Genomic DNA, 72,089 nt, shown 5'->3' with positions numbered 1-72,089 from the left:
TCTACAGTAGATGCAATTTATTCTCGAAAAATCAAAATTAATTGTCTACCCACTTCGGAGAATGGTGCTCAGGTTGGAAGAGAGGTAGAGTGCTCAGGATAAAAAGTACGTTTGTGAGGGTTGAAAGAAAAGGAAAGGTAATGTGCCATATGTACATTATAAATACATAATGAAAACCTGTCCGGCCTACAGAAGGCGAATCATTATAACAAAAACATAGCAATCTGTGGATGCTGAAAAGAAATCTCAGGTATTTATACTTGTTAATGGAAGTAAACAGAAGTCAACCTTTCGACCCTTTCCCAAAATCAAGGTTGTTGAATCCTTAGCATGGGGTCTTTATCAGGACAGAAAGATAGAGCAGCTAAAAGAGATTGAATTCTCTGTATTACTTACATGAAGCCTCATGGCTGAATGTGAATGCTACTTAAAATGAGGAGGTATTTACCAAATCAGAACACAGCAAGGTAACTCAGGATGGATAGCATTGTGGGAGGGCTCCTTAAAGCTCCTAAAGCAGAGAAAACAAGCATTATTCTATGGGGCAAGGTCTAGTAGGGTGAAGCCTCAGAGACCCAAGTGATAAGAACTTACTTGGAACGTGGACAAAGGTGTAACGAATCACCTTAGCACGACTGCCCAAACGAGTGAAAGGTAATCTTTGTCGACAAATCATTCACATTTAAATCTTAAGCAGATGCAGTCAGTCACCTGGCAGGCACGGCCCGTGACGGGTGTGCCACCAGGCGGTGACGTGGGGCGGGGGAGGGTCAGGGTGGGGGGTTGTAAAATGCAGGAAATGGACGATTTAAGGTAAGTACCGGAAAAAAAAAGAATTTGTTGCGCACGCTGCATCACATTTGGCGATGCAGTGCGCGCAAAGAAATTCGTTGTATTTTTTTTTGTTGGTACTTACCTTAAATCATCTGTTTCCCGCATCTTACAACACCCCACCCTGTCCCTCCCCCGCCCCACGTCACCGTCCGGTGATACACCTGTCATGGGCCGTGCCTGTTACCTGCCCATCAAAGCACACAAAGAAAAGGGGTCAGAGGATCCCACAGTGTCTAGGATCAAACCTAGTGTAAACTAAAAAAGGGCATAAAATTAGGGAACTGCATGAGCATCAACAATGACAAGCAGTTAGGGAAAAACTAGTGATCATAGATCCGGGGGGGGAGAATTAACAGTGTAAACAGTGAAGAACGACCGAAGATTATATGCGAAAGCCTCATACAAGGATGTGAAGTCATGCATGGGTAAAAAATATGTAAGGCAGCTCTAATAACTAGGCAAGTCACGACTTGTGTGAGCAGGGAAAAACAATCCCTTAGAGATTTACAGAATGGCATGAGTTAGTAGATAAAAGCATGCCCCACAGTGCTAGTATTGTCTCACAATTATACTAAAACAAGGCTCCCAACGGCGGTTGTGCTTACCTTAAGGCGACATGATGAATCTACAGGAAGGGACACAAAAAGCATCGGATAGACTTAATTCGCACTAGAAAAAATGGGTGACAGACTCACACCATACACAAAAGTGTAGAAATTAAAAGATGCTCAAGAAAAAACTCTAAGCAATAGCCTACCTCCGTTCGCCGTCAGTGTCAAGATGGACTGGTGCGCTGGGCCCCGGTGAGTTTCTACGATTTCGGATTTCGGCCCGTATCTAGCCGCCATTTTGTGTCCTGTCGCCATTTTGTGTGCCCTCACTCAGGCAGCAGGCGAACGATGTGCTTTTGCTTTTTCAGCTGCTACATGTCTTTTCAGTTAAAAAGTAACTCTATTGTCCTTGTTCATGAAACCCGATGTCAGGATCTGGCCGAGTTCGTTAATCCATGTCTGGTTCGATTGATCCCTGTCTCGGCCGATTATTTGCCCTCTCCTATTCTTTCCTTATACTATCTTATCCGACTGGCCTTCGCTATTCTCTCCTTGTATGCTCCTATTACACAACCGATACAGATAAGGGGGTGGTGATGAACAGAGTGTCTGAATTAAGCAGACCACTCTTACCCAGTCCAAAGATCAGGGCTTGATCCATCACCGTTATTTATCTCACTGCCCCATCCCAGCTCAGAACCTGGCTATATGCAAATTAGTCTGTCCCTGGCCCAGTGCATCATTGTCCACCCTAAGCGTGGAAGGGTATACTCAGATGTGAGTCCCTTGCTCATTGCACCATCAGGATTCAAGCAAGCCGGGCCGAAGAGGCTGAAATGCCAGAAACCGGTCCCCGGTAGCTTGTTTCCTTCCCAGTGTAAGAATTGGCTTTTGTAGTTTGGTTTGCCCTGTTCCCATCATGCACTGGGACAGGAACAGACTAATTTGCATACAGCCAGGTTCTGAAACTGGGATGGTGCAGTGAGCTAAAAAACGGTGTTGGATCTAGCCCTGATCTCTTGACTGGGTGAGAGTATTCTGTTTAATTCAGAGACTCTGTCCCTCACCACCCCTTGTTGTAAATATTTTTGTCCACCCTAAGCGTGGAAGGGTATACTCAGATGTGAGTCCCTTGCTCATTGCACCATCAGGATTCAAGCAAGCCGGGCCGAAGAGGCTGAAATGCCAGAAACCGGTCCCCGGTAGCTTGTTTCCTTCCCAGTGTAAGAATTGGCTTTTGTAGTTTGGTTTGCCCTGTTCCCATCATGCACTGGGACAGGAACAGACTAATTTGCATACAGCCAGGTTCTGAAACTGGGATGGTGCAGTGAGCTAAAAAACGGTGTTGGATCTAGCCCTGATCTCTTGACTGGGTGAGAGTATTCTGTTTAATTCAGAGACTCTGTCCCTCACCACCCCTTGTTGTAAATATTTTTGTCCACCCTAAGCGTGGAAGGGTATACTCAGATGTGAGTCCCTTGCTCATTGCACCATCAGGATTCAAGCAAGCCGGGCCGAAGAGGCTGAAATGCCAGAAACCGGTCCCCGGTAGCTTGTTTCCTTCCCAGTGTAAGAATTGGCTTTTGTAGTTTGGTTTGCCCTGTTCCCATCATGCACTGGGACAGGAACAGACTAATTTGCATACAGCCAGGTTCTGAAACTGGGATGGTGCAGTGAGCTAAAAAACGGTGTTGGATCTAGCCCTGATCTCTTGACTGGGTGAGAGTATTCTGTTTAATTCAGAGACTCTGTCCCTCACCACCCCTTGTTGTACCTATTACACAACCATCCTTTGAGGCACACAAATACGTCCTGTCACCTGCACGAGGGGATTGTGGACACCATCACTGATTAATTTGTCGGGAGGGGTAGCACACTTGGTCTGAAAAAGGGGCCTATTTGAGACACCTGATAGCTTGTTTTTCAACTTTTCTCATTGGTTCGTTTTGTATGTGCAAAGAGTGGGATATTGTAAATGTGTTTCCTATAAAAGACTGTGCGCCACGGATTGAAGTGGCAGTCTCCTTAGAATCCACCCTGTGTGTAACTTCTGGGACAACTGTGTTTAGCTGCAGCTAATAGACCTGGCTTCCACGCTCAACGGAGTGTCTCGTGTCTCTGCTAGTTGCAAGGCAGGTGAACTCGGGGATTTAGGTGTGCCCTGCGCCGCCCGACCCATAAGGCCCGGTTCTCCACCGGACGTAGCCTAGATGAAGACAAACCATCTATGTGCACGTGTTTTGCAACTGCTCGGTGCACGCACGTCTCACGTAGTCAACTGGGCTCGGTGATCCAGATCAGGCAATCTGGGTATGGATAGTGGGGACAGGGATGGACTCCCTAATCATAGGTAAATATGGAGTGTTCAAATAATGTGTTAAAATTCATGGAGTCATGAAAACAGGTTGTTGACAATGAATACATGAGTAATCAACTGGGGGGGATGGAGGAATTGTTGTCCATTCATTTCCCCATTTCAATATTTAGGTAATCAAGTGGTAGAATGGACACTTGTAACTGCTCAACCGTTGGTTAGCATGGATCACCCTCATAAACGCGATGTCACTTGAATGCAGTATATTACTGTACTCCGCCCCACATTAGCGTTGTGGCATTGTCATTGGATGTCCAATATCGTGCTGTATGCCAGCCTCACCCAGAGGCAACCTCAGATTCTGGCAGCAGTGTCCAGAGATAAAAATAAAATATGAGGGAAGAATTGTGTTTAAAAAACAAAACTTAACCTAAAAGCACTTTATTAGAAAGAGGTTAAGTCTGTCCTTAAAAAGAATGGTGGATATAGGTATAAGAACAAGTTACTAGATCTTACTATACCACTTCATGAATAGCGTTGACATGTTTCAGCTCCCTAGTGCCCAGCCGGGTCTATGGAGCCTTCGTCAGGACAAACAAACATAGATTACTTACACCACTTGTGTAGTAATTCACAGTGTTGTATTTAACACTGGGTTAATTGCTCTCAAATCTGTAGGTAAAGGGAGAGAGGAAAAAACAAGCAAATATAGATAGAAAAGAAAAACTTTTTGAAGTACATATCAGCACAATTCTCCAAATTGTGTGGATTTTAGAGCTTATCTTAAGCTCGCAATTCAGAAGGGTGGTTTCACTAAGGACATCCCATTGAGCCCATGCTTACTGAGAAAATATCAACAAAAAGGGAATTAGTTAAGGTCATTTCGATGTAATTGTTTTTTTGATGGTTGTTTTAAGGTGGTCATTGCAGTGCACAATTCTTTATGTTGGTGTCCACTAGCAAAACATTTGACAGGAAATCGTCTGTCTTCTGCTGTTAAGGTAAAGACAGCACTTGTTGCCCGATGACACGGGGCTTGTTTGCAAAATACATCTGTGACCAATTATTGCATTATTTATAAAGAGTTGTGATTGTGGTTACTCAATTTCGCACTGTTTCTGTTTAACTATAAAGAGAAACATGATATTATAGAATCTTTGCCAGATGCATGGATGAATTTAAATGGCCGAATCATACTTTCGTTCTACATACCTTTATATGAGGATGGGTATTACCTCAACGGGGGTCAAGGACACCTTTGTGGCTCTGAGCTGGAAGGGAATAACAGTGGAAAGCCTTATAGCTCCGTACTGTTCTTTTCTACTTCGAAAATACCGATAACGCGAAAACGCCGAACCTACCCGCACGTGCGGAGTTGTCCGCTGATTGTGCTGACTCTGCCCCCGGGTAGCGTGGGGGGTGTGTCTCCGGTTGTATTATACGTTGTGAGTGTAGAGGTAGAGAGAGGACAGCGGTGACGTTTCTAACCTCTCACTGAGCTTTATTAGTAAAGCGATCTTAGAACAGATGACATCAACATTATTAACAGTGACATGTTAAATCACTAAACGGCTAGCCCAATGGACGTCGTGTGAAACACAGATAATTATGACATATTTTAACGTCGCGAAATGTATTGTTGGAATTTAATTAATAAAACACAGCCTGTTCGTGTTATGACCAGTCACTATCAAATTGCCTTACCCTCCCCCACTTACAACACGAATAGTCCGCATTTTATTATTGCAGAATGAGTTAGATTTCACCAATTAAATTTGAGATTTCAAAATATGTCGCAATTGATATTATATCAGATCACTGCAAAAACTTTGATTTCATCTGACCTGAGACTTAGTTTCATATGCGACTATTATATACTGTTATTTTAGTCCCTGGTCATAACACGAACAGCCCGTGTTTTATTAATTAAATTCCAACAATACATTTAGCGACGTTAAAATGTGTCATAATTATCTGTGTGTCACACGACGTCCATTGGGCTAGCTGTTTAGTGATTTAACATAATATGTCACTGTTAATAATGTTGATGTCATCTGTTCTAAGATCGCTTTACTAATAAAGCTCAGTGTGAGGTTAGAAACTTCACAGCAGTCCTCTCTCTACCTCTACACTCATGACATATAATACAACCTGAGACACACCCCCCACGCTACCCGGTGGCAGAGTCATCACAATCAGCGGACAACTCCACACGTGCGGGTAGGTTCTGCATTTTCGGGTTATCGGTATTTTCGAAGTAGAAAAGAACAGTACGGAGCTATAAGGCTTTTCGCGGTTATTCCCTTCCAGCTCAGAGCCACAAAGGTGTCCTTGACCCCCGTTGAGGTAATACCCATCCTCATATAAACGTATGTAGAACGAAAGTATGATTCGGCCATTTAAATTCATCCATGCATCTGGCAAAGATTCTGTAATATCATGCTTCTCTTTATAGTTAAACAGAAACAGTGCTAAATTAAGTAACCACAATCACAGCTCTTTATATATAATGCAATAATTGGTCACAGATGTATTTTGCAAACAAGCCGCGTGTCATCGGGCAACGAGTGCTGTCTTTACCTTAACAGCAGAAGGCAGACGATTTCTTGTCAAATGTTTTGCTAGTGGACACCAACATAAAGAATTGTGCACTGCAATGACCACCTTAAAACAACCATCAAAAAAACGATTACATCGAAATGACCTTAACTAATTCCCTTTTTGTTGATATTTTCTCAGTAAGCATGGGCTCAATGGGATGTCCTTAGTGAAACCACCCTTCTGAATTGCGAGCTTAAGATAAGCTCTAAAATCCACAAAATTTGGCGAATTGTGCTGATATGTATTTGAAAAAGTTTTTCTTTTCTATCTATATTTGCTTGTTTTTTCCTCTCTCCCTTTACCTACAGATTTGAGAGCAATTAACCCAGTGTTAAATACAACACTGTGAATTACTACACAAGTGGTGTAAGTAATCTATGTTTGTTTGTCCTGACGAAGGCTCCATAGACCCGGCTGGGCACTAGGGAGCTGAAACATGTCGACGCTATTCATGAAGTGGTATAGTAAGATCCAGTAACTTGTTCTTATATCTATACCCACCATTCTTTTGAAGGACAGACTTAACCTCTTTCTAATAAAGTCCTTTTAGGTTAAGTTTTGTGTTTTAAACACAATTCTTTCCTCATATTTTATTTTTATCTCTGGACACTGATGCCAGAATCTGAGGTTGCCTCTGGGTGAGGCTGGCATACAGCACGATATTGGACATCCAATGACAATGCCACAACGCTAATGTGGGGCAGAGTACAGTAATATACTGCATTCGAGTGACATAGCGTTTATAAGGGTGATCCATGCTAACCAACGGTTGAGCAGTTACAAGTGTCCATTCCACCACTTGATTACCTAGACAATGAATACATGCCACACCCAAACAATATTTATAGTCTGAGCAAGGACCCGATTACCAATGCCCATCCATGAAGAAACAGTTGTCAAACTACAAATAATGTTAAATTATAATGCCCGAAGCCATCAGGGTAAACATATGAATATTACAACATCAATTCTGGATGACATGCGTATGCCGTAGTTATCAAACGTGATGGGATAAAAGAATGAATCAATACAACGAGGCACACCTGACATTGCATCTATGATTGTTAGCACATCTATAAAACATTTAATGTTTCCTAAGTCGTCATATATGTTGATTGGGCAAATGTCCAAAGTATATTCAAGGGCCAAGGTGCATAATGCCATCTGTGGTATTTTACGAGATTGAACTGAAATAGCACAAATATTCCCATTGTAAGTCATGTAATTACATATGTTGAGTCAAAGAATATTAGATACATACTCGTCCAATACGAACAATGATGTTGGTATACATCTATTTACACTTTCGTATGTTAAGTATGGAATTAATGTCCCCTCCCCTCGCTCCCAACAATATTTTTTCTAAGATCAACCACTTGATGGAATCTGGTTGATGTCCCGGTGTCTGAAAGTAGTCTACCAAAGGTGCGCCCACCGTGCCACACCGTATCCTGCTACAATGTTGCAGCATCCTGGTCTTGAATTTTTGTCTAGCTTGTCCTATATACATCTAATTGCAAGGGCACAGAATGGCGTAGATGACATCTGTTGGGTTGCAATTAGTATGTACCTGTTTCTGTATTTGTCCCTGCTGCCGGCCTCCATCCCAATTCTGAATTTGTTGATTCTGTCCTCTCCTTGGACCTCTGCTCCAGTTGTAGCCTCTCCCTTTCGGCGGTCTCAGCTGGGTATCTTCTAAAAAAGACTGTGCCTGTGGTGGTTGCTACCAACCGTCTTGATATTGATACCCACTACTTGTGCCTGGTTGATCTCCCTCACTCCCAGTCCCAGCACTGTTTGAGCCTGATGATTCCGAAAAAGTGGTATAATGTTTATTGCCTCTGTATCCACCTCTACCCCTGTTAAAGAAACAACCGTGCGTGTCTTGTTTGAAATAGTCTTCTTAGAGGGAAGGATATCCGGATTTCTTATCATAGGAACGTATATCCTTAGCTAATTTGTCCAGTTTCATAGTTTGAGTATTGGGGTCAAAGTCTTTTATAGTTTTCTCTAATTTCTCCAATGCCACCTTGGCATTCATCAGTGCCGTATAGCCAGGGATCTCAAGCATGAGTTCGGTGATCTCCTTAAGTAGTTTATATACCTGTTCGATGGCTGTCTCGATCCCCAACATCATCCAGTGGCTAGAGCAGTTATTAGCTACGAAACTGAAGCCCTCTTTGAACTTGGGGTTGTCCACAAAAATTGGCCACAGCGGCTCTCCCCAGCTCAGTAGGAGAGCTGATACTATAATATTCCCTGCATTCTAGAATCTCGTCCCATAATTCTTTACAGGGATTTGTTTGGGATTGTATTTTTGCCCATAACTTTGCTTGGGGTGATCCTAGGAGAATGAGACCACCACCTTATTTTTGCGTGATGTGCTCTTTGTGTTCAAGGCATCTACCTAGTCCTCTTTCTATGTTATGGGGGACCCCAAAATCATCACCTCTATCACTGTTTACTTCATTTCCCATTTTGTGAGATAACTATATGCTTTATAGCATTTATTTATTTCAAATTCTGCTTATTATTAGAGTTTTAAAATTAACACAGAGATACAACACAATTGCAACATTGTCTTTGTAAGCCAATAGTTACAGATATCACATGGGGGTTACAGCTTGTTCACAAGATCTTTGGCGTGTTGGGCCTACTTGTAGGCGTAGTTATAGCATATTAATATTGTTAGCCTGTAACATTGTTTTCAACCTTTCCTCCCAAAAAGAGGAACGAAAGAAAGGAAAAAAAAGGGGGAAAAAGGAAACCTAATTAAAAAGAGAAAAAAGAACAATAGAACCATGATGTCATGTTGCGTACGTTATTGTTAGTGGTCAGGAAAGTAGGTCTTCTGACTCAATAGAGAGGCACCTTCCGAGAAGCAAGCCCCTTTCTGTTCCACTGTGACTTCATATATGAAATAAATTGAGGGCTCTCAGCCGTGGGGAGCACACCGTCCAACAGATAACCTAACAACAGGGACCATATATACTCTAACCCTTTCCTGGACTCTTCCACTATGTCGGGCATGCACTCCGGAGCCAGTGTCTGCCACAGCTGCGCGTGCCATTGAGTTAAAGATGGAGCCTCGTGTTTTTTCCACGCAGCAGCTACTGCCATTTTTGCTGTCCCCAAGCAGAGCCACATAACCGATCTGTCTCCTTGCGTTTGACGTTTCAGTGTTGGGTCTCTCACCCCCAGCAATATGTGGTCAAGTGAATTCGGGATTGGGTAACCCAAAATGAGTTTGATTTGGGTCAGAATCTCTTTACAAAACGGCTTTATGGTGGGGCAGTCCCATCAAATGTGGCAAAAGTCGCCCAACAGAACACACCCCCTCCAGCACCTATCAGAGGAGTTGGGGAAGATCTTGCCCAGTTTCTGAGGGTATAAGCACCAGTCGGACATGAGTTTGTAATGTGCCTCTCTAAAGAACATCGAGCGGTTGAATTTGGTTATGTCTCGACATAAACGCTCCCACGGTTTTGCCACTACAGTGTCTATTACTGTGTCTCAAAATTGTTTATGTTGTGGGGCTGTTCTGGAGCCAAGCCCCTGAATAAGGGCATATAGGAAAGAAATGCAACCCTTGGAGGTGGATCCAGACCTGGCAAATTTCTCTATGGGGAGCAGGTCTCTGGTGGCGGCCAGCCGCACCAGAGGTTGCTGCACCCAATGTTAAATCTGCAAGTAGTGGAATTCCTCTTTGGCAGGCAAAGTGAATTGTTTCATGCAATCTCGGAAGGTGAGTATCTCTCCTCTCCTGAACAAGTTGGAGATCATGTGGCAGCAACCTGCCCTCCATACCTCAAAGGGTCCTTCGTGAAGCGCTGAAGGAAGGGCTGCATTAAAATGTATGGGCATATAGGGAGACGGAAAAGTAGTCAGTTGCAACCTCTTAGTGAGGTCATCCTAGACCCGTAGTGTGGTAGCTGTGGGCATACTAACGTAGGCATTGGGTGGTCTATCATGTTTTGGCTTCAGAGGAGGTCCCAAATGGTCCTGCCCGTGACCTGCTTATCTATGAAAGCCAGTGTTTCTCAGAGGCTTGCAGCGATCTCCCGTCATTACTTGCATCTGAGCCGCCCTGTAGTATCCCAAAAAGTCCAGAAGCGCCAGGCACCCATCCCTGCGTGAACTTGTGAGAAGACGATGGGACATGCGTGCCCTCTTCCCCTCCCAAATGAATTTAGAGATCATCTGTCTCAGCTCTCTGAAAAGACCTTTGTCTACTTGTATAGGTAATCCCTGAAAGAGGTAGAACAAACAGGGGAGAGCATTCATCTTTATGGCGTTGATCCTGCCCAACCAAGAAATATATGCGGCGCTCCAATTGCCCAAGCCAGCTTTTAATTGGTGCAGTTAGGGGGAAAGGTGGTCTTTTAGAGCTCTGAGACATGGGGAGTCAGCTTGATGCACAGGTTTGTGATCTCCTTGGCTGCCCAAGTATGTGATCTTCTCCACCTGATGCCACTCCTCTTTGTATAAGGTCAAATTACGTAAGAAGGACTTGGCCAGGTTGACCCGAAAGCCCGCTACTGTCTCAAATAGTGACAACTCCGTCTGAATAGCTGGAAGAGAGGTCAGTGACTCTGTGAACGGGAGAAGCACATCATCTGCAAAGAGCGAGATCGTATGATCATCCATACCAAACAGCACTCCCTGAATGTCGGGATGCTCTCTAATTTTATGTGCTAGGGGTTCTTTACACAGGGTGAAAAGAATGGGGGACAGCGGACACCCCTGTCTCGTCCCCCATGCCAGGCTGAAGGAGTGCGATGCAGCGCCATTGACCAGGACTCGGGAGTTGGGGGAATGATAATTGGCGAAAATCATCCCAATAAAGGTCTCACTAAACCCAAACCCTAAATAAAAAGGACCATTCCACGCAGTCAAAAGCTTTTTCCACATCTAGTGGGAGAAGAGCTGCCGGGATGCAGTTTTTCCAGACCTTTTCCATGATATGGATGAAGCTCCGCAAATTATCATGGGTCCGGTTCCCCTTTATGAACCCTGATTGGTCCTGGTCAATAAGACCTAGGAGAACGTTTTCTAGGCGAGTAGCCAAGATTTTTGAATAAATCTTGGCGTCCAAATTCAGTAGGGCTATCAGGGTGTAAGAGGAGCAAGTTATAGGGTCCTTCCCCCTTTTGTGTATCACCGCAACAAGTGTCTCCCCTATGGTGGGAGTGACCTGCTGTGTAGAGGCGATGACATTTAACAGGGTGGCCATGTAGGGGACTAGTTCTGGGGTGAAGGTGCAGTAGAAGTGCGCAGAGAACCCATTCAGTCCTGGTATCTTCTGTAATTAGAGTTCATCAATCGCTTTCTGAACTTCCTCAGTCGTGATAGGTTTATCCAGGTCCTCACTGGTACATGACAGGACCTGAGGGAGGTCTAAGGGGTCTAGATAGGTTGCTTGGTCCTGCTACTGTGGTACCTCCGAGGTGTAGAGAGTACGATAAAACTCCCCAAAGGTATTGACCTTCCCCTCTTCTGTCATGTGGGAGACACCCGCGAAATCCACTATTAATTTAATGTACTCCCTTTCCTGCTTGGCCCTTAGTTGGTGTGTTAGTAGTGTGCCCACCTTGCTTCCCCACTGATATCTCGGGCCTGCAACCGTAAGATGGATTTTTTCGCCCTGTTGGTGTATATGACCTGTAGCTTCCCTTGGGCTGAGTGGTCGCTCCCCAGTGTCTTCCTGCATCAGTCGGTATCGTTGCTTGGCTGCTTATCTGCTCATTTGCCTCATTATTGCTGCCTGCTGTGTGCCTGGTTGCCGCGCTGAACATTTTGCATTTCTGTATTTTAAAAGCGCCGCTTTTTCAGCATTTGCGCATTTCCGCTGGGCTCCCCCCTCCGCCTCCATTTTGCCTGTGTTGTTGTTGTTGTGCTGATCTCTAGCCCGCCCCGCCTCCCAGCTGAGACGCCCTCCCACTGACCAGAACAGCGCTCCACAACCGGAAAGCGCCGTGACTCGCTCCTGTCCCTTGGGCTGAGTGGTCGCTCCCCAGTGTCTTCCTGCATCAGTCGGTATCGTTGCTTGGCTGCTTATCTGCTCATTTGCCTCATTATTGCTGCCTGCTGTGTGCCTGGTTGCCGCGCTGAACATTTTGCATTTCTGTATTTTAAAAGCGCCGCTTTTTCAGCATTTGCGCATTTCCGCTGGGCTCCCCCCTCCGCCTCCATTTTGCCTGTGTTGTTGTTGTTGTGCTGATCTCTAGCCCGCTCCGCCTCCCAGCTGAGACGCCCTCCCACTGACCAGAACAGCGCTCCACAACCGGAAAGCGCCGTGACTCGCTCCTGTCCCTTGGGCTGAGTGGTCGCTCCCCAGTGTCTTCCTGCATCAGTCGGTATCGTTGCTTGGCTGCTTATCTGCTCATTTGCCTCATTATTGCTGCCTGCTGTGTGCCTGGTTGCCGCGCTGAACATTTTGCATTTCTGTATTTTAAAAGCGCCGCTTTTTCAGCATTTGCGCATTTCCGCTGGGCTCCCCCCTCCGCCTCCATTTTGCCTGTGTTGTTGTTGTTGTGCTGATCTCTAGCCCGCCCCGCCTCCCAGCTGAGACGCCCTCCCACTGACCAGAACAGCGCTCCACAACCGGAAAGCGCCGTGACTCGCTCCTGTCCCTTGGGCTGAGTGGTCGCTCCCCAGTGTCTTCCTGCATCAGTCGGTATCGGTGCTTGGCTGCTTATCTGCTCATTTGCCTCATTATTGCTGCCTGCTGTGTGCCTGGTTGCCGCGCTGAACATTTTGCATTTCTGTATTTTAAAAGCGCCGCTTTTTCAGCATTTGCGCATTTCCGCTGGGCTCCCCCCTCCGCCTCCATTTTGCCTGTGTTGTTGTTGTTGTGCTGATCTCTAGCCCGCCCCGCCTCCCAGCTGAGATGCCCTCGCCCCTCCCCCTCCCCACCATCCATATATGACAGTTCTTCCCACGCGCAGCGTTTACGCGCAGCGACCGCGCCCAATCCGCGCCGAAGGTGCGCCAAAGGTAAGCCCGTCTACGCCCGTTCGCGCCTGGACCGCGCCCAGCGCCAGACCCCCTGCCCCTCGCGCTGCCCAGCCCTCCCGCATTACCTACGATGCCGCCACCCTCCTAGCCCTTAACCCCGGTCGCGCCCCCAACTGCGTCCAAGCCGCTCCTGGACACACCCATGGACCTTTCTCCTGCTACTCCTGCAGATTCAGCGGCACCAACTGCATCTCCGCTACGACCACACCACAGATTCACGACCCCAACCACCTACAATGCATCCTTCTCAACACCCGCTCGGTCCACAGACACGCCATTGACCTATGGAATCTTCTAGACACCATCTCTCCAGACGTCGCCTTCCTAACAGAAACATGGATGAACGCTTCCTCCGCCCCAGACATCGCCATTGCCATCCCTGAAGACTATAAGATCACACGCAAGGACCGTATCGGCCACACAGGAGGAGGAATCGCTATTGTACATAAGAAATCTATCCGCATCTCAACCAGCTCTGACGCCAACCTCGCCAACTCCGAACACCTTCACTTCCAAATACACATCGACCCCAAGACCACACTCAGAGGCACCCTCCTCTACAGACCACCAGGACCCCGCGCAAAATTCAGTGAAGACATCACGGACTTCGTCACTCCACACGCGCTCCCCTCCAAAGATTACATCCTTCTGGGAGACCTCAACTTTCACCTTGAAAAGATCAACGACCGCAACACCTCCACCCTCTTGGACAACCTCGCCAACCTCGGACTTAAACAACTAGTCACTTCCCCCACCCACATCGCAGGTCACACACTTGACCCCATCTTCACCTCCAGCAATCATGTCTCCTTCAGCCACACTACGGACCTCCTCTGGACTGACCACAGCTGCGTTCACTTCACCTACAACAAGCCGAAACCCATCAACCACCCCCAACCAACTCTGCAAAGAAACTGGAACAAAATCACCACCGACCAGATCTCCGCATCGCTCCTTCTAAACACCCCAGCCCACTCTTCTAACCCAAACCAAGCCGCCGCTAACCTCACCCTATGGTTATCCAACACCGCCGACACCTTAGCACCACTGAAAAAACGTCAAAGCAAACCTGGCAACAAGAAGGCCTCATGGTTCAACGATGACCTTAAGAAGTCCAAGAAACTCTGCCGCTCCCTTGAAAAGGCCTGGAAAAAAGACCCAACCTCTAGCACCAAGGACGCCTTTAAAAACGCCACCCGCACTCACCACCAACTAATCCGAAAGGCCAAGAAAACAGCATTCAAGGATCGACTTGACAACAACGCCCACAACAGCAAGGAACTTTTCAACATCGTCAAGGAATTTTCCAACCCCTCGGCCAACTCCAACGACATCACCCCCTCCCAAGCCCTCTACGACTCCCTAGCCTCATTTTTCCACAACAAGATTGCAGACATCCACAACAGCTTCGACAACCAACCCGGAGACGAACCCACCCAACCATCTGCTGAACACTCTCCCCCCGTGAACACCCTTAACAACTGGAACCCAATCTCCACTGAGGACACCATCCGCCTGATGAACTCCATCCACTCAGGATCCCCCACAGATCCATGTCCTCACCACATCTTCAACAAAGCAGACTCCGTTATAGCACCGCACCTCCAAGACGTCATCAACTGCTCCTTCAACTCCGCCACCTTCCCGGAAGACTGGAAACACGCTGAACTCACCTCCCTTCTGAAAAAAGCCACAGCGGACCCCACCGAACTCAAAAATTACCGCCCCATTTCGCTCCTTCCATTCCCGGCCAAAGTCATCGAGAAAGCCGTCAACAACCAGCTCGCCGCTTTCCTCGAAGCCAACAAATCCCTCGACTCCTCACAATCTGGCTTCCGAGCAAAACACAGCACTGAGACCGCCCTCATCGCAGCAACAGACGACATTCGAACTCTACTGGACAATGGAGATACAGTCGCCCTCATCCTCCTCGACCTCTCTGCAGCATTCGACACAGTCTGCCACAGCACCCTGTTACAACGCATCAATAACATCGGAATACAAGGAAAAGCACTTGAATGGATCACCTCGTTCCTCACCGGAAGAACCCAGAGAGTCCGCCTCCCACCATTCAAGTCCGAGGCCACTGAAGTCATCTGTGGCGTACCACAAGGATCCTCACTCAGCCCCACCCTCTTCAACGTATACATGAGCCCCCTCGCGACCATCGCCCGCCAACACAACCTCAACATCATCTCTTACGCGGATGACACTCAACTAATCCTTTCTCTCACCAATGACCCCAGCACCGCCAAAACTAACCTACACGAAGGAATGAAAGAAGTTGCCGAATGGATGAAACAAAGCCGTCTGAAACTGAACTCAGACAAAACAGAAGTCCTCATATTAGGTACATCCCCCTCTGCATGGGACGACTCTTGGTGGCCGGAAGCCCTTGGAAAAGCACCCATCCCGACAGACCATGCACGGAACCTAGGCGTGATCCTGGATTCTTCACTTTCAATGAACAGACAAGTCAGCGTCGTATCCTCATCCTGCTTCAACATTCTTCGCATGCTCAGGAAAACATTTCGCTGGATCCCCACCGAAACAAGGAAAACAGTCACCCATGCTCTAGCCACGAGCCGACTGGACTACGGAAACACCCTCTACGCAGGTACTACCGCTAAACTCCAGAAGAAACTCCAACGAATCCAAAACGCCTCAGCCAGGATCATATTAGACATCCCGCGCAACGAACACATCTCTGGTCACCTGAAAGACCTCCACTGGCTACCCGTCAATAGGAGAATCACTTTCCGACTGCTAACCCACGCACACAAATCACTCTACGACATCGGACCAGAATGCCTCAACTCACGACTGTCCTTCTACACCCCCTCCCGCCAACTACGTTCTTCCAGCCAAGCCCTCGCCACTGTACCTCGCATCAACAAGTCCACCATGGGTGGCAGATCCTTCTCTTACCTGGCTGCTAAAACATGGAACTCACTCCCCGCGTACCTTCGCCTCACCCAGAACCACCTAGCATTCAGAAAGCAACTTAAAACATGGATATTTGACAAGTAATCCTCCTCCCCTTTCTAAGCGCCTTGAGACCCTCTGGGTAGGTAGTGCGCTATATAAATTCTCTGACTTGACTTGACTTGAATAACGGTCTCGAGGGGCCCTCCTTAAGCGCCTTCTCTACGCCATGCTGTCCTTTTTCAAGCACAAGTCTTTCCTCCCGCTGCTGGTTTTTCAGGTTAGTGGCCAATTCTATGCATTTGCCCCGGACAACCGCATTAAGAGCATCCCAGGTGGTGGCATAGGAGATGAGTTCGGGATCATTATTCTCGAAATAGTCCTTAATGGTCTGTCTGAGATCGTCACGCAGGAGTCTATCCCTGCAGAGGAAATTAGGGAAATACCATTGCGTGTGCTTAGGGCTCGGAGCGGGCCAACTGAAGGTCATCTTGAAAAAAGGCATGGTCAGACAGACATATGTGATGAAAGTGGGACTGTAAGATCGTGGGGAACAGAGATTGGCTCACAGACATATGATTGATTTGGGAGTATGTCCTGTGGGAATCGGATATGAAGGAATACTCACATACGGTGGGATTACTCTCCCTCCATACGTCCACCATGCCCAGGTGTTGGAGTTGTGATCTTACCAAAAACTCTCCCACCACCCTGTGTGTATGAGTTGTGTTTAGTCCCGGATCCCAGAAGAGATTAAAATCTCCCATTAGGAGTATGTCCACCCTTGTGAAGTTCTCCAGAGTCATGAGGAAGGAGAGGAGGAAGCCCTGCTGGCCCGCGTAAGGTGCATAGATTACTGCAAACTTGCATGGCCGTCCTCTCAGGTCCCCCCGCACCATAAGGTATCTCCCTGCCTTATCAGATTTGGTGTTGTGAGATTGGCACGGAACCCTGCATGAAAAAGAAGTGCCACCCCATTTTGTTTTAAGGCATGGGAGGATCTAAAAATAAGAGGGTAAGCTTTATGTTTTAGACAGTGTTCCTCAGGTTTTTTAAGGTACGTTTCTTGGAGTGCCGCCACTTGGATATTGTGGTCTGCCAAATATTTCCAAAGGCGCTGCTGCTTGTTAGGTGAGTTATTGCCCCTAACATTCCATGTTACACTACGGACTGCTATACTTATCTAGTTGGGCATCGGCCCCACTCCCCCAGGCCCCCTGCTCTGAGGCTCTTCCCATTCCCCCCTCCCCCCGACCCAGCAAATGCAAAGTGCAGCAAAGACCTAATGACATCATAATAGCGCAACAAAACAGTATAAATAAGAACTACGAGTTCGGAGAATCCTTATCTCAGAGAGGAACCTTGTTAAAATAAAGAAACTCTAGGAGTGAAACATTTCCACCCCCCAGCCCCAACATTCTCAACATCTAAGGCATATGCATAACGGTGCTGCAGAGTCACTTAGTGCCTTTCGTACCCCAATGCACCCTTGCATTAGCTGTGCGCATTAGTCTGTGCAGGTGGCTCTGCAATTAACAAGATAAGTGCAAGTTCTCCACTCCATCCACCCTCCCATTAATACCTCCTTACCTATCCTGTGGCAGGGAGTATTTGGCTTCACTGACAATAAGTACAGCTCAAACGTGGGACCCACAGTTCACAGACTTTAGTCCGGAGTGTGCTCAAGTCTGTCCGAGCAGGTGGCTCATCAAAAGTCGAGGTAAATGCAAGTCCTCCGCTCCATTCACCCACCCACTGATATCCCCTTGACATGGAGTATTTTCCTTCACTGATAACAAGAACAGGGAAAACCATGGAACCAACAGTTCGCAGACTTCTGTCCGGAGTTTTCTTCTTCCCTCTTCCTGCTTTCCACCAAGGACCACCACCATGTCACTCTCGCAACCGTTCTCACTCTGTGCCCCTCGAAGATGCTGCGTGGTTAGGCGAGGAGATCGCTAATCCCAGAAGGTCCGCCGCCTCTGCCAAGTCCGTGCAATGAAGGTGTTTTTTATCTCATTGGAAGGCAATCCCAAAGGGATATGTCTATCTATACTTGACTTTCCTCTCTCTCAAGAAGTCGGTGTCCGGGCGGAATTGCTGCTGTCGCATTCGCCTGGCCTGGGCCGCATCTTGGTAGAGCGTGCACGTGGCCTTATGGAAGGTGACCTTGTCGGTAATTCTCGCATTTGTAGGACCGGTTCTTTGATCTTGAACAAACTGAATTTCACCAGGATGTCTCGAGGCCTCTGATTCTCCCCAGGGAGCCGTGGGCCCACTCTATAGACTCTCTCTAACCAAACTACAGGACCGTCCTCTCCTGTGACTGATGAGAAAAGGCCCACCATGAATGCTTCCAGGTCTGGGCCCTCACAACCTTCCGCCAGACCACAGACTCGTACATTGTCTCGTCAGGAATGATTTTCTAAGTCCTTGCACTTGAGCAAGGTGGCTCGCAACTGACCACTCAGATCCGCTGATATTCTTCATGGGGTTTAATTCAATCGGCCAACTCTTGGTACTTCACCTCGAGGTCCAGCATACGGGTGCCCACCGAGTCTACATCCGCCTGCATGGTCACCAACTTCTCCCTCATCTCCAGACAAAAAGAATCAATGGAGGCGTCCATATCAGCTTTGATGTCCGCACGGAGCTCCTTTTTGATCTCCCGGAGGGCCTCCCTAGTGAGCACCATTGTTCCTTTTGATTGTGCCGCCTCCTTCCCAGACGCCCCTGTGCCTGCGGTGGCAAAATAATTTGAGACTTAATTGTTGGGGGCCTTTTTTCGGTGGCATACAGGGTCAAGCTCCCAGGTCAGCTCATGGGCGCCCCACTTGCCGTGTAAAACCAGTCTGGGCTCTCACCAGATTTGTAGGGGCCCACCTCCCCTCCTCGGCCCCCTCAGGGGGGTCCCCAGGGTCTGTCTACTGTGGCTATTGGGGCTTCGTAGTAATCCCTCCTAGATTCCTCCTGGCATGCACTGCAATCGTGCCACTAGTAAACCGCCTCAGGAGGCTGTGCAGTCAGGCTTGGTGCTCCTAAGATCTCTGGGTCTCTGCAAGAATCATGACGAAAGGAGCCTGTACTCCTGCTCTTCTGTTGCTCCCTGGGTTCACCTCTTAGTGGCAGCTCGCCATGGCAGCCATATTAAGGTCAGGCACCATGCGGCCAGCGCTGCACAATGGACACTTTGTTTGCCCCACTCATGGCTTCTTCAGATTTGGCGGCCCCCTCTTTGCAGTTCACTGCTGAATCTTGCAGCTTGCCTAAATCCTCAGCCTGGGGAAGCTGCCGATTGGAAAAGAGCTTATAGTCCCTGGGTCCTCGCTTTACATGTGCCTCCCAGCAAACATTCAGAGCCTCTCTGCTGGCTGCCCGATGCGGTCCCCCAGATTTCAAGGGGGGCCCCCAGTTAAACCACACACCTGATGGGGGCTTGTAGACCCGGTGGCTCTGATGTCACAACCATGAGGGGAGCCGCCACTCTGAGACAGTCCGGTCCGGGGCAGTCACGGATATGCTGGCGCCTCTACACCATGCGGTGGGGGCACATAGTGAGTCGGAACTGGGAGCTGCCTGCTTCAGTCAAATTCCATGCCAGTTGGCCCCCTCCGCTAGTGCCGCTCACCTCTCCCGGTAGGGAGCGCCGCCATGATGTGGGGTCCGGTCGTCTGTCCATTTCACTCCACTGGCCACCCGCCTCACATCTTTAGAGGCACTCAGTGGTGTACGCCGAGTGCCCCTAGCTCCGCTCACTGTTTCATCGGCGGGCTCACTTTTTCCACTTCTCGGAGCCCCCCTCAAAGAAAGCCGCCATTTTGTGTAAACCGCCCGGGGCGGCCATGATCAGCTAGCACCCCTCCGCCGCTTCACGGAGGCTCCCCTGGACACAGAACCAGTCTCCGGCAGCTGCCCCACAACTGGCTGTTCTTTCGGGTGGTCAGGGTGTGCTTAGGTACACCTCAGATCATATTTATTACGGGGCCTGGGACGGAGCCAGTCGGAGTCCTGTCCGATTGGCCATGATGGCTGGCCACGCCCCCTCTTTATAGAATTTAAAGGTAGTTTGTTTGTGCTTTACCAAAGGTGTGTGAGGTTTCCATTTTATTAATTGAGCGGAGCGGAACAGAACGGAGTCACTGAGTTTTTTTCAACTCCTGGGAATTCCGTATAGTGGTATTCCGCCAACTCCGCCCACCCTTAATAATTATACGTCTGCAGTGGGTGCAATTTATTCTCAAAAATCTAAATCAGTTGTTAAACACATCACAATTGTCTATCCACTTGGGAGAAGGGTGCTCAGGATAAAAAGTGCATTTGTGAGGGTTGAAAGAAAAGGAACGGTAATGTGCCATATATACATTAAATAAGCATCGGAATAATATTTAGAGCATTTCCAGTGCGCCATTTCACTACTAGTATTTTTTTTGCGCTAGGTGTATCCCAAATATCTTAGTAGCGGTTTCCTCTTTTGTGATTTGATATATTTTGCAGCTTCAACATATCTGTGGGTTACATAATTATTAGCATATATATTATTGTAATGTATATGACATGTTATTTAAAAATATTGCTACATTTTTACAATATGCTTTACATTTTGCATTTAGATTTTTGATGATTCTTCTCTTTTTGGGTTCATTCTGTGTTATTTGGAGGACTATTTTTTCTCTTCTTTACATTTTTCTTTTTATTTATAATTATACTGTTGGGAAAAACAAATATTTTACTTAATATTGTTGTTTTGTAGTTTTGTGTAGCTTTTACTAAATTAAAAGAAGATGTGTAATTTCTTCATTTTATTTGTTAAGCTTTATTTCTTTATTATTATATTAACACTTCATTTTGTCTTTCCTGTATTATAATATAGCCATAGTTTTGCTGCCCGGTTTTCTGCGTGCGTTGTTTGGTATTGTTTTTGCCAGTTTTGTACCTGTGTTTCTGAGAAATAATTTTTAAATAAATGCTATTCATTTATGTGTGTTTTGAAATACTTTAAGATATTTTTGTAGTTAAGTTTAAGTTGTGTTGTAATTTGGCACTCGCTTGGGTAAATACAGGGGCTTTATTTTGGGAGGGTATTGCAGTCTTTCAGGTAGGAGTGGGCTGGAGTTGCGGTGTATCACTCTGTGAAAATTTGAGGAGTTACATGAAAACTTTGCAAGAACTCCATGATTGAGCAAAAATCAGTAAGTTGTGCTGCTTGAACTGAGTTTTAGCGCTGGGAGCTTGTAACATGATCAGCGCAAAGTGCACCACACTGCTTGCCAGAGGGTGCTGCTTCTTGAGTTGGTTTTGCTGCCGCTCCAGTAGATTTTCAGTAATCTCCAAAGTCCCTTTTTACCTGGAGCCTTCAGTGACTAGATCCTTTGCCTAAATGAAGCACAAACAATGCTCAGCAGAGGAAGGGGATATGCTGCCAGAATCTAATTGTGATCTCCATGGCAGGGCTTCCCTTCTGTCTGTACGGCCTCTGAATCCACTAAATACTGATACTAGAAGATTGTGGGTGAATAGGGTGCGCACATACCCTAGGCAGACATACTTCATAAATCAGTGCAGCACTTTCCCGGGTGTGGTTTAACCCAAGAACCTTGATGTCACCTGAGGGTGATGTTCTGCATTTTACAGTGCTATGAGTGAATCAGAATAATAAACGTCTGTACTTGAATTATATATTCTCACTATTAGATATGTTTATTAAAACGTGAAGGTTCTACATTTTCTCACATAATATTAATTCAAATGATGTGCATCCATGTTTGAATTTCACTAATTGAGTGGAGGCAGCTTGTATTTGCGCTCCTTCATAAATGGTTGATGTCCCAAATTTTGAACATGGATCACCTTGTATGGAAGCATAACGCCCACTATTGTATACTTGGTATGAATTCAATCTTCCTTTTCAGGTTTTAGAATATTTTGAAGCTTGCTAACTGTCAGAACATATACTCATTAGGTTAATCTTCTGAGGTGAGAATAAAAACAATATGTTCTACTTTCACTAGCACCTACTGTGCGCATGTTTTTATAACTTGTGATGCAGCGTAAAAGCTGGTCCATCATTACACAACATAAAAACTGATTATGGTAAAAGAAACTCTAATGAGCACTTTGCACACGTCTAGAAAAACAACATTGAAACTCAGAAAAGCTGAAGTAACAGCACCGTAAACGTGTGGTTTTGATTTGTACAAAAAAATGATTTTTGAGAATAATTAATTTAACGTTTATTAACTGATTACCTTATTATGTTAACAAAGTTGTTATGAAAGATTATTGATGGAAAAGCTTTCTATGATGCAAAATAACACAGATTATTAATATGAAGCAGTAAGTTTATGTAACAAAAGAATTTTATACCTAATTGTGCAAGTAATAATTATGAATCTTAGAATCTCTAATACTTTCATTGTAATGTGCCATAGCAAATTAATTGTTGGTGCAAATTTAATATGTTACATTTTATATAAATAAACATTCAGCGTAATTGATTGACATTATTAGACTCTTAGATTTCCTAAAATGATTTAAATATAATTATTTTTTAGAATAGTTTGCATGTGTGTACTTTTTAAAATGTGGGACTACGTCATATTTACAGTTGAAAGTGTCTACGCAATAATCACTAACAAACATTACAATTATTTCCATTTCAGATATGCTTGATTTATTGAATGATGATTGAATCTAATTATGTGTTTATTTAACTTGGTAAGAAATGCTGACTTTAAAAGGCATTGAAATATCTTTTTTGCTTAGGCTGCATTATTTTTTAATAGCATGATGAACTAATGTTACACTTCCTCAAATGTTGCTTTATCTGTCCTTTTTAAGCAACAGTCCTAAATCAATAGATCCTTTTTCCAGTACATCGTTTTGAGTGAAATCATGGGAACACAAACTTTTGACTTAATACATGAAGAGCAACAAAGTAAATAGGCTATTTGCCAACTAACCAGTGAGGACGGAATGGACAATCGTTTCTCCTGAGTTACATGGGAAAATATGTAGGATTATCGATGTTGTACCTGGTCAGTGGAACAATGGTCACATGATGATCAGACCATTGTATGGTGGGAACTGATGTCACAAATTAAAAATTGAGAGAATAAAGAGTGACTTTCCTCGGAGGAAAGAGCGGAATTTTGCCTTTTGCCTCTAGATCCGCTATTTGCTCTATTTCCTCTTTCCTCCATTGCCTTCATAGACGACTGCTTGCCTGATTAGTGTATCATGCCCTTGCCCTTTTCTCATTGCTGATTAATTTACCTGCTGGACGATTTGGAGCTGTCTGGTGAGAGACCAGACTTGAACTTTCCTTATTATAGCTCCATTTCCCTTGCCCATGCCCAAGGACTTTTTCTTAGTTGACTTTAACCTAATCCCTTTGCCCATGCTAAGTGACCTCTTCTGAACCATCCTCTCACCTTTGTTGGTGGTAGGGAAACTCTAACCTGAACCATCCTATTTATGGATTCTTTTTATTTAGCAATAGATTTAGGGGCCGATTATGATTGCGGAATTTCCGCATCCTCTGGGCCGGCGGAAGCCACCGCCGGCCCAGAGGATGCGGAAAAACCGCAGCGGACCCACCAAAGACCCACCACCACATTAGGATGGCTGGTGGGTCCTGGTTTCCGTCCGCAGCTTTTCCGCCGCGGTTGGCTTACAACCGCAGCGGAAAAGCTCTAATATGGTGGCGGTGTCTCTCAGACACCGTCCACCATATTAGGGGGGCTTCCAAAGATGCTTTTACGCGGCGGGTTTTCTGCCGAGGAAAAGCATGTGCATCTTCACTGCGGGGGCCCTAGGTGAAGGGGTGTGGGGGGTGCACATGGGGGGTACCTATGGTACCCCCCTGCATTTGTATACAGAAATCGGCAGGCACCGCGCCGTGCCTGCCGCTTTCTGCATACAGATGCATTGTATGCATTTTTAACATTGCGGCGGGTGCAGCTTCAAGCTGCACCCGCCGCAATGTTAAAGATATAGGATGTGACCGCCACCATGGCGGTCACATCCTAATCAGCACAGAGGGAACGCCGCTGCCCATGCGGACGTTCCCTCATACTCTGGGGTCGCGGACGGACTCAAGTCCGTCCGCGATCCTAATAACCCCCTTAGTTTGATTAAATGTGTGGTTCCATACTACGAGTTGTAAGGCACATGACTGAACGACTTAAATGTTACGTGTATGCATTGGTTTTGGATTTTTAATACGATGACCAAATTATTTAAATTTGTCTTAGTCTTTATTAATTGTGTCTTAATGTTCTTTCCATAGAAACTGTGCTTATAATTATCTGATTTCTAATGCAGGATAGAGCCATAGTCTGAAAGTAGTGTGCTTCAATGTATTCACTAATATGTGATTTGGTTTCCAATTATTGGTCCTCATTGGGTGGCAAACAGTTTGACACCCTGATTTCTCACCCCTCACTGCGATGAATCAAGGTCCATCGGAGGACCAATGTCTCTGCGGGTGAAGTACATATTCTGAGTGAAATTACTAAGTTAGTGAAGTCGTTGTATGGGCAAAGAAAATGCAGGAACCAAGAACCAAAAAAGAGCTTCCGTTCCAACACATGCACTAAGCTTTCACATGGTTTACTTATGATATTACTCTTAGCTATTTAACTCATTCTCTTTTTTCCATTCAGTCACAATTTAATCTCTCTTTAATTTAGTTTTTCTTCTTTCATAAATATTAGTCAATAAGATTGTCACTAAACAGTTACGTTTTCTTGCTATTTTTGTTCTGCAAAGTAATTTGCCTATCTTTCCATGTTGATTTGGCTTCCAATAGCCAGTCTGTAGAAGTATGTGTGATATAAATGAGAAAATTGCATTGATTTCAACATCCTGCTGTTTGTTGGAAAGAACAAGTGAAACTATTGAGTGTCATAAAGTGTTTGATTACTACCAAGATGGTCTTTTAGCACGCTACAGTGATAAAATTGGGAGATTCCTGTGTTTTTGCTCTTTGAGTTAGGCTACATGCCATAATTGCCTTCCAGAAAGTGCTGCCATTGATAACGCTGATAGTTGATTTTCCTAGGGAGCCTAATATGTTTGCAGCACACCTGAATATTCACCAAGATCATATTTACAAAAGAGGGGATTAAGAATTGATTCCTGATCAAGGATCAAAGAGGGGAGATAAACATGGATCTATGACAGTTGCAACAGAAAGTGTAAAGAACTTTGAAATGTATAGACCCACTATGGAGAGGCAATGCTGGAGTTCATGATCATTTTATAAAGTTTATGAGTACTAAGGGCCTTATTTTGGGTTTGGCATATGAGATACTCTGTCAAAACATGACAGATATTCCTCCCGCCATATTGTAAGTGTCATAGGCTATGAAAGACTTGTAATGCAGCAGACATTTGGGACATTTGTGACGGAGTGCCTTTTATATTGACTATAAATAAGGCTCTGAATCTTATATAAAATCTGCTTGCATAACAAATACATTAGAGAGCTTACCACAGTGATATTCACTGGAACTGTGGGAGAAAGTAAAATTCTTAGTAGTTATAAAAATGAAAGAAGAAGGTTCATGCTACTGAGCTTGTCTGCACAATCAAGATCAGACTCAAACTGACAATGACATAAAGCATATTTGCAGAAGGTATTAAGGCTGGCAGACTCCTAAATAGTCAGCAAGAGTACGAAAGATCATCGAGCCATTTCATAAACCGTTTTTACATGTACGTTTATTTAAAAATACAAATAGCCTAATCGTCACCAGCATTAAACCACTTTTTCAATTAACAATAGGTGTTTTTTCTCTTGTAAAAAGATAACAAACCCGATTTACAGAACTTATAAAAGAGGTATGGTGGGAAGAGAAAAATTTGACGAGAGAACTTGCATAAGGACTAATCAGACAGCATAGAGTCTCACACAAGGATAGGAGGATACTTTACTGCCAGAATATCAAGATTAAAATATCAACATGCTAAAATATTGTGGCCAAAATACCAACTTCCAGAATATCATGAAGGTACATAGAAAGGCCATAACTAATTTCCCATGACAGGCTACCTATGCACAGGAACCAAGCTGAGTTAGACAATAGTCCCAGTTACTGAACTTGCACATGTGGGCACACACATGCACACACTTGTTTATGCGTAGTCAACACTAAGGGGTTGATTACGATGTCGTTCTTTTCGAGAATTACAAAAAGCTTTTCGACCGACCGATTACGGTGTTCGGAAAGCGTTTAGACTTTCTGAGTCAGTTCCGACTCGGTTCCGAATGACAATCTGAGGAACCGAGTCATTCGGAGCCGACTCTTACAGGTCTATGGACCGTTTCTCCGACTGAGCGATTACAATATCGGATTCTAACAGCCTTTCCTAATCGGTTGTTCCGACCCAAACCGGCTGACAGAAACTGACTTTGGGGGCCCATAGCAGGCCCCCCTTCACCCTGAATGGGGCCAGTGGGGGGGTACACATGAGACCTCTCATTCCAACCATGTACAGTGTGGCAAGCACCCTAGGATGCCCGCCACAGTGTGCTCAATTTTCTCCAGCCATCCCTTTCTTCAATGGGAGCCTGTGTATTCGGTCGGAACACAGGCCAACCGAATCGTGCTCAGAAGCATCATAAGCGATCAGTCGGTCGAACTCCCTGAACGCGATCCGGTCTGAAACCATTTCGAGACCGATTCGGTAAGAATGCTTTCTGACCGACATCGTAATGGACCCCTAAGCCTATTACACACAGCTACACAGCAGCAAGCCTTATTTAAAAGGAAGGTGCTGGCAGTTAGCATGAGTCCGTTTTACCGAAGCTTACAAATAATGAAATTCAGTTATACTTACACAAAATAGAGGTACAAAAACAAGTAGGTCTAAAATCAAACAATCAAGGGGGTTATATGGATCAGAACCCACGGTTTCACACCAACCATATACAGCAGACTAAATGTATGCTTACCAGCATATTTATTGAATGTTTCCTTGTAAATTCAAGGTTGTATTTTAATTTTTCTTGCATTTCTTGTGTACTGCTTAGTTATCCCAGAACTTCATTTATTAGAGACAAAGTGGTTAAGTCTTCAGGCTCAGCACATGGATGAGTTTCTTAAAGTCCAAGTTACAATAATTACCCTATAGAGGTTTGATATGCACTATTAGTGAACATGGAAGACCAGAGGAGAAAGGCCAAACTTTTCACAGTCATGACCATAGACGTACAACTCTTGCTCCATGATTTGATTTGTCCTCTCAGTCTCCCATCCATCTGCGAACGATAAACAGACAAATACGGACATCCCCACCTAGTGGTACACAAGGAAAGCAAAAAGGGAAAATGTATTGAGTCCCACTCTCTGATATGATAGTAATTAGAAGGCCAATCAAATTTCAAAAAGGTGTGAGCCTATGTAGAGCCAATATTGAGGTGGCTGGCAGAGCCATGCATGTAATAAACTGTCATCTAGTGCAATAGGGCTCTACCACTCTGAGAATACAGGTACCCCTTAAAAGACAGAGGATCAACCACAAAATTGAGTGATATAGTGTGCCATGCATACTTGGGAATGTGTACAACTCTAACAATCCAAAAACTAGTTTTTAGTGCATTTTGATTTACAGCAAATAGCACATGATTGTACATATGTGGAAATGTTGGGGCATATAAATAAAAGTAAATCTACCCATGTAGATATACTACACATCAATTTACTCCTACACTTTTGAGCAAATTTGCTATTTTTGGCTACTCCAATTTTATGGATGTAAAGTTATGCAAACGTGTAGACTTACACGTCGCCACCCTTGAAACACTGGGAAGAGTTGCTAAAAATGTCAAATACAACTGTAAAGTTACTACCAGTAGTGACCTTCTAACTATAGTTGATGTTGCACAAATTTGGCAGTGACCTGTGCAATGGGGCGAATCTCTGCGTATGCTAATTTACAAGGAATAGCTGTCAAGATTATTAAAGTATCAAAACATTTATCAAAAATATATTTATGTTAAATACTAATGTAAATTAGTTGTTTATATGTAGTTTATATGTAGAACTATATTACAAAATGTTAAAGCATAAACTTAAATTAAAAAAATATTTAAAATATCTTAAATTAAAATGTTTTTTTTCTGGAATTGAATTAAGGAAAAATGTTCCCACATAAATAAAAAAAAAACATAATGGGCCTGTTTATGATTTGGGCAGTGTGGTAGTGGGGTGCCCCACTCCCACCCCACCAAACTTGACCTCTGGCCACCCGTCAGATTAGGAGTTCTCTCCTGGTCTGGAGCGTGATTCTTTGGTCGTCCCCCGCCGGTGCTTTTGAAATAGACACTGCAATGGGAACGACAAAGTCCTTTCCTGCATTGCATGGAGTGTTAAGTCCATGCCATTCAGAAAAAAGGGTGCATGCACTCAGGGAGGCACGCCATGTGCCCCTCTGCATGCACCTAAGGGCCCAGAGGCAACAGGGGGCACTGTATGGCCCCTTTTGTTTCCTCGCTGCCAGAATTTCATGGCATGAACACCGCCATGAAATCCTGGTAGTGAGGAAATTAATAATAATATTCTTGGCGGGCTGCAGCAGCCCTGCAAAGCATATTACAGCCTCACATTGCTGCACCACCGCCAGGGGACATGGATCTCTGGTGGTTGCGGTGAAACTGATCCAGCGGCGTACCAACAACAGATACTCCACTACCATATACTCACCTAGGCCCATAAAGAGAACACAATTGAGTATACCGCTTGTTAGACCTGTGTGGCTTTTTGGCGTAGTCCCTCCTATTTTTTTATTTATTTTGTCCCCTTTTTGCCCCTCATACCCTTGATAATTTTTGTCCACTGACTTTTTATAGGTGTTGGCCAAGGGGATAGGTGTTCTCTTGTCCCTCATAGTTTTTTACCTCAGGCCCAGAGGCCTGTTCTGTCAGGAAACTGCTGTAATTCACAAAATGGAGGGCCCTAACTGTTTCCAACTGCCACATCTTAGACTGCCCCATAGGATAACCTTAGGCCTTCCAGAACTTTCTGGACCCTACTGGACTCTGTGGGGGTTGTCTATAAAAGGGCAGGGGTTGGGAAGCCATTTTGTGTTGACCAGAGAGTGGAGGAGTGAGGCAGTGTAGAGAGGAGGAGGACGCACTGGGAGCAGTTAGTTTGTCCTTGTGACAGACAGCCACTACAGGGAGACGTTCCCCCTTCAACCCCTGACCAATCCGGTGGAAGCCCCCTCTAAGCCTTGGCCCCACTGATTCCTAGCGGAACGCTCTTGCTGGGAGACTTTCCTAATTTCCTTGTGGCAGAGCTTCACCTACCAGCGTTGAGGAGGGAGCAGATTCCAGCCAGGTGTGGTGCTCTGTGTTTTCCCCGTAGCTTTGAGGGAGAGGCAAGTGGCTGCGGAGCCTTTGTGGCCCTGAGGAGTGAGCGTCCCGCTCTGATCAGCGTTTCCCCTGGAGCCAGGTGAGGGGAAGAACTGTGGGTGAAAGAGCGGTGACAGCGCGGCGCCAAGCGGGAACACTAGTCCCTCGTGCCCGCGCTGCCTTGTTCTGTGTCTGTGAGGCGAACCGCGAAGTGAGCAGGCCCCCGCAGGAGACGCTTCCAGCGTCAGGTCCGCGCATGCCCCAACTTGTGAGGCGAACCGCGAAGTGAGCAGGCCCCCGCAGAAGACGCTTCCAGCGTCAGGCGTACGGAACCGACTCCCAGCCGGCAACACTACTCCCCCGCATCTGCGCGGAGGAACCGGAGCGAGTGACGCCCAGACCGCCGAAGAGACGATCGGCGAGGGAGCAGGCTTTGGCGCTTCCCCACGTCAGATACCCCTTTCCCTGCTGAAGCGCAACACGGAGGAGCTGCGCTGAGCAGTAGGGAAGGGGAGGAAACCAGTCAGATTCCCGCATTTTTTGCATTGACTTCCCCCGCGCCAGCCCCAGGCTAAGTAGCTGGTCGGGGAAGCTGGGCAGAATCATCGGTGGCCGGCTGTCAGTCAGAAGCCGGAGGACTGTGGCAGTACTGCCACTGAGACAGTAAGGAGAGTGGGGGTGAGGAAGGAAGGTGCTGAGCCCTCTTTGGTATTGTTAATAATCACAAGTTCTAGTGTTTAGAAAGGTGCCAGACATCCAATTTGTCTTCCCTTCTAAGTGGTGTCCTAGTAGGTGAGGGAATACTTCCAAACCTCCTCCTTCACTGGGACAGGTCTGATTAAGGCCACTTCTGAACCAGAAACCAGGGGGGTAATCTATAGTCAGAAGAGCGCTGACAGCTCCTACCAACTGAGAAGCCCCCCCACCCCCTGCTGACTCTTATAGAGGTAGTTGATGCTCCTGGAGAATTTGTGAGTTCCCCTTATTCCACGCTGGGTGTGCATTCCCTCTGTGTGTTAAGGTGCAGATAAGGGAGGGAAAGATCTTAACCCAGTAGTAAAGTCATTGCCAGTGAATTTGGCAGGGTAAAGTGATGAAATGTATTGTTGTTTTTGATCATTAATGCAAAGTAGCACTGCTGAGAGTAATCTTATTAAGATAAGTTCACAATTCCAAAAGTAAGCATTTCTGAACTCATGACAACTGTATGTTTTGAACTGTAATTCTTCCACAGCCAGAAGAGTGTTATTAACTTCTCTTGATCAAAGGTGTAATTTCCAATTGTGAATACTTGTGAGCTAAAACGAAGAGTATATTATTTTTATAAAGCAGTACTTATTTTTCCACATTTTGGTGTAGCGTTATCTTTTTGTGTGCTATTGCGTGGTTCTACTGTTGGGTGGTCTGCAACCTTCACACTGTGCCTCTGAAATGTATGTCTTGCCCTAGGCCAGGCTACCCCAGGTTCTAACAGATTGGTGCCTAGCGGTGGGATACTGACTTGGTTGCAGCTACTCAATAGTAATTCAACGTAATACACTAAACCTACACCAGGCGTTTTCTCCTTGCGGCCCTCTTAATTTGTCTTTTTGATTTTTCCAAAATTAATCTAGGTTTGCCTATCTCAAAATGGAGTTTGCCTTGAAAACCTAGAGGTCTATTCGGTGGCACAGCTGAAAGTGTTCTGCCAGCAGATGGGGGTATTTTTCAAGCATGGTGCCAGGAAGGGGGAGCTCCAGACCAGTCTTAGGGCTTGGGTGGAGGCACACCAAGAAAGGAAGGAGGAGGATGAAGGGGTAGACCAGGACACGGTGGGGGAGATAGATGGGTTATTCCACTCTGAGGGGGAAAACTTACTCCCAGGACCAGTGTCCTACTCCAGAAGGGGCAGTAGCGCCTCTGGGGGAAGCTTAACTGAAGCCGAGCTCACAGATAGGAGGGAGAAAAGACAGTTGAGATGGGAGTTGGCTAAGTTGGAGCAGGAGAAGGAGGAGAGGAGGATGGCCCATGAGTTCAGGCTGAAGGAATTAGAACTCAGAATCCTGCAACGGGGGTCCTCTCCTGAGATGAATGGTGGCAGCGAGACAAAAGAGACAACCAGGGAGTCCAGACCCTACTTGCCGAAAGACCTTACAGCTAGCTTCAGTCAGGGGGATGACATAGCTAAGTGGCTGGCTGCTTATGAGGTCTCCATAAGAGCTCATGGGGTGCAGGAAAAGCACTGGGGGGGTGGTTTGTACAAATACATGCCTCCTGCTGGTCGGGACACCTTGCTGGCCCTGGAACCAGAGGAACAAACCAACTACCCCACCATGAAGCTGGCGTTGTTAAGGAAGTTTGGGCTTACCCCAGAAAGGTACCGTCAGAAGTTCAGGGGGAGCCACAAATTAAGCACCCAGAACTGGGTGGACTTCCTTGACTACGCCAGAAAGGCCTTAGAGGGTTGGGTCAAGGGCAGTGAGGTGAAAGATTATGAGGGGCTGTACGATCTATTTTTGAAAGAACACCTCCTCGAGAAATGTTTTCCCGAGCTGCGCCAACACCTGGTGGACAGCAAGCTGACCAATCCCCGGAAGCTTGCAGAGGAGGCGGACATCTGGGCAAGTACCCGGGTGTCCTCCAAGGGGACTGGAGGGGATTCTCAAAAAGCCGGACAGGGCGCCCCCCAGAAGAAGGAGGGGGGAGAGAAAAAGAAGGAGTTCTCTAAAGGTCCCCAACATAATTTCCAAGGAAAGGGAGTAGGTTTCACCCCTAGGGCAAACCCGCCCAGAAACCCTAATCCTGGCCAAAGCCAGCAGCCAAGGGTTCTCCACTGTTGGTGTTGGACATTATAAGGGGGATGTCAGATGCCCAAAAAGACCACCCCCTCCCACCGGAGGAAAGTCACCGGGAGTAGCTAGTGTAGCGCTCGGGGAGGAGTTGCCCTTAGATAAGGGGGGTGAGTGGGCGGGTGTCACCTTAGTGTCCCTGGGAGAGCGGGAGATGGTTCCAAAGATCCAGGTGCCCCCAAATACTACAAAGTATGGGCAATGGGTCACCATCAATGGCCAGAGAGGGGAGGCTCTGAGAGATACAGGAGCCAGTATGACTATGGTGAGAAGTCAACTGGTGTCTCCAGAGCAGGTTGTTCCTAATGTACTCCACCCCGCCGCGATGGCTGACGGCAGAATGGGCCACTATCCAGTGGCTGAGGTTCCCTTTGAGTGGGAGGGGGTTGCAGGTTCACTTCGAGTTGCCGTAAGCCCTGCCGTGCCAGTCGATTGTCTGTTGGGGAATGACATGGAACACAACACTTGGAGAGAGGTGGAATACCGGACGCATTCTGCGATGTTGGGTACACCTGACTGGGCCTGTGCAAGCACACGGTCTGCGACTGCCCGGAGAGGGAGTTCGCCTAGGTTGGAGCCTGGAACAATGGCCCAACCCGCTGCTAAAAAGGGACAGACCCGGAGACAGGGTGAGCCTGCTCCGGCTTCCGCACCCCATGTGACAGATCGGCCACCTGCGGTGGTGGACCAGGAGTCCGTGGAGGGGGAAGTAGACTCTCCGGAGGATTTACCCATCCCTGCTGAGTGGCATGTGGAGGGAGGTCCTACCAGGGAGGAATTCTGTAAGGGGCAGAGGGAGTGCCCCACCCTTGAGGGACTGAGGCGACAGGCTGAAGCCCAAGCAGCAGGTGATGTTACGGGACACTACCATATTTACTGGGAGGATGGACTCCTCTACAGTGAACCCAAGGTACCCTTGCCTGGTTCATCAAGGGCCTTGGTAGTCCCGCAACAGTACCGAGCCTTTCTTTTGGAATTGGCTCATGCCATACCCCTGGCAGGACACTTAGGCCAGGACAAAACCTTTGCAAGGCTTGTCCTCCACTTTTACTGGCCTCAGATGAAAGTGGCGTCCAACACTTACTGTCGGACATGTGTAACCTGCCAGGCCAGTGGGAAAACAGGGGTGAAGCTAAAGGCTCCCCTGGAACCACTTCCAGTCGTTAGCACCCCCTTTGAGAGGGTGGGCATCGACATTGTAGGGCCTTTAGATCCACCAACAACAGCTGGTCACAGGTTTATCCTGGTTCTGGTGGATCATGCCACACGGTACCCAGAGGCAATTCCTCTGAGGACAGTCACTGCACCTGTAGTGGCAAGAGCCCTAATGGGAATCTTTACCCGAGTGGGATTTCCCAAGGAAGTTGTGTCTGACAGGGGGACCAACTTCATGTCAGCTTACATGCGGGCAATGTGGAAGGAGTGTGGAGTGACCTACCGGTTCACCACTCCTTATCACCCCCAGTCGAATGGACTGGTTGAGAGGTTTAATAAGACCTTGAAGGGCATGATCAGAAGTCTGCCCGAAAGCCTGCGGAGGAAATGGGACGTCCTCCTACCCTGTTTGCTCTTTTCCTACAGGGAAGTGCCCCAGAAGGGAGTGGGCTTCAGCCCCTTTGAGCTTCTGTATGGGCACCCTGTATGCGGTCCTCTCAGCCTGGTGAAGGAAGGTTGGGAGAAATCTCCCAGGAAACCCCCCCCAGGATGTGGTGAGCTACATGCTGGCCTTCAGGAGCCAAATGGCGAAGTTGTGGAAGCAAGCTTCTGACAACTTGGAGGCCAGCCAGGCAGTCATGAAGGAGTGGTATGACCACAATGCTCACCAGGTGGAATTGGAGCCTGGCCAGAAAGTGTGGGTGATGGAACCTGGAGAGCTTAGTGCCCTCCAGGATCGCTGGACAGGCCCCTTTGAAGTGTTGGAGAAGAAGGGTAAGGCCACATACCTGGTGGACCTTAAGACCCCTCGACAGCCCTTACGGGTGCTGCATGCCAACCGTCTCAAACCCCACCATGAGAGGCCCGAAGTCATGTTGATGATGGTGACTGACGGGGAAGAGGAAGCGGAAAGCGAACCTCTCCCAGATCTATTTTTGTCTCAAGAGAAGGATGGGTCAGTAGAGGGAGTGATTCTCTCTCCCACTCTAACTCCTGAGCAACGGGAGGACTGCCGCCAGATCCTGGACCAGTACTCTACGTTGTTCTCCCTTGTACCGGGAAGGACTCACCTGTGTACCCATGATGTGGACACAGGGGACAGCCCACCAGTGAAGTCAAAGACCTACCGGCTGTCCGACAAGATGAAGGCTAGCATCCATGGAGAGGTTGCCAAGATGCTAGAGCTGGGAGTTATTGAACCTTCCAACAGCCCTTGGTCCAGTCCGGTGGTGCTCGTGCCAAAAGCCGCACCACCAGGCACCATACCTGAACTGAGGTTCTGTGTGGATTACCGAGGACTGAACTCAGTGACAAAGACTGATGCTCATCCGATCCCTAGGGCGGATGAATTAATTGACCGGCTAGGAGCTGCCCAATATCTGAGTACCTTTGACCTCACTTCAGGGTACTGGTAGATCTCCTTGACAGATGGAGCAAGGGAAAGGTCAGCCTTCTCCACGCCTGAGGGACACTTCCAGTTCTGTGTGATGCCCTTTGGGCTCAAGAACGCCCCTGCCACATTTCAGCGGCTGGTGAACCAGGTCCTCTCTGGAATGGAGAGTTTCTCTGCTGCTTACTTGGATGACATTGCTGTCTTCAGTAGCAGTTGGGAGGACCATCTGCAGCATTTGCAAGCAGTTCTCCAGGCCCTGAGACAAGCTGGATTAACAATCAAGGCCAGCAAATGCCAGATTGGGCAGGGGTCGGTTGTGTACCTTGGACACTTGGTGGGTAGAGGGACTGTGCAGCCCCTGCAGGCGAAGATTGAGGCAATCATGGCCTGGGAACCCCCCAAGACACAGACTGAGGTCCGAGCTTTCCTGGGCCTCACAGGCTACTACCGTCGCTTTGCGAAGGGGTATGGCACTATTGTAGCGCCCCTCACAGAGCTCACCTCGAAGAAACAACCTCTACGAGTAGTTTGGACGGGAGCTTGTCAGCAAGCTTTCGAGAAATTGAAGCAGGCGATGTGTGCGGCACCGGTCCTGAAGGCCCCAGACTTCTCCAAGGAGTTCATTGTCCAAACAGATGGCGTTGGGGCAGTGTTATCGCAACTAAATGAAGAGGGCCTGGATCAGCCTGTAGTCTTCTTATCCAGGAGACTGCTTCCCCGGGAACAGAAGTGGAGTGCAATTGAGAGGGAAGCTTTTGCAGTGGTGTGGGCTCTGAAGAAGCTGCCGCCATACCTCTTTGGCTCGCACTTCCTGGTTCAGACTGACCACCGACCCCTTCGTTGGCTGATGCAAATGAAGGGGGAAAATGCCAAGCTGTTGAGGTGGTCCATCTCCCTCCAGGGAATGGACTTCCGGGTGGAACATCGGCCTGGAGTGGACCACGCCAATGCAGACGGTCTCTCCAGGTATTTCCGCCTTAGTGATGAGGACTCCCAAGGGGTTGGGTAGTTCTCCCCACTTTCAGCTGGGGGGGACACGTGTTAGACCTGTCTGGCTTTTTGGCGTAGTCCCTCCTACTTTTTTATTTATTTTGTCCCCTTTTTGCCCCTCATACCCTTGATAATTTTTGTCCACTGACTTTTTATAGGTGTTGGCCAAGGGGATAGGTGTTCTCTTGTCCCTCATAGTTTTTTACCTCAGGCCCAGAGGCGTGTTCTGTCAGGAAACTGCTGTAATTCACAAAATGGAGGGCCCTAACTGTTTCCAACTGCCACATCTTAGACTGCCCCATAGGATAACCTTAGGCCTTCCAGAACTTTCTGGACCCTACTGGACTCTGTGGGGGTTGTCTATAAAAGGGCAGGGGTTGGGAAGCCATTTTGTGTTGACCAGAGAGTGGAGGAGTGAGGCAGTGGTGAGAGGAGGAGGACGCACTGGGAGCAGTTAGTTTGTCCTTGTGACAGACAGCCACTACAGGGAGACGTTCCCCCTTCAACCCCTGACCAATCCCTCCCAACCACCTTCTTCTGCTGAAGAGATCGAACTAATTGTGGTGGAAGCCCCTTCTAAGCCTTGGCCCCATTGATCCCTAGCGGAACGCTCTTGCTGGGAGACTTTCCTAATTTCCCTGTGGCAGAGCTTCACCTACCAGCGTTGAGGAGGGAGCAGATTCCAGCCAGGTGTGGTGCTCTGTGTTTTCCCCGAAGCTTTGAGGGAGAGGCAAGTGGCTGCGGAGCCTTTGTGGCCCTGAGGAGTGAGCGTCCCGCTCTGATCAGCGTTTCCCCTGGAGCCAGGTGAGGGGAAGAACTGTGGGTGAAAGAGCGGTGACAGCGCGGCGCCAAGCGGGAACACTAGTCCCTCGCGCCCGCGCTGCCTTGTTCTGTGTCTGTGAGGTGAACCGCGAAGTGAGCAGGCCCCCGCAGGAGACGCTTCCAGCATCAGGTCCGCGCATGCCCCAACTTGTGAGGCGAACCGCGAAGTGAGCAGGCCCCCGCAGAAGACGCTTCCAGCGTCAGGCGTACGGAACCGACTCCCAGCCGGCAACACTACTCCCCCGCATGTGCGCGGAGGAACCGGAGCGAGTGACGCCCAGACCGCCGAAGAGACGATCGGCGAGGGAGCAGGCTTTGGCGCTTCCCCGCGTCAGATACCCCTTTCCCTGCTGAAGCGCAACACGGAGGAGCCGCGCTGAGCAGTAGGGAAGGGGAGGAAACCAGTCAGATTCCCGCATTTTTGACATTGACTTCCCCCGCGCCAGCCCCAGGCTAAGTAGCTGGTCGGGGAAGCTGGGCAGAATCATCGGTGGCCGGCTGTCAGTCAGAAGCCGGAGGACTGTGGCAGTACTGCCACTGAGACAGTAAGGAGAGTGGGGGTGAGGAAGGAAGGTGCTGAGCCCTCTTTGGTATTGTTAATAATCACAAGTTCTAGTGTTTAGAAAGGTGCCAGACATCCAATTTGTCTTCCCTTCTAAGTGGTGTCCTAGTAGTTGAGGGAATACTTCCAAACCTCCTCCTTCACTGGTACAGGTCTGATTAAGGCCACTTCTGAACCAGAAACCAGGGGGGTAATCTATAGTCAGAAGAGCGCTGACAGCTCCTACCAACTGAGAAGCCCCCCCCCCTGCTGACTCTTATAGAGGTAGTTGATGCTCCTGGAGAATTTGTGAGTTCCCCATATTCCACGCTGGGTGTGCATTCCCTCTGTGTGTTAAGGTGCAGATAAGGGAGGGAAAGATCTTAACCCAGTAGTAAAGTCATAGCCAGTGAATTTGGCAGGGTAAAGTGATGAAATGTATTGTTGTTTTTGATCATTAATGCAAAGTAGCACTGCTGAGAGTAATCTTATTAAGATAAGTTCACAATTCCAAAAGTAAGCATTTCTGAACTCATGACAACTGTATGTTTTGAACTGTAATTCTTCCACAGCCAGAAGAGTGTTATTAACTTCTCTTGATCAAAGGTGTAATTTCCAATTGTGAATACTTGTGAGCTAAAACGAAGAGTATATTATTTTTATAAAGCAGTACTTATTTTTCCACATTTTGGTGTAGCGTTATCTTTTTGTGTGCTGTTGCGTGGTTCTACTGTTGGGTGGTCTGCAACCTTCACACTGTGCCTCTGAAATGTATGTCTTGCCCTAGGCCAGGCTACCCCAGGTTCTAACACCGCTGGAGTCAAAGTTTAATAAATTTTCCACTGTTTTCAAAATGAGTTAATACCATTCATAACTAACCTTTCACTGATCAAAAAGTTCTTTCCTCTGGTCGATGGACCATTAGTTGAACTAGTTGATGGTGACAATGACATAAGCTAACTTGTTATCCTTTTAAAGTAGATAAGCACAGACTCTGGAAAGTTTTAAATCTTTATCTAAATTTCAAACGCATGTGAACCATCTCAAATACACAGTGCAGTCTTCATCATTCTAATGAGAGAAAATTCAATTAAAATCATCAAACATATACTTTGGAATTATGCAATGATCAATGGTCATAAAGGGAGAGAACAGAGAGAAAAAGACATCTGCAGATAGCGCAAAAATATATTTACCAAGAATTGTGTGAAGATCAACCCCCTGGCCAAAGGGCTTGTAAGGGTCCCCCCGGGATAGATCAGGTGACAAAGACTTCAAGACAGGAATTAGGACAGGATAGATGACTTTTCTAGAATACCGAGGATTGTGTTGCACCCCTCTCTGACACTCTCTTCCTCCTCGAGATTCTTCTGTGATCTTCTTATTTAACCCAGTTAACTTAGTATAAAAAGTTCTGCTTCAGGTTCTGCATTCGATTCTTCATAAGCATCTCACAGCATCTCTCCCAGCAACAGCACCTCCCGCAGCAACAGTATCCCAAATTGCGCTAACTAACTAATTAAGGCTATCTCAATTATACCTTTTGTTCTTCATTTATCACCCACTAAAGTTTCAATATCGTAAAAATTTGAATTCTAATTTGTCAGGCAAAGGGCAAGATCATCACACCATGCTTACATGTCATTTAATCCAGCTAAACCATTGTTCACAAACCCATTCCCTTAATTTTTATTCGCAATTTTATTTCCCACCCGCATTCACATTTTATTTGCAACATTTATTAAAATTCTAACATGTAAGTCCACTCTGTTGAACTTTTCACCATCTGTTCTCAAGCTGGGACACTCTGCGACCTTGCCCACTTTCAACCTCAGTGTCATCATTCCAGGTTAACTTTTAGTAGTCATGCGCAGTCGTCACATGACTCAGCCCACTTCAGCCATACATGAGAGGCCCAAATACGCACTAGTGACAAAGTCAGAGAGACAGATGTTACTTTAAAAAATAAATGTTTTCACTGTATACCATCCACTTCTACTCTATCCCAGTTTATTTATTGGACTTTTCCCCCCTGCGCTAGCTTTCATAAAAACCACTCAATTTAGTTCAAGCAAGCAGATGCCATACACGCGAGTCTTCATGACCCCATTTTAGTGCATTCTGCTCATGCGCAAAAATTTTCCTCCAAGCATTAGCTCATCATACTGCGTAGATGAAGTTGACACATTCGCTGTAAAGTTTTCCCAGTTTAAAGCAGTTTAATCCTTCATTCATGTTAGTCTAGTTAGCAAACACATAAGCAAGCTTCACTAACCCGTGTGTTGATGTGGTGTGCATTATTTTTACACAAGACAATTTTAATAACTTGTTAGTGAGTTAAAGGAGCGGATTACTTCCGAGCAAGTCTCTTTTCTACGAGCCCTTGCACCATCAGTGCCATGGAGGTCCGAGCGCCGTAGCTGTAATACAGTAGTCGGACCACTGGTGTGGCGGTTCCCGACTGCCACCGCACCTCCACCACAGGTTCGGCGGTCACTTGTAATTAGGCCCTATGTGTTACAAATAATTAAAAGTGAGGAATATGTTTGATTTTTAGATTTTCTTTACATTAAACTAAATGTATTCATAGTTTAAAAAAATAAATGTATTTAATATCACTTCCAGTGTTCCCTGTAACCCGAGCGCCTGCGCGCCCGCCCAGCTCTGTGACCCTGAGCGCGCAGTGTCCTGAGTTTAGCGCGCACACATTGCGGGGGAGCATTCACACCGCTTTTAAAACGGACAGCGCGAAAAATGGTAATTTTCTAATTGCGGGCCGGAGTTCTAAAGCAAGAGTCTCCTGCACTTGTTCATTTGTTTTTTAATTACGCCACAGCTGGGGGCTGAACGTGGGTTATTGTGAAAGTATTCCTGTTAATTGCAGCCCAGGAGGGTGCAGCAATTAACAGGAATACTTTCACAAGTGTCCACAATAAGCCCTCAGCCACGCTTAAGAAAAGACAGGCATCAAGTTGAAAAGCACGTCGTGCTTTTGGGCTCGAATGGAGCGAGGCTGAGGGCTTGTGCTGGCATACACTTGTGCATATATTTTAGTATGGGTACTCCCTCAGGAGATTGTGGCTTTGGTTCCTCAAACTTTGTATATCTTGCTGGCCATACGTGTGTGTGTGTATTCTTGCATGTATTTGGGTTGTGTGATGCGTGAACCAGCATTTGTGTGCACTCGAGTGTGTACATTCCTCCATATGATCCCACTTTATGCATATGGTTCTGATTGAGTGTTTTTAGGACCTAAGAAATGGAATGTTTGTTCGGAGAGGGGTATGTTGTATTTTTTGCTTAGTGGGTTCTTTGTGTCGCTTTTATTATTTGTTGATTATTGTCCAGATTTTTCTTGTTTCGTAAGATTTACAATTCTTTCCAAAATGTTTGATTTTATTGGGAACTTCTGATAGATTTTGAGTAGTTTGCAGCTCTGCTGGGTTTTTTTGTGTGATCTTTTGCGTGTGTTTGCGAAGGTGACTTGTGCTCCCTTTGCACATGACACGTGCGCGCTTCAAGTTACTAGAAGATGTCACTGTTGCTCAACTCAGCTTGTTCAGAGCTGAGTGTAGAAGGATGAAAGGATGTGCCCAACTGCCGGGAGTCATACCTGTCTTTCAGGTTAAAGAGCGATGTGTGCAGCCTGCACATGAACCGACTGCGCTATCTGACCTGTAATCCCTGCGAGTTTGTGTATTGCCTTGGTAACGCTCTCTATCTCTCCCTCTCACCCTTTCTCTTGCCCTCTCTCTCTATCCCTCCCCCCCTCTTACCCCCTTCCTACCCCTGGTTATTGCTGGTGGGGCCCGCCCATACTTCGTACTTTAACTCAGTACAAGAGATATTCAAGCATTGGCAATGTCAGTAGGTCTAGCTTTAAAGGCATATTGGACAGTAATGTGTAGAGAATGTAGCCTAACGGCTAGTGCAATCGACCTCAGAGCTGAGGAACCAGGTTCGAGTCTCGGCAGGGACACTCAACATTCTGTGATTCTGGGAAAATCACTTAATCTCCCTGTGCCTAACAAAAATGAATGTGTCTGTATGTAACGTAAATGGTGCTCATGTAAAGCGCGTTGATACCACCGCTATATAAAACGACACACAAAAAAAGTGAATCATTTCAAGTATATAGCACTAGAACAGATATGTATTTTGTGGACACAAAGAAATGTAGAATCATATTGGCGTAGGTTAAAAGTTCTGGTGTCATTTGCACTATCAAGCCAGACCCAAGAATTTATGTAGGTTAAAGACTGCCCTACTCCCATCTGTGCTGCTGACAGAGAAAAGCACCATGAATGATCTAGTTCTCTAAGACACTTTTACAGAATTATAATGTGTGTGTCCCTGAAAAGTCAAGCAAGCTCAGCCGCTGGATAAATAAAAAAAATGATCACAGCTGTGGGGAGGGCTACACTTTTTTGTGTGGAAGCACGTCTGCCCTGCCAAAACATATAACTCTGGATACCAACATGTGGGCAGAGCCAAAACCCCTCTATAGCAATTGTCAAATACCTGCCTGGTGACAGCTGTCCAGCCAGCAGGCGCAGACGGCACAGGTAAGAGCGGTGAGGCGGGGTGGGAGGTGTAAGTCGACAGATGACGGGATAGGTGAGATGAAATAAAAATAAAAATAAAACCACATATCGGCAAGCGGAAGGTAAGTGGTTTTATTTATTGTTTATTTAATTTTACCTGTCCCGTCTTCTGTTAATTTATTTCCCCCTCTTACATGTGCCAGCCACCCCTGCAATCTAGACCATCAAAACCACCATAAGGGGAAAGGAAGAAGAGATAGATGGACAAACGATGACCTGAATGAAAGTACGACTGAAAAGGAGTAAAAGAACCTGAAAGAGTGAAATACGTTCACAGGGAGTGTCTGGTGGTTAATAACGCCCTTGTTGAGTATTGTGTAAAGTTGTCTGTTAGACAATTGTGCATTGCCTCGAAAACGGCTCAAGTAGGGAACAGTCAATTTCAAGTTTATTATCACTTTAATCCTCGGGCCTTTTCTGCACAGTAAAGGGAAGACAAAATAAATCCATTACATTATATATTGATCTGACCTGAACCAAATAAGGACTACAGACCAATAACAGCAAAGGTTAAAATAACTTCACAAAACAATCAGTTCACAGGAAAATTGCCTAAATGAAAAGTGACTATGAACAATTTCCCACAAGATATTGGTGTAGAATTTTCACCGTAGCATGAATATTTGAGGGGGGAGAACTTTTAGTTGGCTGGAAGAAGTTAAGGAATTTCTGCTTAGATAGTGTGCTACCCGGCTGGTACTTTGCTGCATCTTTCTGTCTCTGCATCCAGATATATAATACAACAAGTAACATTACACCTACAGCAGTAAAATCTTATGATGGTAACACCATTGGAGTCTTGTGCTTTTCTAAACCAAAACTGTACTCTCCTGTGCAAACAATTCATGTCATGGCGTGTGTATCCACATTGCAAATCTGCCTTAAGACCATTAACGTGGTACTGTATGTGTGAAAATTCACTGTCTTTTTACTATTTTAAGCAAAAGTTTGGATTGATATTTGGCGCTGTACCCACAAGTGTGGTCTGTTTCCTGGCACACATGGCCATGGCTGCAGCGCACAGAGACCCTACACTGCCGCACACAGAGGAAAATAATTAGAGGGAACATTGATCACTTCCTATTGGGTTTTATTTTAAGTCTTTACCTCCATTACTTTCCATGAGATTGAAAGTACCAGTGGTTAGCCATGTGTGGTGCTGGGCCTGCCCATCCCTGAAATGGAGTACATTTACAACTATTAGGGTCCTCTATGGATGAAGGAACTATATATGGGCAGTTTGTGAATAGTAATGGGCTTACTCTTTTGTAGGTGGGTGAATGTCCCTCCTTAACTCTTCAAAAATCCTATAATAAACCCAACCTTACTCCTCCAATAACCCTTCCCTTTAAGTGGGAAGTATTCTCCGTTTTGCAGCCACTTTCCTCTGCCCCACCAACATTTACTACTAAAATGTATACTTAGTTGTGCAGAGATATTCGCAATTGGGGCGGTGATCTCTGCACATAAAAGATATGTGAGGCAGAGGTGTAGACCTCTGCACATAGGTATGTAAATAGCATTTTTCAGAAGGTTAGTAGTACTATTGTAGTACTACTAAATGTACTTCAAAATGAAGTTTGAGAATAGGCCCTGTTGTGTATCATGACTGGACACCGACAAAAACTTTGTGAGCCTGTCGGGGTTGTAGTCATTTAATAACGACCAGCAAAACTATCATAGCCTCAGACCAACAAGCTCTACTGTGTGAATGACCAACATGTCTGTTATACTTATCCCTTATCCTTTTCATAAGGTGTGTGGATTATGCCTGGGTCTGTAATAAGAACTCAGTAGTTGCTAAAAGGACTTTATTAAGGAATCTGGGTTAGATATTCTTAATAGTCAGGAACACGCGCAGTCATAATGAGTTTAGGTTCAAGGAGTATATGGTTTGATCAATGAAAACTAGAAATGAGTTCTGCCTTTCCATTCACTTTGCCAGGACTGATTGAAGTACGGAGATCATAGGTCAAAATGCAAAAAGACTATCTCACTGGCATGATCCATCTGTATATGCCGGGTGGGCACAGAGGTACACTGATTCAAACTTTATAGGTGCTTGGGTCTTCAGCAGTGCACTCAGAGTCTGAACACCACTTGGTTAGAGGAATCATGGCTGTGATGTAGTATGCGAACCGCAGAAGTGGAATTAAGACAAACTAGATATCCCAGAGAACCAAGGGTCACTCACAAGACTTATAACGGTGATGCCCATCGACATCTTGGATTCATGTAGTATAAGTTCCTCATTTTTCAAAACATTCTTAGGTAGAGAATTGAGATATTTAGTTGCTAATGCTGGAACCTTGTTACCAGGCAGTTAAACTGATTTTGCTTTCATTTGGAGTTATCAAAGACTTACTGGAAACAGAGACGTTTTCCGGGGTAACACTCGAGACCAAGGATGTTCACTCTTAGTTTCACACTTGTGCTGAAGTCATTCTTACAATGATTGCCAATTATATCACATGTACAATTTCACAAGAGTAACAAAAGGAATCTTCTTTAAAAAGACTTTGTTTATATTACGTTTGAGTCACATGCAATATTAAAGTGTTTGCAGTGATGTAGAAATTCATGTATTTTGCTCGAAGTGAAAGACCAGCAATAATGTGCATTCAATATGACACAGCTGATGAAGTTATTACACAGAAAATCATTCAGATTGCAGGCGTAATTTAAAAATCGCTGAAGCTATTTGTCTATATAGTATTAGTTCAAGCTATTTCATACATCTATTATACCGGTTTCATTAATCTTGCACCTATTTTTCATCTACAGACTGTCGCAGAGTTTTTACCAACCGCAGAGAATGGGTTATACACGGATTGTCACAAAGTAGATCAGAAATAGTGAATTAGAATGCAAATGATAAAATACTAAAATATGTTCTTCTTGTTTTAGATATCACTGCTTCTGCAGTGCAGGTTGAGCGCAGCAGTAAGAACAGGGAGAGTGAAGCTAGCTGGTGTCTCTGGGCCACATGATCAAGAAAGGGCGATACATTATCGCCGCTTTTATCGACAGGAAACTGCCGCTAAAGCGGTGATAATGGGCTTGATAATATGCCCTTGTGAATTCCTATAGAAGCTCAGGTTAAAACCAGAACCTGGGCTTCTATGGGAATTCACAAGGGCATATTATCAAGGCCATTATTGACGCTTTAGCGGCAGTATCCTGACGATAAAAGCGGCAATAATGTATCGCCCTTTCTTGATAATATGGCCCCTAGTTTCTCTTTTATTCCATCCTCCTTTCCCTGGGTCCACTGCTGTCCAGCACAAGTATCCTTTGTGTGATTGTTACAGGATTCAGAGAGGAGTGGATATTAGCAGGGCTGCTGTTACATCAGGATTACCAGGTTAATGCAAAGATGACACTGAATTGTTTTGGTGATAGGTTGCGGCAGACTTTAACTACAGCAGGCTTGAGTGATTCATAAAAACTCTTATCTGATCATTAGCTTAATTTACTTTATTCACTGTATTTGGAGAGTATACTGTGACCGGACTGGTGCCCTGGCGCTGAGGCATACACTACCTAAGGAAAGAACAGAAGTGATAAATTGCTGTGGGCACCCACTGCTTGGGAGACAGCCAGGTCTTCAAGGCATTCCTTAATTTCAATAGGTCTGCGTGTGCTCTCAGGTTAGGCAGGGGTTTATTCCACATTTTAGCAGCTTTGATTGAGAATGCTGGTCCACCCTGTCAAACATTGTGAAACCTAGGTAGCATGATAAGGTTAGCTATGGCAGATCGCAATGATCTCCCCGGAGAATAGCGTTTTGATCTACGTTGCAGTATCACAGGGCCCCTATCTTGAAGGACCTTGAACACAACGCACATGAACTTAAAGAAAATCCTCTGCTCAACGGGGGGTCAAAGGAATTCCCTCAAAGCAGAAGAAGCTGAGGATCTTCTAGGTCTATTTAATGTTAACTTGACAGATGCTGGTTGCAGGCTCTTAACCAGATCATTCGAGGAACCAAGAAGCAGCGCATTAGAATAGTCGAGTTGACTAAGTATAACTCTCCGTGCAATTGAAGTTCTGGCATGCATCGGTAGCACCAGGATTACTTTCTTGATGCCACGAAGCACGGCAACATCTCACTATCTTATGGACGTGCTTCTCTAGAGCAAGAGCTGATCGTCAAAGGTGATGCTGAGATTACAAACCACCCCAGAGGGACGCATCTCTGTCTCCGAAGGTAGTGTCCAAAAATTAAAAGGAAAAGCCATTGGCACTCTGTTTGCCGAACAGCTGAGGATTCTGTCTTTCTCCCATTCAGTTTCAGGGAATTTGCATTCATCCACTTCACAATATCTGCCCAGCAGGACCGAAAAGTATTTACCACATCCTGCTGGTTATTGTTGAAAGACATCATCAACTGTGTATCATAGGCATAGCTAATAACCGTAATATGATGTAGTTTTATTAAAGAGGTTAATGGCTTCAGATACACATTGAACAATATCACACTGAGTGCTGAACTTTGTGGCTGAATACATCTAAAGCCCAATTGATAAGGTAGCAATGCAACTGCCTGACAGCGGTACTTCAGGTACACTTCTATCCATTCTAACACTGTTGTCCCACCAACACCCAAAGACGCAAGTCTTGCCAGCAGTGTTTGGTGATTAACCGAGTCAAAAACTGCTGATAATTCACGCAGAATCAGCAATGTAGATTGGCCGTTTTCCGCCCTCAGGATTATTTCATTCAAGCCACTCACTATAGCTGTCTCCATGACATGGCCAGGCCTAAGACCAAATTGTTCTTCTTCCAGCAATGAGTGTGTAGCTTCAGTATCTTCACAGGAAAAGGAAGTAGAGAAATTGGCCTAAAGTTGCTTAGAGCTGCCTGGTCTGCAGAGGCCTTTTTAAATAAGGCATAACCATGGCCTTTTTCCAGCAACAAGGTACCACCCCCAAATCCAGGGATTAATTGCAAAGTGATCTCAGTGGTGGCTGTAACTCACGAGTCCACTTTTTCCAATGTCTAGAGGGAAGGGGATCTAAAGGGGATCCAGACATAGTGGTCATTGCAATGCTGAACAAGATTTTCTCAGCAATAGGTTCAAAACAGTCAAACTGACAATTTAGACATAACCTGCCTAGAGCCATGTTTTTCAACCAACAGGCTCTGTTCCATTGTTGTTAAGTAGAGAGGCACCAACCACGTTGGACCCATAAGTAGGTGGCAGTCTGAAGAGACAACAGTATCATCTAAAATCTCGTTAATATTCTCATCAAGAACACCATTAACTCATCGCACAGTTTCTACAAAGGAACTATATTGTTTTTTATACAGTGGGAGTTAGAGAGATCGCAGAAAATATCAAAGATTTTTTTTGCACTAATAAATGCTAGTAAATAGAGATCCACCACGAGTATGAACATAAAGCTAGTACTCTTAAATGCCTTTGTGAATTCCCAAAGTCGAAACTTAGACGTTTGGTGTAAGTTTAGACCAAACGTCTAAGTTTACCTATGTGAATAGGGCCCTACTTTTTTTAGGAGCCTGTGACAGATTTCACTTACACTGAGAGTCAAGTGGAGAAAGGGTTGTTTTTGACTCAGTTTGCAAGGGTTATCTCCTCCTACTAAAGCAAGGGATTATAGTTTTGAGCAAACTAATCACTCCCAATGAAAGACAAATGAAAATTGTCACAGGGCTTTTTTGTGTCACGCACACATCACGCCCTGGGCAGAGGAGAGGGCACGGCTCTCTCTACTCAGGGAATATTGCAAGAAGATAGAGGCGTGGATGAGATGGCGTGGCAGCTGCTCAGTTACTGTGCTTGTGTCACCACGCCTCGAAGCACAGCGAGTCTCCGATATAAGAACAAGGGCGCAGGCGGCCAACCTCTTAACAGAAATGCCCACTCTAGACACTGCAATTGCCCTAGGAAAATATATAAAGAAGGTTCAGTGCCTTCTAAGAAGCCAGGAATAATCTGTAGGATTTCATGAATTTTAAACCAATGAACTATATACCTGATCTAAAGAAAATGAAAGTGTTTTAAGGTGATAATACGTTTTATTATAAGTGCCATTTTATTGGTGTTAGTTTGTGATGTATAAGGTTGTGTAAGAGTTTTAACTCATAATGGAATATTTTGTACAACGTTTTTATTACCTTTAATGCAAATATTTTAAACTTGTGGTATCGCCTCTTGCACTTGTTTAAAGATTACGATCATATTAAACATATGTTTGACTTGAGTCTTCGTAGCTCCCCGCACGAATTGCTCACCATCCTACCCTGGTACAGATAGCAGTAGGTTGGGCAATAGGAAATATTGAAAGTTAGTAGATTATCGCTAGGCGTCCCCGTTTTGCCAGGACGGCCCCCGTTTTTCACCAGCTGTCCCAGCAAATTTCAAGAAATGTAGCTCATGTCCCAGTTTTTAGAGAGGGTCGACTGAAAACGGTGGGAGGTGTTTTTAATGTTTTACAAAGCAGGGATAGTTAGCAGCTGCTATAAGAAAGCTATTTAATGAACAGGCAAGCTACTGGGTTTAAAAATTGCATTTTATGTATGTTCTTACTGCCTGTTCTGTAATTCTCTCATCACTTGAAGTAAAATTGTAGTCTTTCTTCTATTTTAGTGAAATGTCCCAGTTTTTGGCTTTAAAATTCTGGTCACCCTAGCTAGGAGTGACTGGCTCTAAAGAAGAAATTTAGGTAGCAGGTAAAGAAAACAATAGAAAATGCAGGGAGAAGGAAGCAAAATCGATCTGGGATGGAGGCGTGATCCAGGAGCTTTAGGGGTAGAAATCGTTTTTGCTGGGGGAAGTGATAGTTACTGTTAGTTTGTTGTTTAGGGCATGTGAGAGCGCATGGACATCCGAAGGAGCATAGTGAACCAATCTTGCTCCAGAATGAAGCAACCTTTAATACCACATATGGGGCTGCACGCCATTTCCTCCCCTCAACTTCAGTTCAGTTGACCAGCTACTGCTCGCTAATTCATAAACCGTCATGAGAGGATCTGTGCATCTTTATACCCCACCCTCCCTGTAGGTTTGGCCGAGTACGAAATCTGTGCCTGATTGCAGCTGGGTGCCCATTGTAAGCATACTGCAATAGGCGGCTCTCTGTACCTATGCAGGGACTCTTCGTTTTGTCACAATAAACGTGCTGCGTCAAACTCCTCAAAACATATGTGTGAGCTAAGCATGTCAGCTGAGCACATCCTTACAGTTTTGCAAGGATTCGAAAACGCGGATGGAGGCAGCGCGCGCGGCACTCGGGAGCAGCCATTAGAAGCGCGCGGCGCGCCTGCATTATTCTGCCGGCTATTACCCTGTCGGTCTGTCCGCAAACGCCCAGCCAAGTAATGAATGTCTCTGGAGTTTCCAATTATTCTGAGTGATGCCTTGGCAGGCATCGCCGAGATAAGTAAAGGATTGGCGACACATACAGTCTGAAGAGCATCAAGTGATTTTCCGTTATTTCCCCCCGATAGTCAAGGAAAAAACATACCTTTCTTTACGGAAGCGGAATCATTTGAGAAACAATTAAATCAATATAGTTCAAAGGCCCGAACGTGTCCAACGTCTCCTATGTAGCGTGCAATATCGGGAAAATAGGCCAACACTTTTGCCTGTTTAAGAGAATTTGTTTAACAATTCAAATCTTTTTTGCTCGTTCTATGACTGTGGCTTACATCTCTGCGGTTATCATATAAAATTATACTCACAGGAAGCAATGAGTATCTCTCTTCCTTCCTCTTTGCTCCTTTCGAAAGAGAATCCTTATTAGCTTGCATCAGGGATAGGACAGAAGCTAGAAACTCACCCTCATTATGCCAATTAAAATAGATACGTAGACACACATGGGCACACCATGCCCCCCACGCAACCGTCTTCTTTCCCTATTTCTACTGCGTTTTGTGATTAAATATCTGCATCGCCTGCATTCCAAAAAGCAGGCGTAGGCAAATGAGAAAAAGCATGACTACGACAAAACACCAGGGCCTCGATGTGAGGTTACTTTTGCTGCTGGACATTTGGATTTCTGAGTCATGTGGCAATGGGGAATTTACCACTTGCTAGCATAATTGAATTCCGCCATTTTACCCAGGTAAATCCGAGCAGGTAACACATGAGGAAATTGACCAGGAGTTGAAAAGCTCAGTAAAGTGTAGGCCTGTACCATGCATGCAGTAAGGGTGTTGTTGGCGCGAATCAAGGATTGGCCAAAGTGTTCTTTAAATTTAACACCCCAACTTTCAGATTGACCCTTGGATATCCGGCTGGCTCTTGACAGGTCGTATTGACCTTTGTCACCGTGTTGCAAATGGAATTGGAACAAAACAGAGGTCATGCATATATATCATCAACAGTCAGATCCTTAATATTCAGTCAATGATGATAGATTGAAAAAACATTTTCAAAACCTTTATGTAGCTTTAGGATTTAGTAAGGGTGGCTGCGTTGACGTTAGGCCGTAAAGTGTAGCGCCAGCGCAAGGGGAAACACAGGGCTGCACCATATTCTTGTAAATATAGCATAGCCCTGCGTTTCTAAAGTGGTGGAGTGAGGCTTCAAGTCAGGAAGGCTAACGCCGCACTCCTCCACTTCCCTTGTACATATGCCCCATGATCTGGAAGTCGAAACTTGTTTTTAAAATGTATTCATTACAGTTTCTATGGTGTTTGTGCTTTTATACAATAAAAAGAGAGATCCTTTAATTAACCCCTTCCGTGCTCATGACGAGCTCAGCTCGTCATGAGGCACAGTGGCCATGTGCTCATGACGAGCTGAGCTCGTCATGACACGCGCAGCGCTCACACACGGGGCTAATTCCCCGCTGTGCTGAGCGTTCTTAAAAACGGGCGTGGTCATGACGAGTTCAGCTCAACATGAGCACAGAGCCGCCGTGCAGCGTGACGAGCTCAGCTCGTCACAAGCACGGTGGTGCTGCGTGCGCCCCCTAGCGCCGCGCGGGAATTAACCCAGCGACGAAGGTGTTAATTATATGAGGAGCATTATAATTCAACTGTGAGGTTCTCTGAGATTTGGCATGGGTAAAAAGAAGCATTATAAAAGACGTAAAAGGTATAGGATAGGAATACCAATCAAGCATAGAGGCATGATAGCACCATTAATCTCTGTGGTAGGAGGACCGACTTTTCACCAGGGTTTTCAAAATGCTGGAGAGCTACTGCAATATAGGAACCGTTGCAGGGTCTGTCCGGTGATCTTGTGTGGTAGTTGGATTTCAAAACAGATGGCAGAGGAGAGGCTATCTCAGGGGATGCAGGTGCTGGTTCGTCTACTAGCATTTGCCCTAGGAGGAGACTGGTTGAAGTTGAATAAAACTCATATATTGTATTTATTTTGGCATAGTTTAGATTTCCTGTGGCCTGAAGGAAACCAGACAGTGATTATTTCCCACATATGCATCTTAGGTCCAAGTTTGTCTGCTGCCTTACAGCAAGTACTCTACTTTTAGGTAATGCATGATGTGTTCACAAGGGTGATGCTGTCGGGTGGATAAACAGTCATGGTAATGTGGGAGGTGACAGTCAGAGATAACTCAAGCCACACCGTTACAAAGCAGAAGCTGCACATTAACCTCAGTAAGATCTGGAATGGAAAGGGAAAGAACCAGAACAAATAAAGAAAGTTAGTTTTCTAGATAAAAGCTTAGCAGACAAACACAGCTGCGTACTTAGGTAAAGGGAAAGGGGAGAGTCTGGAAGGGTCACAGTAACTGCAGTGAGGACAGGCACAAGGCAATACAAAATGAATGAACTGAGATATATGGATCTATTGACAAAACAGTGTACAAGGAGAGATGAGTAACAAGAACATGGGTAGAGAATTATTGGGGTTACTCAGAATTGCTGAAGACTCGAATAGACTGTCACTGCCCCAAGGGAATAGACAGGAGCAAGCACAGACACTACCAAAGATTCATGGCGTGAGGGCAAAGACAAGGAAAAAGCAAACAGGAGATGGTTCAACAACCCAGAAAGACGAGCAGGAGGAAACAATTCCTATTCAACACAGCTGACAGAACATGGACTGCAGGTGACAAGCAGTCAATATAGATCTGCAGGACAAGCACACATGGAGGATGCTTTAATATAGAGTAACTGAACTCAATCCTCCTGCTACTGAGATTGGCCAAGATCTCCTACAGAAAAACAGATACAAAAAAAGCAACTGGATATCAAAATGTAACTGAGGATATGAATCAAATCTTGGAATGGAGCATGGAATGGTTTTGGCTATCATTCATAACATAAAATATGGAGCATGTGACAGGCTCTAAATAAGTCAAAAAGGTCAAAAACATGACCTCACTGGTCCTCAGACAGTGCTCCCAGAGGAGAGGTGACTGAATTTTAACCATTGCCTGTTAGTCAGGAGGGTAATTGTGGTAGTTTTTCAGAAGTACCTGGGCAGCCAGGATTTACTGGGCTAAGACTGTTACCTCTGCTGTCCTCGTGTTTAAACTTACTATTGGAGCCAAAACTGATCACCAAGTACACACTTTAAGAACTTAACTCTTAGCGTAACATAGTTGATCAGTCTGTGACTTACTTGGGGAGGAATTGTGTTGTTAGAGACTCAGCACTTAATAGTCTTTAGGTGACAAGCAGCAAATCACTGTCCATCCACTTTTATTTGTAGAAAAGTAAGTACTTTCTTTTTGTCACACACAATAAAGAAAGCGGCTCACTGTATGCAAGTTAGCAAAGGGTGGTTAATCAGGCACTATACTGGGATCAGTACTTTTCCCTCTGTATATTATGGAACAATATTTTCTGGTGCAATACACTGATCCTTGGAGGTGTTTGGGGGGAGCACTGCGGTGCCTGGAAGGGGGATACTGTCTGGTGCTTATCGTATTCTCAGTCCCAGCCAAATCTTTCAGTTAGCCCCACTCAAGAACACTTGTGTTTCTCCTCCGGGAACAATGTCATTTAGACCTGACAGCCTATGCTCTGGTTCCCCCAAACATTTTGCCTTATCACCTGCTTTGTGCTGAAATTCATTTGTGATGGCTTTAGGACTCTTTTAGTGCACTTTACCTATGCTGACCAGTTCTAAAGTACTTGCTCACTCCTTTAAACAAGGTAAAACTATCTTACACACAGTGGCACATTTAATTTGCTTATAAGTCCCTATTAAAGTGGTACTACCTCTACGTAGGGCCTATAAATTAAATGCTACTAGTGGACGTACAGCACATATTGTGCCCCTCACTTAAGTAGCCCTTTAAAACATGCCTCAGGACTGCCATTGCAGCATGTGTGCAGTTATTCACTGCCAATTTGACCTGTCAAAATAAACCTTTGGCCAGGCCTAAATCTCCCTTTTTAATATATAAGTCACCCATAAGGTAGACCATAAATAGCCATAATAGCCATAATAGTTGACGCAGTGTATTTAAAATTTTGGACATGCAATTTTATATGTCCTGGTAGTGGAAAACTCCTAAATTAATTATTTACCAATATATGGCCAACCTCTCCCAAAGGATAACATTGGATTGCCTTATTAAATTTAATAAGTTCAAACTTTTGATTGGGAACAGGTAGAAATGTCATGTATGGTCTAAACAAATGGTAATTCCAAATCCTCCTAAATGGTGAAGTTGAATGTGAAGTCACAATCCTGAAAATGCCACTTTTAGAAAGTTAGAAAAATATGTGGAGAATGCACTCCTTCCCTTGTATAAATTCATTCTTCAAATCTTATATTTTCCTTTAATGCGTGCAAAACAGTTGCTGTGTACTGCCCCAGCGCACAGCTTATATAAACAATATATCTTAGGGCGCTTTTACGCTCCCCATCTGCCGCACTGCGATGTAGGAAAACTTCCCTCCTTTAATCCACATCTTCCAATTTTATCCAATATCATCTTGAGACACCAATTGTACTCAATATTTTAAACACTTTTCAATGTTCATTAAAACACTGTGAAGACAGCGTCCTTTCACCTTCCATCTTTATTTTAGCATCTTCGAATATTTACTGAGTGCCCATAGAGGCTTTTTCACAGCAACACATACCATGAAAAGGTGTAGCAAAACAGAGTAGGCTTGTCACGTAATATACCCAATGCATTTCAAGCCTCATAGGCTCTTCGACAGGGGTTTCTGCAAAAAATTAAAACAACTCAGCTAGTTGTTCCCTGCTGGGCTCTGCTACTAAATCACAATCCTAAGTAACTCACCATGCACCCAAAACTGCTACCACCCACTCAACCCCACAATTCCTATGATTTCCTTAATGTTTAACCCAGTTAATCAAGCAGCAAGCAATCCCCTTATCCCCCTCCCCTCTCCAACCCTATGTACCCTCTCCCACTAAACTGCCTGAAACAAAAAAACAAATAAAACTGGTGCCTCATTCCCGATCTTCTCAATTCAAACTCACTTTTCAACAAATAAACAATCACCTCATTGTAACTCCAAACCTACCCCACATTTCTGTGCCCCATTATTCCGAATTATAATAAAATACCCGGTTGAAGCCGCAGCTGGTGACCTAAGCTCCTCATCCACCTTCCCCATTGCCTCATAAAATCATCTGTTCCCGCTGCCACTCAAACTGTTCGTTTTTAACCACCTCTTCACCAGCTTACACCCAATCCACTCAAGAATGTTAAAACCGTGATCTTTACTCATCAGCTGAACCAAGTTATTCTAACACTGCTCCCGAACTACTAATCCCACAATGCACCCTCCACTACCTCTTTCCCAAAAGTAATACAATAACCTAAACCAGGCTAATAAACCCCCCCACCCCTGCCTCACCCTATTTCTCCTATGTAAATCTAAGCCCAATCATCTGTGATAGCAGAGCTCGCAGTTTCAGTGGTGACTCTCCTCCCAATGTTGATGTGTTGGGGTTCTCTCAGTAATGCAGTTTCTTGAAAGTTTGAAACCTCGCATGGTTACAGTCACCTCAGTTCTATATTTCTTCTAGGTACTAAGGACCTTAAAATGAGTACGGCGTTCATGCGGTGATGGTCCGAAAACTGCGGTCCGCCTGCCATATAACGTGTGTGGCGGTCGGACTGTCAGCAGCCCACTACAACACTGCCATCACCGCCAGGATCCTTGATCCCACAGTGTCAGTGGTGTGTGAAATGAGGAGGAATGGAAGCAGTGCCAATTTCAGCACTACCATCCATGTTATGACTTGCCCTCCCGCAAGCCTTTATATGGCGGTGTACCCCCCATGAAAAACCTGGCAGAAGGGCAAGGAGGGGGCCCCCAAAAGGGCCCCAGGGAAAATCTACCCTAGGGGGTGGGTGCCGGACATGTGCCCCATCTCAAGTGCATGGTTGTCCGTTCACTGTGTGGCATGCACAACATTGTGCATGGCACACCATACACGGATGAGTTTTTGACATTGTCACAGCAGCAGTATGTTGTATAGGCTTTCCTATGAGCCTATCATACCCACCACCATGACACCACCGCCACAATGCCCACCGGCCCGCCCTGGATTATACCCGTAATCCGGTGGGTGGATGCACCACCGGTTTGGAGGTGTTCCTGGGACCCTGGCTTTGGCCGTTCCAGCTGAAGACCACCCAACTCAAAATAAGGACCTTAGGCTTGGAATGGAATTCTCATCAGGAAGAGTTCTGAGACACCCTCAGTCATGGGTATCAATGCTGCCTTCTCACAGAAGACATGTCCTGGCCACTGAACCTCAATCGCTTCCTCTTGATGAAGGTCACAAACCATGCCATTCAATGTCACTTAACTTCAGTTTATCTAAGTTTTTACTTCTTCTCAACAGTGTCTTCTAAATGCAAGGAAAACTCCAATGTCCCTAGAGCAGCCAGTCAGCTTTTACCCTTAAAGTAGAATGCAGGCCATCCCCCTTTGAAGATCAGCCAGTCTTTCCCCGAACCTGGCAATGGGCTTGGTAGTTAGTACCCCAAGGCTGGTGGACAGGGAACCCCATGCTTCTGTTCAGGAAATCTGGGCACACTGACTGTAAGTTTCTACATCATTTATAAAATAAAGTTGAAAACAGTCCTCGTGAATTACAACAGTCCAGGTCTGTGACCAGTTCTGGGAAGTTCTACACTTTTGTGAATTTCACATAGATAGGTCCAGAAATGGTTTTTGCGGCAAGTGTAAGCAGGAAAACTGGGAGAAGCTGCGAGGCTCATCTCTAGAGCATCCCAAAACAAGAGCACAGAGGCAGGGATATGCAACAGGAACTATCTGTTTGCCTGTGGGGGGTAGAATGTACCATGGAACAATGGGTCAGGAAGGAACAGCGGACACTCCGTAGCTTCAAAGGAATCATCTTTCTCCTTTCATAATTTCAGCTACACCATACTGCCTGACCTATTGAAAGAGATCCCTGGAATGCCCTGAAATATAATGTGCTGTCTGGGCTCTTCTGCCCAAGTCTCCATCTTAGGTACCATAAACAGTATGCCTGATACAAAGTAGAACTCACTGTGGTTATTACCACATGCGCTGTTTCACTCTCCATATGCATGCTTCACACTTATTTCAATCAATCAATCAATCAATCAATCAATCTATTTATAAAGCGCACTACTTACCCGTGAGGGTCTCAAGGCACTGAGTGGAGGGGTGTGCTGCTACTGCTCGAAGAGCCAGATCTTGAGGAGTCTTCTGAAGGTGAGTAGGTCTTGGTTCTGCTGTAGGTGGGTAGGGAGGATGTTCCAGGTCTTGGCCGGTTGGAAGGAGAAGGATCTGCCGCCGGATGTAGTTCGTTGGATGCGTGAGCGAGGGCGAGGCTGGTGGAGCGGAGCTGGCGGGTGTGGGTGTAGAGCTGAATAGAACAACAAAACCCCGCCAAAATTAATTAATAGGTCCCAAAAGTGGGATCCTAAAGATATGGGGGTGGTGACAAAGTAAATCGTATCAGAATCAAAGATACATCACACAAATCGAATACACCTTTTTTAGAAAAAATATAAAGTTGATTTATTGATGAGAAACTGATTCATATTTAAATACATATATGGACTAAAGAACAAATAACCAACAGTGCATAACAATAATAAGACTTTACACAAAACAGAGCATTTATTCGTGTCCCACACTCCACCACAGTCATTCACTAAAGCATACACTCACTCACAGGCTCACTCACTATAATAATACAATCACACAAATAAAAATGATGGAGGTACATTGTAGCCTGCAGATGATGAATTTTAAGACTGCTAGGGTTAAATTGACAGCATGTAGGCCAGACAGGGTAGATAAAAGGAGTTAATGACAACTACATTGGAGGCCATCCATGTTGGTCACGCCAACGCGCGTTTCGATGCAAGGCCTACTTAGGCTGCACCTTCAACAGGGCGAAGAGGAGCAATGGGTGGGGACATGTACACTCTTTTCTTAAGGGTGAGAGCTAAAGCTCTTTTCACTTCCAAGATATCGCGAAATTTTTTTTACATCGAAGAATAGACGTTGGGTGGATTTTTTTTAAAAAGTACACAGCTCCACAAGCCACTGACGTTCCTGGTGAGTAGCGGTATTATTATTTCTTGAGGTAATATAAACCAAATGAGGGAAGTTTTTTAGGGCAACAGGAGAAGACAGGTAAATGTGATAGGGGAATACTCCACCTAAATGCCGCAGTAAGCGCAACTAGGGGTTCCACTGGAACAGATCCGGGTTCCCTGATATAACAGGGGGAAGATGTCTCATACGGAACAGAGGCGGGTGCCAGGGTCAGAATAGAATCACCACTGGGGTCCCAGGGAGTCAATAGGGTAGAAGACCCCCCAGAGCAACGCGGTATAGCACACCCTGAGTTTGGTCGGGTTCTGAAGATGATCCGATGTAGTAGACAGGTCCCGAGGTTAAAGGAGGGTAGGTTAGTTCACCAAATGGAACAGAAAAGGGGCCTGATTCCTCGGGTTTACCAGGGCCGCGTAGCCACGTCCTCTCTCAGCGAGGGTGTGGGTGTAGAAGCTGAGTCGGCTGTTGAGGGTGGCTGGTCCGGTGTTGTGGAGGGCTTTGTGTGCGAGGGTGAGTAGCTTGAAGGTGATCCTTTTTTCGACCGGCGCCAGTGTAGGTCTCTCAGGTGGGGCTAATGTGGCTGTGGCGAGGGACGTTGAGGATCAGTCGGGCGGAGGCGTTTTGAATGTGTTGCAGTTGTCATAGGTGCTTGGCCGGGATGCCTGCGTAGAGTGCGTTGCCGTAGTCTAGTCTGCTGCTGACGAGGGCCTGGGTCACCGTTCTTCTTGTTTCGGTGAGGATCCACTTGTAGGTCCTGCGAAGCATGCAGAGGGTGTTATAGCGGGAGGAGGAGACGGCGTTGACCTGCTTTGACTTGGAGAGGGAGGAGTCGAGGATGAATCCCAGGTTGTGTGCGTGGTCGGTGGGTGTTGGTGCTGTTCCCAGTGTGGTTGGCCATCAGGAATTGTCCCAGGCTGAGGGGGTGGTTCCGAGGATGAGGACCTCCGTCTTGTCCGAGTTCAGCTTCAGTCGGCTGTTCCTCATCCATTCGGCGTCGGCCTTCATTCCCTCATGGAGGTTGGTTTAGGCAGTGTGCAGGTTTTTGGTGAGGGAGATGAACAGCTGGGTGCCGTCGGCGTAGGAGATGATGTTGAGGTCATGCTGGCGGGCGACGTGTGCGAGGGGGCCATGTAGATGTTCAACAGCGTTGGGCTGAGGGATGATCCCTGGGGTACGCCGCAGATGATGTCAATGGCTTCGGAGCGGTAGGGGGGAAGGCGGACGCTCTGGGTTCTGCCAGAGAGGAAGGATGTGGTCCAGTCCAGGGCCATCTCTTGGATTCCGGCTTCTTGGAGGCGTGTCTTTAGTGTGCTGTGGCAGACCATGTCGAAGGTGACTGACAGGTCCAGGAGGATGAGGGTTGATGTTTCCTCGTTTTCAAATTGGATCCTGATGTCGTCTGTGGCGGCAATGAGGGCTGTCTCGGTGCTGTGGTTTCTTCGGAATCAGGACTGGGATGGGTCTAGGATGTTGTTGTCCTCGAGGTAGCGGGTCAGTTGGCTGTTGATGACCTTCTCTATGACCTTTGCCGGGAACCTGAGCAGGGAGATGGGCCGGAAGTTCTTGAGGTCCTTGGGGTCCACCTTGGGTTTCTTGAGAAGAGCGTTGATCTCGGCGTGCTTCCAGATTTCCGGGAATGTGGCTGTCTCGAGGGAGATGTTGATTACTTTCCGTAGTTGGGGTGCGATGGCTGCGCCTGCTTTGTTGAATATGTGGTGTGGGCAGGAGTCAGACAGTGAGCCTGAGTGGATGGAGCTCATGATCTTGCGTGTTTCGTCATCGTTGACTTTGGTCCAGGAGGTCAGGCGGTTGGTGCGGGTGGGGTTCGCATGGGGGTGGAGTCTGGCGATGTCGGGGCAGTCGGGAAGTAGAAGCTGTCGTGGATGTTAGCGATCTTGCGATGGAAGAAGGTGGCCAGCGAGCTGCACAGTTCTTGTGAGGGCGAGATGTTGTTGTTGTTGGCACTGGGGTTGGAGAGTTCTTTCACGATGCTGAAGAGTTGTTTGCTGTCGTGAGCTTTGTTGTTCAGGCGGATTTTGAAGGATGATCTCTTGGATGATCTGATGAGGTGGTGATGTCTGCGGGTAGCGTTCTTGTGGGCTGCGTGGCTGTCTGGTGTTCGTTCGTTGAGCCATTTCTTTTCCAGTTTCCGGCATGTTCTTTTGGAGGTCTGGAGCTCTTCGGTGAACCAGGTGGCTTTCTTGCTGGTGCGGCTGTTGGAGGGTTTCTTGAGGTGGGCAAGGGTGTCGGCGCATTCGTCTATCCATTGTCTGAAGTTGCGGGTGGCAGTGTCTGGGTCGGTTGGGTCGGTGGGTGGTTTCTGGGCGAGGGTAGTGGCTAGCTGGTCTTCAGTGACTTTGCTCCAGAAATGGTTGGGCAGCTGTTGGGTGCGGTGGTGCGTGGTGGGCTTCTTGTAGGTGAAGAGGACGCAGCGGTGGTCGATCCAGTGGAGTTCGGTGATGTGGTTGAAGGAGAAGTGGGTGCTTGTGGAGAAGATGGGATCAAGTATGTGGCCGGCGGTGTGGGTGGTTGTGATGACGAGTTGTTTGAGGCCGAAGTTGGCGTGGTTGTCAATCGGGGTGGCGAAGTTGACATTGTTGTTGTTCTCGAGGTGAAAGTTCATGTCCCCGAGGAGGATGTAGTCAGTGGAATCGAGTGCGTGGGTGCAGGCGAGGTCGGCGATGGAGTCGGTGAACTGTGTTCGGGGTCCTGTGTGTCTGTAGATGAGGGTTCCTCTGAGGGTGGTGTTGGGGTCAGTGTGGATCTGGAAGTTCAGGTGTTCGGCGATGCTGAGGGTGTCGTCTGAGTGTGTGGAGACCTTGAGGGAGGATTTGTGTATGATGGCTATTCCTCCTCCAATTCCGTTGGTGCGGTCTCTGCAGGAGATCTTGTAGCCGTCCCGGATGGCTATGGTGATGTTGGGTGCCAAAGAGTCGTTCCACCAGGTCTTGGTCAGGAAGGCGACGTCTGGGGCGGAGGTGTCGAGCAGGTCCCAGAGCTCAACAGCATGTTTGCGTGTGGAGCGGGTGTTCAGGATTATGCAGCAGAGATGGTTGGGTTCGTTCTTTGGTGGATTGGCGGTTCTGTCTAAGGTGAAGCTGCAGTTGCAGCAGGTGAAAGGTCCATGGGTGCTTTTCAGGGCAGCCTGGCAGCAGGTGGGGTGTCGTCCGGCGTTAAGAGCATGGAGAGTGCTGGCGTCGTACCGGAGTCTGGCATAGTGGCGTGCGCGGGGTCCAGGGGGTCAGGCACTGGGCGCGGTCCAGGCACGGACGGGCACAGATGGGCTTGCCTATGGTGCGCATCTAGCGCACCAGCGGCGCGGCAGCGCTGCAGCTGCCATTTAAGGTGGGGAGGGGGGAGGAGCAGATGGAGGCGGGAGCGGAGCGGGGCTGCAGAGGAGCAGCGGTGGGAAAATGGGCAGAGGTTACAGAGGCAAAAGGGTGGAGGGGGGAAAGGAGCAGGACGCGAGGGCAAAACAGCAAAAAAACAAGGTACAGACAGGAACAGAACTTACAAAAATGCATAGAAATCACCAAAAAACAATGGCAACAATGGGAAGAAAATTACAGGCTTCTGCAGGCAGTCAGCACGATCAGGGGCACAGCAGGATTGAACTAGCGATCTGCAGCAGCAAGGGGGAGAGGCGCTGGCAGCCCGTGGAGCTCTGCGGCAGTGGGAGAGCAACCTGGCCTGCAGGCAGGGTCACGGGTCACTCTTGCTACCACGCAGCGGCTGCCCTTTAAGGTGGGGAGCGAGGGAGGAGCAGGTGGGAGGCGGGAGTGGGGCAGGCTGCAGGGGAGCAGCAGCAGGAAAATGGGCAGAGGCTACAGAGGAGAAAGGGGAGGGGGGAGAGGAGCAGGACGCGAGGCAAAATGGCAAAAAAAATAGGTACAGACAGGAACAGAACTTACAAAAATGCGCAGAAATCACCAAAAAACAATAACAAGAATGGGAAGAAAATTAAAGGCTCAGGCAGGCAGTCAGCACGATCATGGGCACAGCAGGATCGAACTAGGGATCTGCAGCAGCAAGGGGGAGAGGCGCTGGCAGACCGATGGAGCTGTGCAGCAGTGGGGGAGCGATCTGGCCTACAGGCAGGGTCAGGGCACACACATGCAACAGCTATACCTATGCAATACACCCAGGTGCAACATCAATTCCTCTTATGAAATGGTGAAACACCCAGCTTCAGGGGACTGTCAGAGCATGAGAGAGGCCAGTAGGCTGCTCTCCCAGAGCAGGAAACAAGGAAAACTGTGAACTACAGCGTAATCATTTCACTGCCAACCCTGTGAGCCTTTACTGCACAGGTAGATGACAACTGTTCCACTCATATGAATTGAAAGTGCATTTGATGTGCTCTTGCAACCACAGAGCCCTGTTCTAGATCTAATTCCACATCACAGACAGGTCTCAGCACACACACACACACTTGCTTATTGCTTGTGCTGATGTGGTGGTCAAAACCACTACAGTTTGCTATAGCTTACGGTGGGTATTTAAAGGCATGGACACACTTAATCCAGAGTCACACAGGGAATTCTTCCTTATACCAAAAGCAATTCTTGTATTTGAAAAGCCATCATGAGATTTTGGCCTAATACCCCTGGGTGGTGACACTCACACCATATTTAAAAATTATATTATATTATTTTTATTTTATTTTAGGAATATTGTTAGTGCTGTCCAAATATTTGACTACAATAAATTGGTTAACAAAAAAAGAAGAATGATAAATATATAAAAGGTAGATGGCCCACTGAGCTAGGGACTTGTATAACCCAATACTAAGAACGTAAACCTATTTACATTAATGTATAATAAAAATTAAACAGATTAATACTAAGATCATAAAGACTAACATAAACATAAACAAGAAGACAAGAGGAGAACTTCAACATCTTGTTTTTCATGGTATTCTGAGAACACGTCACCCTTGATAATCTAAATAGATGCATTCTTTCCTCTTACTTGTTGGGAAGAAGTTGTCTTTATTGTTGAAATTAGTATCCAGTAAGAGCACTTTCCTTCCTTTCTTAATTACCTCATACAAAGGGTTTTCCACTAAAATATCCATCCAAAATATCATCTGACCATGATATCATGACTAAAAAGATATTGTGCACCAAAATGGGGATGATAGGTATTTAGGGCCTGATTACGATGGCGGACGGACTTCTGTCTGTCTGCCATCGTACCGGGGATGTAATTACGATGCAACCGCCATTACGGCAGACGCATCTGCTATATTTAACATTGTGGCGGGTGCTGCTAGCTGCAGCACCCACCTAAATGCTAAAAATGCACCCTGGACATTTCCCTGGACTATGTGGCAGGCACACATGGTGCAGGGAAATGTAGCGGGGCACCATAGGTGCCTCCAGTGTTCTAGCCCCAGGCCCAGGGATTAAGGAGGGCCCACTACAGGTCCCAAGACCGTTTCTGCCTGCTGTTTCGTGGCGGGTTGACCACCTCGAAATGACTGGCAGAAAAGGGATCTCATAATCCCGACAGTGATACCTAACAGGCACCTCTGCCATGCTGTGCAATGTGGCTGTTCTGACAGGCGGTCGGAAAATGACCGGCTGTCGGAATTGTGGCAGTCGGTCTTTCATACCGCCACATTTCTGCAATCTGGCGGGCCGAAAACCACAGTTCGATTGCAGAGGGCCCTCCACCAACAGGCTGTCGGTAGCAGGCCTCTCGACCATAGTAATCAGGCCCATAGTTTTTTACTATAACATTAAAGTTTAAAATATAGTTAACTTTAATTTTGTTTATTATTAGGGTTTATTATTGTATTGCATATTAGTATTTTAATTGTTATGGTGTAAAATTTTAAATAACATTCTTGTAATGTATATTTTGGGTTGATGTTTTTTTTGAGAGACTGTTGCATAGTGTTTTTTAAAGTTTTTGAATTCTTTTTTGTTATGTCTTTTCATTGATACATATTTGCTTAAATGTTCAATAAATTATTATATTTATGTAATAATAATTGATTAATGTGTCAATCATGCTGCATATCGTAATTTTTAATTATTTTTTAGATTGTTTAGTATTTTTTTATTTTATTTTAATTTTAAGTGTAGAATTTATTGGGGCACTTAATGGGTAGTGTTTTTAAAATGTATAATATTGCTAATTTATAAGTTATTTTAAAAAAAACATTTTTTTGTATGTTAAAATATAATATATGTTTATAAATTATGTATTAAAATGTACCAGTTTCTGGGTAACACCTTACATCAGCAGGGTTAAGACTTGGGTCGATAAAAAGCTCAGAGAGGCACACAAAGATTCGCATATAATATGCAACTAATGATGAATCTTCACAGTCTTCAATGTGGAGGATTCTTCTTTATTGTTTCATAGCGAGATTGTTGCTGCCCGCCGCATCTACATGTTCGCAATTGCGAACTCTCGCGATGCGTCGCCAAACTCCCGCGGGATCCCGCAGCAAGATCCAAAATGGCGCAGCACTCGCAAAATATCGAGAAAAACAACTCGGCAAACGCTGAATGACGGTAAGTGAACGCCGCATGCCGTAATATTGTATCACCAAGCAAAAAAATCCGCTGGGTGCGAATTTGCGGATTTTCGTTAAATTTGCGAGAGTTCGCAGATTGCGAATTTACTGAAAATCCGCAAAATCCACGAGCGGAACGGATTTTCCACCCATGCTTAATGCCCAGGCTCCCGCGCATGCGCAGTTTCAGGAAGAAGGCGCAATAGTCCCAGAAGAGATGTTCCTGCTATAAGGTAAGTGTTTTTAATCTTATTTAAGGCTTTAATATTTTTAATATCGAGGGCGGGAGGCGGGAGGGAGGTGGGTGGGAGGCGGGCTGCCGGCCGGCGGGAGGCGGGCGGACAACTTTTGTTCTGCCCCCCGAGTGTGCAGAAATTTGCCCCGTTTTTCCACCTTCTTTGCGGAAGGCAGAAGGGGCAAATCACCGCACATTCCATGGGCAGAACGGAAATGTCCGCCCACCCCTACTGGTGACCAAGAATGGGTCATGCCATTTTAAAAGGGGCAAGAATCGAGATAGTTAGATGTGACACATTGCAGGAAACGCGTCACTAGGTAGGAGGGGACCCAGTAGCCCATTGGTCTGTGACCGCATGGTGCCCTCATGGTTCTTTTACTGTGATAAATGGGGCACCCCTGGCACACTGCCCCTCAGACCATGTTTAAATCAAAGAGAGGAGTGAAGACAGACTGCCCTGCTTCCCTTAACCCGCACAAAGAGAGGCTGCACCATTGAGAGGACTGGACCTGCTGCAATTTTGGGCTAGTGAGATTGGGACTGTGCCTGTGGCTCCTGACAGGGGAAAATGTTGATTTCCCGCCTTCACCCCCAGCAGTGACTCCAAGGATCAGTCAGCTGATTCCCTGGAACGAGCACAAGGGACTCAAAAGCAGAAAGAGCCCAAAACAACAAGTTGGTAGCCACTGCAGACGTTTTACCCATACCAGTCGCCAGGCATTTGGGGACAAATCCGAGATTGCCAAAAGTTACACCTATGTCTGCAGGACCCAGGAGTACCCTCAAAGTCTGGATTCAGCATACCCAAGTGGCACCACCCCACAACCATGGAGCAAGGAGACCAGTAGTGAAGCATCTGCTTACGGACTACTGCAACATAGAGGACTTTGAGGTCTCCAATTAAGTTGCCCCTCATCACCCGTGGACCGAGTGACCACCACAAAGACACACCCATAAATTGCACCACCACCAAAGCATCCTTTATGCATATGTATCCTCAGCATCAGGACCACTCCATTGATGTCTATAGTTGTTGTCCTGTAAAGCTTGGAACTTGTTTAAAAAATGCTCTAGTGGCCAGGTAGCTGTCCAAAATATCCTCTATGGCCCCCTAAACCTCTTCCTTGGCAGATTTGGTCATCCAATCCGGGCCAGAGTACTTGCACTAAGTCTTTCAACCTTTTGAAAATACAAACTTTTGGCTGAACAATGCTCGTTTGCGGTTGCATTTGATAAAAGCTTCACAAATCGGTATCTCTGGAGCACTTCAGTGGATTTTGATCATCAATGTCTCTAAAAATTCATTAAAATGTCATCTCTTTTTAAAAGTTTTGTTGTGTCTCTTTATTGGTGTGTGACTTTCTCATTATGTTGTTTGATGCTGTTGAATGCTTTACACTAAGTACCTTTGCCAAGCGTTACTGCTCGCAGCCACGACTACCCTGGATTGAGCTAAGGTTAATTAAACAATACTGACTGGACCAAGAATGGTATTTTCAAGTGTACTCCATGGTGTGACTCCAGGGCCATATCATATAGTACACCCAAATCCTCAAACTAGAAAAAGAAAAAGCAATATTTTATGTCCCCTCTGGTCAGTTTTTCAGATGTACGGCAGCTTCTAGTTATTGTCACCACGTTGCCTATCGTAGATGAAACCAGATCGGTCAGCCTACATCAGGGCTGACATGGGTTTTCCAATTTGTAGCCAAAATGTGGAAAGGAGTTTGACATAAACACTCAGAAAGATTGGCCCATAAGATGAGCACAAAGTTGTATCTTTGCCTGGTTTTGGCACTAGGATAATAACTGCCACCTTCACTAATTCTGTAAATTCACCCACATTCCAGAAGTGATTAAATAGCCTGGCAAGATAAATTGGTGTCACAGTGGAACAGAATCTTTTATAATACATTGTAGTGAATCCATCGGGTCTGGCCCTTTACCTAATTATACTTTATGAATTGCTGACACCACCTCGGCAGCATCTGTTGGCTCATCGTGTTGTTGCCATGTTTTGGGAGTGTTTGTTGTAGGTTTTGCTGTATATACTTATCTACTTGGTTGGTTTCTACATGTTCCAAGCTATATAGAGATGAGTACAATTGTCTAAATGCAAAGCTAATGTCTGTATCTTTCTTTAGCAAAGTTCCTTTCTGTGATAACCTGTATTCTGTGTGAAGTTAGATGTGCTTTTAAGTGAGCTGCTAGTAGTTCTATGGCTTTCTTGCCAACTGTGTAAACTCGTTGTTTGATGTGCAGTAATGGATACCCCACTTTTTCATGCTCATATGCTTTAACCTGAGCTCGTTGGGTTGTAATCTGGCACTAGAGTTTATTTGTGCCTGAAAACTTGTGTTTTTTTGGTAGTTCCATTAGTTCTTTTTAAATCCTCCTTGTTCTTAGATCATTTGTGTTTATGATGCTACTTAAATGAAACAGGCCCTCAAGACTGCTTTATGAATTTCCCAACGTGTCCCAATGGCCATATCCTGAAAATCATTGTCTTTTAGGTATTCCTATTTTTTTGTTACTGGTTCTTTTCAGTAACAGGGACTCATAGTAGATTGTTATTTAATCTCTCTTTCCTGGATCAGTGTTCATTGTGTCTTGTGCATGTGTAAAGATATATTCCTGCATATTTTGATAGGGCAGTGGTTCCTATGATGATCTTCCAAGTTTGGGTAAATAGCAGCTCAGCTATAAAAAGTAATCTATGTGAGTATAAGTCTTATGCCCTGCAAACTTAAAAATGTAGTCCTCTTTTACAGAGTGCAGCTCTCCCCATCCCTACATGTCCCAAAAAACTGTTAATATTCAGGTGTTGTACTTGGTAGCCTTCGTGTCTAAGGGGTATCCATTCATTACTCAAGTTGAGTGTCACAGTTAAATTTCCCAGTGACAATCAGTTAATTCTCAGCTAGCCCCAACAGCTATGTAATCTGTTTTATTAGAAATGTCTCGTGCCTAGCTTTAGGAGCATGGTAGCAATAGTCTATTTTTGACCTCCTAGCTGCATTGCGATCATTAACTTCCTCCCTGTCTTTTCATCAACAATCTGACCCCTAAAAGAGCTGTTGGATAAGATGGCAATCCCTGCTGTTTTCGAACTAGGGGAGGCAAAAATCTGTAGAGAAAAGAACTCAAACTTCAATTCAATTATGCAATCTTTCCACAAGTGAGTCACCTGCATTGGTTGCTCTCAGGAAGTTCAATATGGTGACCAGTTTTGTGGTAAATTTAGCCCTTGAACATTGATACTCACTATTGCAAGAGCTGTGCTCAGTCTTACTACGTCGACGAGGCTTAGCAACTGTATGAACAGTTTGCTTTCATGGTTCAACTGGCTCTCACCCACTGAGCTTCAGCAATTCTGAATGGGAAATCTACCCTTCCCTTTTCTCTCCCATTCTCCATCCCTTAGAACAAAAATGTTCACAGTGATGACAACAGAGCTATTTACTGGATATGCTTAGGTATATATGCATATACCAACTTTGGTTCTAGCATTAGTCACGACTTAGAGACTCCACTTCCAGGCTTCTTGTTTTCCCCACACCCTGGCCCAGCTATTTTCTCTTCTGGAGGTCTCAGTTATTTTCATCAGATTGAGCTCCTCCCTCTATGTTTGCAGCCTCTGAGTCTCTGTCTCAGACTTTGGAGTTGGCAAACAACTGACACCTATGTCCTTCTTTAATTCAATCTTGTTAGAACTGGCTATTTCTGGTTGGCAGAGGCTGACGCCAAAGCCAGGCGGAAACCACCATTCTAGTCAGGGCAAGGGAGTCACACGCCAAGATAACCCCTGCTCACCCCCTTGGTAGCTTGGCACGAGCAGACAGGCTTATCCCGGAGGCAATGTGTAAAGCATTTGCGCACGCACACAACAGCAACAACATCCTAAGCACACCACAAAAGGAACTCCACACAAGGCTATATAAAAATAACTTCTGCATTGCAAAACACATCAGATAGTAATCACACAATATACATGGTGCCAACTGGCACGGGCAATATTCACAAGGGATTATTTACAGGACAGGACCACATGGGCCACTGTCAGAATCAACACTTTTAGAACTAGAAATACTGTTAGAAATAGCACTTTTGAATATATAACAATCAGAAGTTTCACCCATGATGCATAGAACATTCAGAGGTGTAGGAAAGACACTTGATGTATAAACATACATTCAGCGGTGTAAGGAACAAGGCAATGATGCATCAAAACACATTCAGAGGTACCGGAGAAAACACATGCTGCCTAAAACATTCAGAGGTGTCACAGGAAAACACATGATGCATAAAAACATTCAGAGGTGTAGGTAAGACACATAATGCATAAATCACATTCAGAGGTGTCACAGGCATAATGGCATAGCACATTACGCATAACTCACATTTGGGCCTAACCAGTAAAAACTACAGTAGGCAATTTCTCACTAGTCTAAACACATTAGACTCTCCCCCTAAGCATAACTCACATTTAGGGGTGTAACTCACATAGTAAAATAAACTCCCACTAGCATAAACCTCCATCGGTAAAATAACCTCATAATCACATAGTGCAAACATCGCCTTAGGCAATTACTATCATAAACATAGAAAAATCACATTGCGCAGAAATCACATACCAGCCTCCTGGCCAACTGGCCATCCAACAAAGGGACTAAAGAGCCCAGTGTCCAGAATGTCAGGGCGCGCTGCTAATGCAGCGCCAGTCAGGGGTGCGCCACCGGCGCAAAACCTAAACGTTACAGCTGCCCACTACTTGCTGGGCAGCTGAGGACAATCCGAAGTGCCTAAACGGTTCAGCTGCCCACTAATTGCTGGGAAGCTGGGATGCAAAACTGCAGCAGGGCCTTCACTGGCCCTCAAGACAAACTGTGCCTCAGGGGTTGGAGCCACACAGGCACTGACATCAACAGAGGGACGTTGGAGCCATCTGGCTCTGTAACTGTGCCACATTGGAGCCACCTGGCTCTAAAACAAATACTGTGGCCAAATGCTGGAGCCCCACAGGCTCTAAAGACACTGTACCCCCGTAGACCACTGGCTTCTTAAATAAATATGTCCCCAAAGAGTGGAGCCCTCAGGGGCAGAACACGGGCCCCTCTGGGCCCTCGGGGGCTCGAATTATAAAGATGCCCCCGTGGTTGTTGGAGCCGCAGCAGGCTCTAAGTAACCAATAATGCCCCCGTACAGGTGGAGCCTTAACAGGCAATAAACAACGTTGGGGCGGCTCACTGCCATCCGGGGCCGCCCTAAAGGCACCACCTTCCCAGGGACGAGCTCCGACAGAACACATGAGCCCACTCACCAGAGTTCCTCCTGGACGTCCCGGGCGGTGGCAGTACTTCTCCAGCGGGGCTCCCCTGGACTCCGGGAACCCCGCACCGCCATTGGCGGCCTAGGCCGCCCTTCCAGCTTCACTCCTCACCGGCCAGGACTCCATGCGGGTTGTTCGGAGGGGCAGGCACCGGCATTGTGCCTCGCGCCCCCTCCGCAGGACGAGAAGCCGCGCTACTTCCCCCACCCCACCCCCCCCACTCTTCTCCCTTGTCTCCTGCGACCGCGGGGCTTTTCTGGACACCACGGGGCTCCTGGGACTCACTACCCGGCATGCGAGGAGGCTGGGTGGGTTCCCCGTCCTCCTCCTCACACAGCTTCCTCTTCCTGCCGGCTTTTCCTCTTCCGTCTTTGGCCCCGCTCACAACCAGACGGGCCGTGGCGGCGGCCATTATTAAAAACAGGTCGGGCCGCGGCGGTGACTTCTTTCGCGGGTAAAGAGGGGTAGGCACCCTCGTATTTAAAATATGAAGCGAGGTTGGCACTCGCGTTTCCTCGCGCAATCCTGGGCAAATGCCGGGTGGGCACCGGCCTCCAGCAAACAAAGCGCTCCCAAGCGCTATTAAGGCAATTGCAGCACTCCCAGCGCTAGGACAGTTAAACAGTGCTCCCAAGCGCTAGAAGGACAGATAATGCGCTCCAAGGCGCTATAACAGCAAACAAAGCGCTTCCAGGCACTTTAGGCTATAATGAGCCTTGGCAAAAGCAAGAAAACGTTCCCAGGAGTCTGCAAGCAAGGGACCACAGGCAAAGGTCCCCAGGGAAAGTCCATCAGTCTCCAAGTCCATCAGGTATCCAGGGTCTGGGCAGGGCCCAGGGAGGCAAGCCTTCCCCTGGGCCCAAGCAGCAGCACGCCCCTGGTAGGATTCAAGTCAGAAACAAGAACATTTTGTAAGGGGACACCGCCCCTTTTTATACAGAGAAATCCTTTGTCTAGCAGGGGGCAGGCAGTGTGAGAACCAGCTACAACTGGTTATAGGGAACTCCTTTCACAGGCCAGGCTAGGGACATCAGACGCACCACAAGGGGTGGAGCCAGCATTGTGTGGGGAAAGCCCAGCCCTTTTCAGGCCCAGGTGCACCCCTCCCCTCACATCAGCATGCTAAACACTCCATTCACCACCGGGGAAGACCCTCCCAGACTCTTGGAGCCAGGCTTACCAGCCAGCCTCAGCCAATCACACACCAGACACAAATTACACAAATATGCCAACATCTAGAAGTGGCACTTCCACGCTAGACACAATCATACCACATATATCATTGCACAGCATTCAATCTCACGAGTTCGCACATACCAAACTCGACCCTGCACTCCCCACACATCATGAACTACCATGGTCATACATATTCCCCATGCATTCCTATGGGAGGGCAGGCCACTCACCAGACATACACAGAGAGCTCACGCACTTTACACTGTCGAACAGTGAAAAAGTGCGCAGAGGCCTAAAATCACCAACACCAGGTCACAGAAACAGGCTAGGAAAAAGCAAAACGTTTCGGGGTGAACCTGCCAAAAAGGGCCAGGTCCAACACAACCCCCTTCCAGCCAAAACGCAGGGTAGACCAATCACTCCAATGATAAGCTTCCCTGCTTTGGGCGACAAAACACAGACACGGGCCCGCACGTCAGGGACACCGTCCGGTTCTACACCATTCTGAACCCACATGGTTACCTCCAAACCAGAACTCTCTGACCCAACTAGGATACCCCACTGGTACTCCCTAGTCATCCACAGCCAGGACCAGGCCCTAGGCCATCCAAATGTCACAAGTCCTGTCCAATTCACAGAGTGGGGGGCAGTAACCCCTGGCACACAATAGCCATTCTCCACTCTCCCTTTCACTGTAGCTACAACTACCACTGATCCTTCAACCTAGGGACCATACCTTCAGGCTGACCAGAGGTCACGGGCAAGAATGCCCCACCCTACCTCTACTTCTGGGGTTCCGCACCCTCCCAGGGAAGCACCCACCAGAACACATCTCTCCCACCAGATCAGGACCTCTTTCCATCACTGGTCTACCACCTGAAAACTATTTCACTTCTGAGGTACAAAGCACACAGCACAGTTCCTCTTCAAGCAGCTGGGGGGCACAGCACACAGCAAAGTCCCCTTTCCTCAACCTTAGTGGAAACAACAAACAGCAGGTGAGCCCCAGATACCACAGCAAGGGCAGCCCCCCTCAGTCTCTTCAGCTGATCCACTTTGGTAGAGATTCCTCTTGACCTGGAAGCTTCCTAATCTCCCAACCTAAGATCTAAACCCTCAGGTTGCACCGGGGTCAGAAGTACACCGTCCCTCTGCACCCCCTTCCAGAGTTCTGCACCCTCCCACCTTGGAAGCCAAAACCGGTCAGGACACTGAGTACAAATGCCCTTCCCTCCAGGTCAGGCTAAACCTGAACCTGGCCTCCCCCCTCCTTGGGGAACGACCTCCAGAGGCCCCACAAATGGTCAAGCCTTCCCCTGGGCCCAAGGAGCAGCATGCCCCTGGTAGGATTCAAATCAGAAACAAGAACATTTTGTAAGGGGACACA

The sequence above is a fragment of the Lissotriton vulgaris genome, chromosome 2_1 (assembly GCF_964263255.1).
Source record: "Lissotriton vulgaris chromosome 2_1, aLisVul1.2, whole genome shotgun sequence".
In the NCBI taxonomy this organism is placed as follows: Eukaryota; Metazoa; Chordata; class Amphibia; order Caudata; family Salamandridae; genus Lissotriton; species Lissotriton vulgaris.
This window is presented reverse-complemented; position numbering follows the sequence as displayed.